The 72,089-nt window shown below is 40.7% G+C and overlaps 1 protein-coding gene across 1 annotated transcript; it reads left to right on the forward strand.

Annotated features, from left to right (window-relative positions):
* Positions 1-48,575: 48,575 nt before the first annotated feature.
* Positions 48,576-57,390, forward strand: LOC311048253 (chymotrypsinogen B-like). Its single transcript, XM_084061402.1, has 8 exons — positions 48,576-48,723; positions 50,414-50,539; positions 50,907-51,028; positions 51,700-51,782; positions 53,546-53,624; positions 55,325-55,505; positions 56,215-56,348; positions 57,066-57,390. Exons 1-8 carry the CDS (start codon positions 48,681-48,683, stop codon positions 57,225-57,227), a joined length of 930 nt encoding a protein of 309 aa, XP_083917528.1. The 5' UTR covers positions 48,576-48,680; the 3' UTR covers positions 57,228-57,390.
* The last annotated feature ends 14,699 nt before the right edge of the window (positions 57,391-72,089 follow it).

A 72,089-nucleotide genomic window follows, 5' to 3' on the forward strand; every position in this document is an offset into this window, starting at 1 on the left:
CCTATTGCCTGATCTAAAAGGCACTTCCACATACGTCACGGAGTGTTACTTGGAGTCATCAGAGAGAGAGAGAGAGAGAGAGAGACCTTGATGTTGAAAGCAGCCGGGTGCACAACATTCAAAAGGTTTCTCTCCTAATTCTCAACGAATCTCTGTGATTCCTATAATCAGCAGAAGTGGGAGTGTCAATTCCTTGTGTCAATTGTGGTTGTATATGACGTTTGTCTATTCAAACACAAAGATTTGTTCTGCGCTGGCATGCCATTTGTCCGAACCACACATTATAAATTTAATTTGTTCATTGCGCAGGGAATAATGAACCGATTACAATAATATCACTTTATATATAATATAATCAGTAACATGTTGGTGATACTTATTATGTCTATCAAATATGTTTGTATTGAAAGGCAATCAAAGGTTAGAGCTCATGATTCAAGGGTCGGGTATCTAGCGTCTGACTTCGTTTTGAGCCAAATACGAACGCATGCAGGCTGGGTTATTTGCCGCAGCTCACATTGCTCAGACCAAATACAACATTTAGAAGTTTAGGTGTAAGGGTTCGGATTGGAGTAATTATAAACACAGTTTTTATTTTTATTTAGAGGGGAGAAATCGCTTTGCCAGGTTCCTAGCTGACAGAGAATGACGATCTCCAGGTGGTCTGGAAGTGTGAAGACCTACTCTGCCTGGGGGAGAAAGGGTGAGAGCGGTCAATTTAGCCGAAAATGAGCCGTAAATTAACGTCAGGGATGGATATGATGATGCCTAATTTCATATTTAGAAAACGTTTCAGATGGAAATGAAAACAGAGAGGATTTGAATTGAATGTTTAGGAAAAGTCACGCAAAGGGAACCTTCTGAGAGCTTATGAGCAAAGATAATCCACTTCAAAATCTCAAAATCGGTCAGTTTGACTACTCGCTTGTTAAGTCTGCCTGTGGGTTTGCACCCATGAAAAGTACCTATGAACAAGAGCGTGTTATTAAACAAGACATGACTCAGTCATGTATACCAGCTTGCTTTCTTTTTGCTCTGTGTGTGTGTGTGTGTGTGTGTGTGTGTGTGTGTGTGTGTGTGTGTGTGTGTGTGTGTGTGTGTGTGTGTGTGTGTGTGTGTGTGTGTGTGTGTGTGTGTGTGTGTGTGTGTGTGTGTGTGTGTGTGTGTGTGTGTGTGTGTGTGTGTGTGTGTGTGTGTGTGTGCGCGCGCGGGGCTTGTTTTCATAGACCTGGTTGCTTTTGGGTACAAAACAATTGAGTACTTTGTCTTTTTCCACCACTGCTCGTCTGTGATTACTCTGTTGGGGTGGGGGGAGCAGATAGCCGATCTACAAGCGCACAATGATTGTGAGCTTGTAGATACGCTATTTTCAGAGTATTTCAGTATGCTCACCTGTGATTACTCTGTGTCACGGTGATTTGAACCGATGGCAGGCGTGTGTAGTAGACATAGAGGCGTGTCTAGTAACCATAGTAGCCATAGCTTGGGAGGACGAGACCGCCGCTCAGAGTATCGGAAAGTATCCCCATTGGCTTAAAGGACAGCCAATGATTGAAAACATGTCGAGAATATGTCGTACACATGTTGACTAGTGGTGCAGTCTCTTCTAAGACCAGCGTTCTTTGCAAGCTGGTAACAATAACTACAATGGATGTTTTACATTTCCTGAAATGTAACAGGTTTCTACTCGATGGCAATGATATACTTTACTTAAAATGCTTAATACAGACACACGGTCGTCACATTTCTACAGTAAACAACAGCACAGAGTGTGTGTGTTTGTGTGTGTAATTGTGTGTGTGTGCGGGGGGGTTGGCGGCTGATTTAAGCAGTTGCTCCTGGCCCGAGTCCAAAGTCATTAGACTGTGAGCTCTGATCTAATCGATGCACACAGGAGAGATCAGTCATCCACACACACACACTCAGTCATGACAGCATGTCCATCTGCTCCGGCTGGGAGGACCGGGGAGGACGGGGAACATTTGCATTCTGGCTAAGTCCTGCATATCATCGGTTCTCAAAGTGGGGTCCTTGGGGGGGGCGGGGGGGGGGGGGGCACCAGGCAGTCCCAGGCAGTCCCAGGCAGTCCCCAGCAAAAGTAGTTAATATAGCGTCACAATCATTTTAACCACTAACTATTATTTTGTATTTTAGCTATTCAAAAATAGCAGATCTACAAGCGGCACCGAGTGCAGCGCTATGAACTTGTAGATCTGCTATTTTTTGAAACATTGTGAGAACGTGTGCAAATCTTTGAATTATGCATATTTTTTAAAGCGAACATTTTAACTCAAATCTTTGCTTCTGGGGATCCCTGGGACAACATTTTTTATATGGGGGGGGGGGGGGGGGTCCACGGCCAAAGACATAATTGTGGGGATCCTTGACATGAAAACATTTGAGAACCACTGCTCTATATTGTTGCTGTCGGGCAGAAACCTCTTTTCTCCACATTCTAATTTGTTTTGTTAGTTTCGTAAATGAACGGCCTACTTGATCACACTACAGCGTCACACAAAAGCATCAAAAGTAACAGATCTACAAGCTGAAGGTCCCGCTGCAGCCTTTCTTCGCCGTCCAGTGGTGTTGCTTGGGTCAGAATGAATGATTGATTGATTGACTGAATACCTTATTAAGTCAGACTCGTAAACAGCTTGTGGTACCATTAAGGATAAAAGCATAACACAAAAAAAGTATATATTCAGTTCATCAACATGGCATACACAAATTTACACAATAATACATACAAATACAAACACTATACGTACGCTGAACCTGCCTCTGTCCAGTAACGCCTTGATCGGTTGGAAGTTCTGCTACATGGTGCACAAACTGCTGAGGGATGGACACCCAAATGCCGTGAGAGACTCCCAAAGATATTGCCGCAATGTCAGAGATATGGGCATTCTCTCTGGGGAAACCTGCATGATGGATATGGACATATTGTTGCCGTGTCTGCAAAATTCCTCTGCCTTAATGGACAGTGTCAGGGCATTCTACATTTTGGTGGCAGAGTGGTAGAATGAGAACTTTCCCATGTTTCTTTTGTCAAACTCTGGGTGGTACTGTACCATGCAGATCATGGTTGCTCCTAGCCTGGTAAACCCTCCCTCCGGAAATCTCATTTCCATCTGATTTCAGGCGTGAGTCTGGCCTGAAGGCTTCTCTGGGCGTTTCTAGCCCGTACGACAAATGGACGAGCCTATCAGCGTCGTCGCTCATTGTTCTGTGATTGACAGCTTACGTTGGCCAATCAGGTGGCGAGTGCGAGTGAGCTCGAATTAAGCCGAGTGCAGCCTGAGTGCAGCCGACAAAAAAACGAACGGCAGCCATTGTTGTTGTGCGTTGTCTTCACTTCTTACTTTAGGTTTTAAAACGCTCTCTAGTTGTTTAACTTCGTATATGTGGTCAATTAATCATGACAGAGCCTATTTAAAAATACAAATTCAGAGAACCGGCAGGGGCGGGCAGTGACACGCATGTATCCGAATAAGGCAACCTATTTTGGGCATGGCCGTCTCAAAAGTCCCGTTGCGTCACATTAGTCTGGAGGTGGTAAATATGCACTGCAATTGGCTGAAGGGGAACAACGATCATTGGCTGAAGGGGTTGTCAGTCAACGGTATTACTCCCTCCCAACTCCAGCCCACAGCCAATATTGCAGAATGGGCGATCATGCCAGACTCACTCCTGAAATCAAATGGAAATGAGATTTCCGGAGGGAGGGTTTACCAGGCTAAGTTGCTCCCTCTAGATCACTGTTTCTCATACAGTGGTTCGGTACCCATTTGTGGGTCGCGGACACATTTTTCTGGGTCACAAGTAAATATCCCTTAATTTTTTGTTACCTCACATTTTGATTTAATTATTATTTCAAAATCTAAAAACACAAAAATCCCCAAAATGCAAGACAAATTCCTGAATTAAAAACAAATTAAATTATTTTTTTAAATGAATAAATATAAGATCTAAGAAATCCCATAAATTAGAAAACAAATGTTTAAGAAGTAGTGAAAATAGCAGATCTACAAGCTCAAAGCGCGCCACGATGCGACACGTGAGCTTGTAGATCTGCTATTTTCACTATAGCTTCGTATACGGTGAAGAAAGGCTGCAGCGGGCCGGACCTTGAGAGCTTGTAGATCTGTTACTTTTGGGTCGGAGCTAAAAGTTTTGGGAACCACACCACTGCTCTAGATCATGCACACTTCATCACTGCCATTAAGCCAGTTGGCAGAGGAAGCTAGCGGTGGACCAATAGCAATTAGCAATCCACACTGCTCTGGTGGGATGCATGGGCTTTGCATGAAGGGTCCGCAGGGAGTTAGCCCAGAGCACACTCCAGTGCAGCAGTTACCTGCCTCTTTACTCTTTAGCTGTAAAGGCCCTGACAACGTAAGAAAAGCAGTGGAGCCCGACACTCTACAAGCACGTCAGGGTGCTCACTAGACCCGGTACATCGGTTACAGAGAGGCCGGGCTGCTGCTATTGTCAGGTCGATAGTTTCCCTCAGTGGTGAAGAATACACAGATGTTTTACTTAAGTAAAAGTAGCAATACCACTATATAAAAATACTCAGCCCTTTTATATAAGTAAAAGTCCTGTGTTCAAAATGTTACTTGAGTGATAGTACAGACGTATAGGCATCAAAATATGCTTAAAGTGCCAAAAGTAACAGTACTAAAATGTTTGAAAATAGAAGATCTAATACAATAAGTATAATATTTGCCCCTGAGATGTAATCTTTGTTGTATTGAAAATTGGAAATACTCCAGTAAATTCCTCATGTACTGTACTTGAGTACATGTACTTAGTTACTTTCCACCACTGGTCTCCCTGAAAAGGTGTGTGTGTGTGTGTGTGTGTGTGTGTGTGTGTGTGTGTGTGTGTGTGTGTGTGTGTGTGTGTGTGTGTGTGTGTGTGTGTGTGTGTGTGTGTGTGTGTGTGTGTGTGTGTGTGTGTGTGTGTGTGTGTGTGTGTGTGTGTGTGTGTGTGTGTGTGTTTTCTCTGTGTCTTTGCACAGCTAATCTGGCAGACTAGCAGACCGATGGATTCATTTGTTCCTTGCTCCTTCAAAAGAACATTTGAAAACAAGGCCTTGTTGAAACTTTGCAATCACTCTGCCACTCGGTCATGCAATACAAATGCATGCTTGTTGTTCACATGCACCATTTATCATGTTAAGCCAGGGGCTTTAATAACAAACATGGCAAGTACCAGCTCTTATTGGAAAATATATCATTAGCATGGTTATTTCCAACACACCTAGGATTTATTAACATGTTGCTTTCATGTTAATATGTATTTTCAGACATTTAACCACTTAATTCATTAAGAACGGGAAAGCATCTGTGTCATTTTAGATTCAGAATCAGAATCAGAATCAGTTTTATTGTCACATCACAGGTTTACAAGGTAAAAAAGTGGGTGAAATTCTTTTTTCTTTTACATCATTCCCATCGCAACGTTAATTTCCATAGAAAGAAGAGGGGGGAGGGAGAAGAAGAAGGGGGGTAAGATTTATTTGGCTATTCAAAAATAGCAGATCTATAAGTTCATAGCTCTTTGTAACTAAAATCTTTGCTTCTGGGGGATTCTACAAATATCTTCTAAATCTTGAAAAAACCTATGTCGCTATAATATCAGTGGTCCTCAAACCTTTTCATGTCAAGGACCGCCAAAATGATATGTATTTGTCCGCGGACCTCCATCTCAAAATATGTTGTTCCAGGGACCCCCAGAAGCAAAGATTTTAGTAAAACGAAATTGCTTAAAACAAAAATATGTATCTACTGTACAAGCTCATAGCGCGGCACTCGGTGCCGCGCTATGAGCTTGTATATCTGCTATTTTTGAATAGCCAAAGAAATCTAAAATGACACAGATGCGTTCCCGGTCTTATTGGATTAAACCCTCAATACAATGTGCTGCGATGCGTTGTGAGCTTGTATATCTTTTATTTTTGAATAAGAATAGGCATGCCAGGGTTCAAGTAGTTGATGTAAAAAAATATATAATAATAAGGAAAGAGTTACCTATAGTAACTCTGAGGATCCCCCCAGCCACCAGCCATCTTTTCATAACCAATGCACTGTAGCCATAAGCTTGACCCTGCATGGTGATAGATCGTACATTATACTTACATTTACATGTATTGATCGGGTATATAGATTATGTAAACTCGGTCAGGTCAAGTGCACATGGCCAGGGTTCAGACTTGTAGATTAGCTATTGTTGGCAATGTGAATCTTCGCACCATGGAGTGTCATTTAGGCTTTGTTCTCCATTCTCTAGACATTCCAGGTCGGTTGATCAGTTGATCAGCTTTAATGTGCAACATTGTTTTCTCTCTCAACAGTAAACAAACCAAAACATACAGGGTTTGTATGTGTATACAGGGTATCTGCACATTTATAAAGTGACAATTTAACCTCTAAAATGAAAAAAAAAAAAAGAATATAAAAATATATATAATTGCGTCAAAAGAAATCAACAAACTATACTGTTAAATGAAACATTGGCCAATATTGTGAAATATCTAAGAAAGAGAAAATAGCCAATCTACATGCTTGTGAGCTTGTAGATCGGCTATTTTCACGATATTTATCTGTGGAACTGAGTTGAACCAAATTCCTCAACACTCTTACATTTCCAAGCGCTTGTTGCTTGTCAGGGTGTCTAGACCGTTGGTTCTCAAAGTGGGGTCCGGGGACCCCCAGGGGTACTTGAGGGGGTTCCAGGGGGTACCCAGCTAAATGATGGACAGGAACCAAATGGACTCTGAGAGTGTACACACTCTGAGAGTGTACAAATGGAACCAAATGGACCCGTTAGGGTCCATTTGGTTCCATTTATACACTCTCAGAGTTAGATTAACATTGATTTTACAATATAAATTGGGGTCCCAGAGATAGGAATGCCATTAAATGGGGGTCCGTAGCCTAATGCATGTCAAACTGGGGGTCCTTCAAATTAAAATGGTTGAGAATCACTGCTATAGAGCCGTAAAAATCTTCTCTTATGGGGGTCCCTGGCATATCTTTTCAAATGGGGGTCCGCGGGATAATAAGTGTCAATTTGGGGGTCCTTGACATGAAAAAGTTTGAGAACCACTGGTCTAGACAGTTCAAACGTCATGGTTAAAGGTGGTTCTTTATTGTTACATCTTGTGCACAGGTACATACAGTACTGTAAGAGTAAAACTTATTGTTGCCATTTTGGCAAAATAACAATGATAGATAAAACAAAAATTGGAAAGAGAGAAAAACAAGACACAACATTTATTCCATACTTAAATAATAAATAATAAAAATAGATAGCTTATGTACGTATATGCGTGGCATATTATCAGCATTTATCAGCAGTTGCCACAGTACCTTAAATACAACACCACAGCACCTTCTACAACAGTTTATGTAGGAGGTAGGAACAGTCAAGCAATTCATTAAGGTGCAAGAAAAAGGCGACTAAGTACACCGTGACCTATTTTGTGAACAAACAGTGCAGACTAGTCTGGAGTATTTTGACACATTTGTGACATGTTTGAGCTGAAGAGGTGAAGTGTAGATGTCATAATATGAAGTTTGAGTGGCAGTGGTCCCAGTCCAATCTGACGTAAACTCTTTGCAACAACAGCCTATTGGGTGGGTGGTGAGGACAATAATAAAGTGAATATATGATGCTTGAGTAAAATTGCCGGGGTGGTTTGTTTATTTTTGGAACACGGTTCTTTTATGACGCAATATAAGATTTTCCCTATGGGATTTCCAATACAGAAATCACTCTGTGACCCAGAGGTAGTGGGAGTGACGTCAGGTACTCTATACAGTAGGTACGCCTTGAGAGTGAGACTAAACACATGGATGTAGCTTTAACCCATTAAGACCGGGGAAGAATCTGTGTCATTTTTAGATTTCTTTGGCTATTCCAAAATAGCAGATCTACAAGCTCATAGTGCGGCATCGAGTGCCGCGCTATGAGCTTGTAGATCTGCTTTAAAAAAAAAATCTATGACCATTAAGTGCAAATATTTGAATATGTATTTTTTAAAGGGAACATTTGTAACTCAAATCTTTCTGGGGGGTGGGGGCGGGGGAGGGGTCCCTGGAACAAAAATATTTTGAGACGAGGGTCCGCGGCCAAATACATAATCATCTTGGGTGGTCCTTGACATAAAAAAGTTTGAGCACCACTGATACAGAGCAACAAACGTTTTTCAGAAAACTGTTAGGATTTAGAAGACATTTGCAGAATCCCTAGAAGCAGAAGATTTGATTGGATATTTTTTCTAATATCCAATGAAATCTAAAAATGGCACAGATTCTTTCCCGGTCTAAATGGGTTAAGGCAGATGTGTACAGGATGTGTAAAGCCAATAATTGTTGCATTGTGTATGAAGGATGGTGTAATTGTTGCGTTGTGTATGAAGGATGGTGTAATTGTTGCATTGTGTATGAAGGATGGTGTAATTGTTGCATTGTGTATGAAGGATGGTGTAATTGTTACATTGTGTATGAAGGATGGTGTAATTGTTACATTGTGTATGAAGGATGGTGTAATTGTTGCATTGTGAATGAAGGATGGTGTAATTGTTGCATTGTGAATGAAGGATGGTGTAATTGTTGCATTGTGAATGAAGGATGGTGTAATTGTTACATTGTGAATGAAGGATGGTGTAATTGTTGCATTGTGAATGAAGGATGGTGTAATTGTTACATTGTGAATGAAGGATGGTGTAATTGTTGCATTGTGAATGAAGGATGGTGTAATTGTTGCATTGTGAATGAAGGATGGTGTAATTGTTACATTGTGAATGAAGGATGGTGTAATTGTTGCATTGTGAATGAAGGATGGTGTAATTGTTGCATTGTGAATGAAGGATGGTGTAATTGTTACATTGTGAATGAAGGATGGTGTAATTGTTGCATTGTGTATGAAGGATGGTGTAATTGTTGCATTGTGAATGAAGGATGGTGTAATTGTTACATTGTGAATGAAGGATGGTGTAATTGTTACATTGTGAATGAAGGATGGTGTAATTGTTGCATTGTGTATGAAGGATGGTGTAATTGTTACATTGTTTATGAAGGATGGTGTAATTGTTGCATTGTGAATGAAGGATGGTGTAATTGTTACATTGTGAATGAAGGATGGTGTAATTGTTACATTGTGAATGAAGGATGGTGTAATTGTTACATTGTGAATGAAGGATGGTGTAATTGTTACATTGTGAATGAAGGATGGTGTAATTGTTGCATTGTGAATGAAGGATGGTGTAATTGTTGCATTGTGAATGAAGGATGGTGTAATTGTTGCATTGTGAATGAAGGATGGTGTAATTGTTACATTGTGAATGAAGGATGGTGTAATTGTTGCATTGTGAATGAAGGATGGTGTAATTGTTACATTGTGTATGAAGGATGGTGTAATTGTTGCATTGTGAATGAAGGATGGTGTAATTGTTGCATTGTGAATGAAGGATGGTGTAATTGTTGCATTGTGAATGAAGGATGGTGTAATTGTTACATTGTGAATGAAGGATGGTGTAATTGTTGCATTGTGAATGAAGGATGGTGTAATTGTTACATTGTGAATGAAGGATGGTGTAATTGTTGCATTGTGAATGAAGGATGGTGTAATTGTTGCATTGTGAATGAAGGATGGTGTAATTGTTACATTGTGAATGAAGGATGGTGTAATTGTTGCATTGTGAATGAAGGATGGTGTAATTGTTGCATTGTGAATGAAGGATGGTGTAGTTGTTGCATTGTGAATGAAGGATGGTGTAATTGTTGCATTGTGAATGAAGGATGGTGTAATTGTTACATTGTGAATGAAGGATGGTGTAATTGTTGCATTGTGTATGAAGGATGGTGTAATTGTTGCATTGTGAATGAAGGATGGTGTAATTGTTACATTGTGAATGAAGGATGGTGTAATTGTTACATTGTGAATGAAGGATGGTGTAATTGTTGCATTGTGAATGAAGGATGGTGTAATTGTTGCATTGTGAATGAAGGATGGTGTAATTGTTGCATTGTGAATGAAGGATGGTGTAATTGTTACATTGTGAATGAAGGATGGTGTAATTGTTGCATTGTGAATGAAGGATGGTGTAATTGTTACATTGTGTATGAAGGATGGTGTAATTGTTGCATTGTGAATGAAGGATGGTGTAATTGTTGCATTGTGAATGAAGGATGGTGTAATTGTTGCATTGTGAATGAAGGATGGTGTAATTGTTACATTGTGTATGAAGGATGGTGTAATTGTTACATTGTGTATGAAGGATGGTGTAATTGTTACATTGTGTATGAAGGATGGTGTAATTGTTGCATTGTGTATGAAGGATGGTGTAATTGTTACATTGTGTATGAAGGATGGTGTAATTGTTACATTGTGTATGAAGGATGGTGTAATTGTTACATTGTGTATGAAGGATGGTGTAATTGTTGCATTGTGAATGAAGGATGGTGTAATTGTTACATTGTGTATGAAGGATGGTGTAATTGTTACATTGTGTATGAAGGATGGTGTAATTGTTACATTGTGTATGAAGGATGGTGTAATTGTTGCATTGTGAATGAAGGATGGTGTAATTGTTACATTGTGTATGAAGGATGGTGTAATTGTTACATTGTGTATGAAGGATGGTGTAATTGTTACATTGTGTATGAAGGATGGTGTAATTGTTACATTGTGTATGAAGGATGGTGTAATTGTTGCATTGTGAATGAAGGATGGTGTAATTGTTACATTGTGTATGAAGGATGGTGTAATTGTTACATTGTGTATGAAGGATGGTGTAATTGTTGCATTGTGAATGAAGGATGGTGTAATTGTTACATTGTGTATGAAGGATGGTGTAATTGTTACATTGTGTATGAAGGATGGTGTAATTGTTACATTGTGTATGAAGGATGGTGTAATTGTTGCATTGTGAATGAAGAATGGTGTAATTGTTGCATTGTGAATGAAGGATGGTGTAATTGTTGCATTGTGAATGAAGGATGGTGTAATTGTTACATTGTGTATGAAGGATGGTGTAATTGTTGCATTGTGTATGAAGGATGGTGTAATTGTTGCATTGTGTATGAAGGATGGTGTAATTGTTGCATTGTGAATGAAGGATGGTGTAAGTGTTGCATTGTGAATGAAGGATGGTGTAATTGTTACATTGTGTATGAAGGATGGTGTAATTGTTGCATTGTGAATGAAGGATGGTGTAATTGTTACATTGTGTATGAAGGATGGTGTAATTGTTGCATTGTGAATGAAGGATGGTGTAATTGTTGCATTGTGTATGAAGGATGGTGTAATTGTTGCATTGTGTATGAAGGATGGTGTAATTGTTGCATTGTGAATGAAGGATGGTGTAAGTGTTGCATTGTGAATGAAGGATGGTGTAATTGTTACATTGTGTATGAAGGATGGTGTAATTGTTGCATTGTGTATGAAGGATGGTGTAATTGTTACATTGTATATGAAGGATGGTGTTGTAATGGAACTTACGGCTCCATTGAGCAGCCAGGCGGTGTAGCCAGGCGTACACGCTGGGAGGAGACAGTCATTATGCCTGCTGGCTGTTAATGATGAATGAACTCCATCAGTGTCACACACACACACACACACACACACACACACACACACACACACACACACACACACACACACACACACACACACACACACACACACACACACACACACACACACACACACACACACACACACACACACACACACACACACACACACACACACACACACACACACACACACACACACACACACACACACACACACACACACACACACACACACACACACACACACACACACACGAATGCACACATCTCTCACAGTCACGCACGCACGCACGCACGCACACACTCGCACACGCACATACACACACAGTGGTGGAAGAAGTACTCAAGATATTTTACTTAAGTAAAAGTAGCAATACCACAATATAGAAATACTCTGTTAGGGCGCGCTCCCACCGCACTTTTATTTTACCTCTGGGGCAGAATCTGCCAATGCTTTGTCAATGTAAATGTGTGGATTCACGCAAGAGCGGATCTTTCTGCCTGTCGCGCAGACCTTGCGTTTATCTGCTCTACACGACTTGTCCATTTGAAGCAGAAAACTGCTGGAGGCAGGAGCTGATTTTCCCTCTCTGTCCAATCGGGTGAGTCGAAGGTGGACCGTCCCAAGACTCAGGAAGCACCATGGTGCTCAAGGCAGAAGGCGGTGCGGGCTACGGGGAGGGTCTTGAAAGTGAGTGACAGGTGCGTCACTCCCGTTTTTTAGAAAAACTGTGGCCGCGCACAACCTGCATTTAACGCTAGCCGACCATGTTTTGGTGGGAGCGCGCCCTTACAAGTAAATGGCCTGTGCTCAATATGTTACTTGAGTAAAAGTACTAAAGTAATGGCAAAATATACTGCATTGAACCATCCTAACCATTGGGAGCAAGGACACTTCAACACTAAACCAGGAGGAATTGCCTATCCAACTGGGAACCTTCCGGTTGCCAGACAAGAATCAGTTATATTTGTCACTATTAGGCTATACAAGTAAAAGTACAAGTGCATGTGTACAAGCATTGAAATGTTGATGGGACGCAAAAGGTTTGCTAACATAATACCGCAAGACAATAAATAAATACAAGAAAATACAATAAAGAAACTTACAAAGATAGAATACTGGACGTATTGTAAATAGACTTATAGGGATATGGTCTTCTTGTCCTAGACAGGTACAATAGCTCATCTTTTAGCAGCAGTTTAATGAAATGTGCAGGTATTATGTGCAGCCAACCGCCAACACAAATGCTGCTAAATTGCACTAAAAGTGTCTCTTTTGCTCGCAATGATAGGCTACTGGGGAACCTCTTTTGGTGCCATAACGGCACCAATCATCATTTATTTCTCTGCCTCTTTCCGCAGATAGAGACACGAAATAAAAGCGTTTGAGACCTTAAACCTTTGGCTATTACAGAAAATTGCTTTAATTTGCCCTAATGTTCATTAAAAAAAAACATGAGGAAAAAAATCAATACTCAAAGAAACTTTAATTTTAATGAGCATAAGGGCAAATGAAGGGTTAAGCTAATAAACTAAGTAACTAGTATCTAAAGTTTTCAGATGATTGTAGTGGAGTAAAAAGTACAATATTTGCCTCTGAGATGTAGTGGAGTAGAAGTTGGAAATGCGCCAGTAAAGTAAAAATACCTCAAAATTGTACTTAAGTACAGTACTTGAGTAAATGTACTTTGTTACTTTACACCACTGGTCATGAAGTGTGGGTCATGACCGAAAGAATAAGATTGTGGATACAAGTGGCCGAAATGAATTTTCGGAGTAGAACCACTGCTCCTTCACTTGGAAAGGAGCCAGCTACTGTAGGTGGTTTGGGCGTCTATAGTACGGATGCCTCCCGAGCGTCTCCCTAGGGAGGTCCTCGTTGCACATCCCACTGGGAGGAGACCCCCTGACAGAACAAGGACCAGATGGACCAGGGGATTATATCACCACACTGGTCCTGAAACGCCTTAGGATCCCCCAGGAGGAAGTGTCTAATATTACCCGGGAAGAAAGGGAAGTCTGGAGCTCTCTGCTGGAACTGTTGCCCCCGCGACCCGACACCGGATAAGCGGCTGAAGATGGATGGATGGAAAAATCAGCTCATCACAGCCGCTTTATATCCGGCTATTCTAAAATAGCAGATCTACAACTGTGACACGTGCAAGGTTTGACCACAAATCTTCTCTTCTGGAAGTCCCTGATAGAAAATATTTTCAGATGGTGCAGGCCCTGGCCAAATACATATCAATGTGTGGGTCCTTGACATGAAACGGATTGAGGGCTTAACAGCTGTCATTTTATCGTACTTGTCGATGACTGCTATTTTCTCTCCCTTCGGATCCCTTCCATTTAGTCTGGTGTGAGTGTTATGACAGTTTCGGCCCCTCCAGCAATTCATTTTTGATCATGTGTGGCTCTCCAAGCCGCATTGAGTGCTTCCACACAGAGGTGAGATTGATCTATAATTGATTACAGAACAGATCAAACATCGCGCTCTTATACTGTATCCTAATGCACTCTTAATATTGTTTTTCTTTTTTAAAGAAAAGATCAATAAATGGGGATTTTTTTCCTGAAAGCCCATGGCCCTGTTTGCGGGAAAGGGGTCTGATGAGGACATTTTAATAGCAGTAGTACTCTGACTCATCTTGTGAAGCAACAGAAATTACGTTTCGTCTCCGTTGGGTGGGGTGGATACCTTGTATCTCCAGAACTGTTACTTTTCAGCAATGGTGGAAAAAGTACCTGCATCTTTTACTTATGTAAAAGTATCAATACTGCACTGTAGAAATACTGTTAAGTCCGGTAAATCAAAATGTACTTGAGTAAAAGTAAGAAAGTATTGGCATACTTAAAGTACCAAAAGTAGAAATACTCATTGTGCAGTCCCATTTTCACAAGTTAATAATGTATACACATCTTTAAAAAATAGCAGAACTTTTTATTATTTTTTAAAGATATTTTTGAGGCTTTGTCTGCCTTTTATTGATTGGAAAGTAGACTGACAGGAAATGGGGAGTGACACACAGAAAAGGTCGTCGGGATCGGGAGTCGAACCCGCGACAGCTGGATTATCAGTGGTATGCGCCTGCTCACAATGCATCGCATCGCATCGCATTGTGAGCTTGTACATCGGCTAATTTCAAATGGCCGAAATATATATAGGGCTGAAGTGGTTAATGTATGTTTTGTGATCTAAATCTGCAAAGTAACCAAATGAGCTTGTCAATTGGCTATTTTCACTACTTCGCGCGATACTCTTCTATGAAGTAGGGCATTCATTTATGGAAAGAAAAAAAAACGTACAAAGTATAAATATCTAGATATGGTTTCTGCCCGACAACGATTTGTTGTTGTATGAAAAAAAGGTTTCAAAAATGATTCTAGCATTTGAGCAGTGATCTGGCATGGAGTCGTTTTAATGATTTCCTGCCAGATAATTATATTTCTCACCTCCTAAAATAATGTAAAATGCTAATCACATAACTGCAATAATAAAGATCATTTATAATTCATCAAGGCCTAACAGAACAGAGAGAGCACCACCCCCCCTCCTCCCCCCCCATAATTTCTATCATATGAATAATAGTGGCTGTCAGCATGGATTTAACATTTGTCTAATAAGTCGTTATTGTATAATTCTTCAGACTGGAATAATATTGAGAGTATTAATTATTTGTGTTTGTGGCTGCATGGCAGGAGTGTATTTGAGCTCTAGTCGGGGCTATTGTCCTCTCTCCTCTCTTCAACACACAGGCTCATTAACAGTAAGACAAGACGACTGCACACATTCTGCAAGAACGGCTAACCGCCCCCAAATGCTAAATGTTAAACTTAAGGTAAACAAAGTTGATCCGAAATGGGTTTTTATTTTCCCCATCTTATTATTTCAAGTAAAGTTTAAGGTTCACAAGTTCACAACGTGCAGCTGAAATAAATGATGTACACTTATGCATCACTAATTGGTTTGTTTATTTAATGCCACAGGCACTAAATAATTGTATTCCTCCCATAATGATCACTGTCGGTTATATACCGATTTTAACATCATCCCTCGTAGGGGGCTAGCTGTCTAGTAGGTGTGTGTGTGTGTGTGTGTGTGTGTGTGTGTGTGTGTGTGTGTGTGTGTGTGTGTGTGTGTGTGTGTGTGTGTGTGTGTGTGTGTGTGTGTGTGTGTGTGTGTGTGTGTGTGTGTGTGTGTGTGTGTGTGTGTGCGTGCGTGCGTGCGTGCGGATTCCTTCTTCCATTCTTGAAGTGGCCTGCACCTTGACTCTAGAGGAAGCTTTTATGACCAATGTCATTAAATACCAGCCGCTCCTCCATACCATCACAGAGCTAGCCTATAGGTGCAATCTACTTGTGTTTATCTTTGACAGCCTGTGACATGATATCTTTGACATGTACATAAGAGGCTAGCAACAACTTGGGATTTCAAAAAAGCAGCTAAACGGCTTGCGAAATTCTGTGCAATCTCTATTATAGCCGCGCGTTTATGTGTGTGCGTGTGAATATTTTTCACATCCTACTATAGATGTGAGAAATCTCTGTCCGTGTGTGTGTCTGTAGTTCACGTATCTAGAGAACCGTCCGCCCGACCGACACGCGCATCACGACAACTCGAGGGAGTGCCGTGCCCGGCACGATCGAGTCAATCGGATAGGCAGTTGTCTAGGGCCACCGATTCCACCTGTATGCCCATATGGCATGCATGCCCATCCTGAGTCTAGTTTTGTGTATTCATGATCTCAGATCCACTGTGCCGCCTTCCCTCCATATTTGGGCAAGACTGAAGTCCTCAAAATTATGTCATCAATGTGACATCAGAGATCCACAGGGAAGCCACGCCTTTATTAGAACCGTTCTAGTTTTCTTTCAAAAACTGTGTGTTTATGTGTTAAAGCTGTACTAGTGTGAACACACCATCCAACAGCTCATTACACATACTGTATGTGACTTTTCCACCGCCTTCTTGTGCTCTCAGCAAAGCACTTCTCTCCCTCTATCCATATGTCTCCTCTCTGCCAAATGGAAATGGAGACCTTTTTAAACACCTCTCCTATTAATAAAAATGGCTTCACAGCAACAACGGTAAATGGTTCATTTATATAGCACATTTTCTCCTAAGTGCTTTATACAATGAGCATTACCTTCACGCACGCACGCACGCACGCACTCACACTCACACACACACACACACACACTCACACTCACACTCACACTCACACTCACACTCACATTCACATTCACACACCGACAGTGGAGGAAAACATGCAAGGCACCAACCTGATTATCGGGAGCAGTTGGGGGGGCGGGGTCCTTGTCTAGGAGAAATGGTGGTTAGACACATTTCTAACGCAGCTATTTGTCTTCCTGTTATGGATTTGTATATTTGATGCTTTTTCTTTTCATGTTGGAGTTGTATGTCATGTATTTGATGCTTTTGTCTTTTGTGTGTTTTAACCTTGATGTCTTGTGTATACAATTTTCATGCTGTACAGCACTTTGGTCGGCCTTTGGTTGTTTTTAGATGTGCTTTATCAATACAATTTACTTGACGTGTCTGTTTGGATGTAGTCCCAAATTTTAATCATGGTGCACAAAATCATAACTTTTATTTTCTGCTCATACTGTACGTTTGTCAAAAATTGTCAAAATATTTTTCAAACAGTTGACTTATTCTTTTTTTTAATAGCGGATCCACAATCTCTCACAGTGTGAGCTTGAAGATCTGCCATTTTCACAACTTTCGTGCGACACTCTTGTAAGATTTATCTAGTGAGATAAAAGGTTTCTGCCTGACAACCACGATATACATGTTGTTGCCCCACAACAACAAGGTGGGGGTAGGTGGGGGTCCTTGAAGATTGTTAAAAAATGTGCAAGTGGTCCAAAACTCCAAAAAGCTTGAGAACCACCGGGTGTGAAAGGATTGAAGTGAATTCAGGTGAGTGACTGTGAGGGCAGGAGTTAATCCATTCAAACCGGGAACCCATATTTTACACATGGGCTATTCAAAAATAGCAGATCTACAAGCTCATAGCGCGCCACAAAGTGCAGCACTATGAGCTTGTAGATCTGCTATTTTCTTAAAGTCTTGACCATTTTTGCTAATATTTGAATATATATATATATATATATATATATATATATTTTAAAGGGGATATTTGTAACTCAAATCTTTACTTCTGGGTGTCCCTGGAACAAAATATTTTGAGATGGGGGTCCGCGGCCATACATATCATTTTGGGGGGTCCTTGACATGAAAAAGTTTGAGCACCACTGATATTATAGCAACATAAGTTTTTCTGAAAACTGTTAGGATTTAGAAGACATTTGTCGAATCTCCACAAGCAAAGATTTGATAAAAAAAATGTTTGCTTTAAAAATATATATACATATTTTCACATGTTCACTATTTTTCAACGACTTTTCCTTTCCCGGTCTAAATGGGTTAATCCAAGTAGACACAGACTGCCAGACGGACACAGATGCCACATTTGGCAGAGTGGAGTATGTTGCTGCTGAGCTTCAGCTAGGGCTGCCAACCGTCCCTTGAAACACAGAATCATCCCTTATTTGGAAACCAAAAGGCCGATAAGGGACACACTTTGCTTCTTATTTTTGGGGGAATCAATTAATCAATGACACACATCTTTTTTTCAAACAGCTCATATACATATATAATACAGGTTGTTAACCACTTAAACCCTCATAGACTTGGTAACATGGACTCTTTTCATTCTACGCGTTGTAGATCTGCTATTTTGGGATAAAGTTTCCCCTAGAATATGGATGCAATTTAGGCATTTAGCAGACCCTCTTAATACAGAGCGACTTAGGGCACGTACACACTGTACGATATTTGGTCCGATTATGCTGTCGGGGACCTTTTTTGGGGCCCGCCGACAAAAAACCCAATCTGACGCAGATCGGGCTGTGATCGGCGAGGTTTTGGTCGCTGTGTGTGAAAGGCTCTGGGAGAGGATGCGGCCACAATAATTACGCTCGGCGATGGCTTCCCGACCGTTTCAAGAAATAGACTCCTGTAGTGTGTAATGCCTAACGATCAGATGACTCCCAGACCGCTGTAAAAGTCCTACAGTGTGTACCTGCCCTTACTGTAAGCAAGGACAACACAAGATAGTACATCAAATACATAGAAATAGTTATCTAATAATAAACTAATACATACGGAAACCAAGAACCTATCATCAGCCTGTACGTTTAAACTATACACACTATCTGTGTACATAACATGCTATCTAAGTTACATTTTAGCCTTTGCATAAGCCTGCATGGTCGTCAAGGCTAGGGCAAGTGCTACGGGCTGAATTGTATTGATATTGATGTCGTAACACTTTACACATAGAGCGGGTTAAGACCATACTCCACCACACTACTTTACACATATAGCAGGTTAAGACCTATACTCTACCACACAACCTTCATTTACAGAGACTCAACAATTCCCCGTCAGCATCAAAGCACTTGGCGACGGCGGCCAAGGAAACACTCCTTTAACGGGAAGGAACCTTGAACAACAACCTGGCTCTGGGTGGGCGGCCATCTGCCCTGACCTCAAAGATGCACACTAACAACAACAATTGCTAGCGGCGGGAAAAAAAGTAACAAATTACATTTACTCAAGTTGTACTGTGCCCTAACTACATTTACTCAAGTAGTACTGTGCCCTAACTACATTTACTCAAGTAGTACTGTGCCCTAACTACATTTACCCAAGTAGTACTGTGCCCTAACTACATTTACTCAAGTAGTACTGTGCCCTAACTACATTTACTCAAGTAGTACTGTGCCCTAACTACATTTGCTCAGTACTGTGCTGAAGTGCAAAAATGTTTTATACTTCATACTCCACTACAACTTAGAGGCAAATAATTATATGTTTTACTCCACCACATTTATTTGATATAGCTTTTTGATATAGCGTTAATAGTCTTATACTTCCGATATTAGAAAATAATAGCTCACAATGACGGCTTGTGTACGTAGTTATCAGCTATTTTTGAAAGAAATCTTAGCAAATCTTTGAATACAGGACTTTTACTTGTAATAGAGTATTTCTACATTGTGGTATTGCTACTTTCACTTACGTAAAAAAGAAAAACAATCTGAGTACTTCTCCCCAACACTCCTCTCTCAAGTAACCACTGGTTGAGAAAGGGGGCTGTGGAGAGAGACACAACGAATACACAGCGATAACAATAATTACAACAACAACTTCTAATAGCAGTCTGAAGCCTATAATCCATAGGAAGCGTTGATCCACGGCCTGGGGGGAGGTCTGTAATCACAATCTATGGAAGCCTGCCACACGGTGACAAAGCACACTGTGATAAATTGCAGTGCCTGCTGTGTGGAGGGTTCCAACGTGCTGAGTTGCTCTGGCCTCCTCGCATCCTCGCCTCCTTGTGTGCAGTGTACCGGTTTCTACCTCGTCATCTTCCGGGTGTGCAGTGTCCATTTTGACAGCAAAATGTTTTGATTTAGTTTTAGTCATAGGCTTCTGAATGAAATTTCATTTTGTTTTAGTCATATTTTTGTCATCTGAAAAGTTTTAGTGTCAGTGCAGTATTAGTCGACTGAATATCATACGATTTTATTCGACTAAATCTACAGTTGATTTAGTCGACTAAAATGTATTTTGGCGGTGCCTTGATGGCGTCGTAATGGCTGATTTTACACTTGGTTGCATGCTGAACATAGCCGATCTACAAGCTCACAACGCGTCGCGCTGCGACGCGTTGTGAGCTTGTCGATCTGCCATTTTCAGAGTGCAACCAAACATAAAATGACTTGTCTTGTAGTTCTACTGGATCTCTTTTCCACTCGTCCGTCCCTAACATTTTAGTCTAGTTTTTATTTGTTGACGAAATTGTCAATACATTTAGTCTTAGTTTTAGTCATCGTAGCGTAGTTTTTTTTTCAGGTAGTCGACAAACATTTTTTGTCATAGTTTTAGTTTAGGGACACACGAGCAGTGTAGCTTTTTAGCTTTTATATTTACCTGACTGATCATTTGATAAACACAGCTCTTTTTGTTATACACCCATTAATAATAATAATAATGTATTTCATTTGTATTAAACTTTTCATTCACAGGGAATATCTGAGTGCTACATAGTTAAAACATTATAATCGATCATAGTTAAAAGCAGGGTTAAAAGAATGTCACGCACACATGGCTATTGCTGACAGTAGAAACCATTGACACCAGTGACTGTTCAGGCTCTAACTAACACTAATAGCAGTGTTTTCCTCCAGTGTTTCTTCAATTAATGGAAGCCTTGGTCGTCCTGCTGTGGCTAATTGCCTCTAATTGTTTGTATCCCTCCTCACCCTTTTATGAAGTAGCTTTATTTATTTGTTCATTCATGCATTTAATTATTATTTATTGTATACCTCTTTGAATATTATGCAACGTACCCACTATATGCTTTAAATTAATAGACTATTTATGAACTCACAACACGTTGGATGTCAAGGACCTTCCTCAGGCGTGTGAGGAGGACCTTGAACAAAGCGTTGCCTTTTTTCACAATGAAAAGGAAACGTCTTCTTAATAATAAAAATGAAAAACGTGAATATGGTGTGTGGTTCTTCCTTTTTGATCTTCTCTTTGAAAGTGTTTTTTTTTCTTCTTTTTTTAAAAATGTACCCGACATGTTGATGCCAGGGTTAATGTGTTTAACCCTTTAAGGCCGGGAAGGGAACGCATGTGTGTCATTTTAAGATTTCTTTGGCTATTCAAAAATAGCAGATACACAAGCTCATAGCGCGGCACCGAGTGCTATGAGCTTGTAGATCTGCTATTTTTAGAAAAATCGTGAAAATGTGTGCAAATCATTTTTAACTCAAATCTTTGCTTCTGGGGGTCCCTGGAACTAAATATTTTTAGATGGGAGGGGGTCCGCGGACAAATACATATTATTTTGGGGGTCCTTGACATGAAAAAAGTTTGAAAACCATTGAAAATATAGCAACATAAGTAAAAAAAAGAAGAAAAAACTCTAGGAAAAAAAAACCGTAGGATTTAGAAGACATTTGTTAAATCCCCAGAAGCAAAGATTTGAGTTAAAAACTTTCGCTTTAAAAAAGTATGTACATATTCAAACTAAAGATTTGCACACATTTTCACGATAAAAAAAAATAGCAGATCAACAAGCTCGTAGCGCGGCACTCGGTGCCGTGCTATGAGCTTGTATATCTGCTATTTCCATAGAGCCAAAGAAATCTTAAAATGACACAGATGCGTTCCCGGTCTTAAAGAGTTAACAGAGAGTGCTCTTTTTGTACTTTACACACCATCGCATCAATGATTATTCAAATTTTCTCACACTCATAGCAGTGCTTTCCTGCTAAATAATAAACTGTAGAGGTGGTCTCATTTACAAGGCTTGAGACAGTCTTTAAGGAGAGTATTATATCACCTGTGTATGTTTTGTCCTTATCTTACTACGCATCCTGTGAATTGATGCATCAGCGCTTCAATTTATCAATACAAAAATCAATGGCAAAGCCTTAAATGTATTGCATGTGTTGAATCCAATCATATCAGCATAAATCCAACAGTAAGATCATTGTCATACCACATATTATGTGCGTATGCTGCATCTCTGGAAAAGACTGAGATGGTGACATTTGAAATGCATGCATGTATGTATTTTTACTGGCATGTAACCACTTGAGATGTTTGAATTATACATCTATGGGATGATTCAATGTTTAGATATTTGATATTCATTTGATCAGACATGTCCAAAGCATGTCCGTTTGAAAACACATGCTGGGAGGACTGATATAATATATATATAATGAATGTTGAGACCTTAATTTTTCTATTAAATGTGGGTTATGACTGGAAAGAGTATAGATTGCGAATACAAGCGGCCGAAATGAGTTTTCTCAGACGCATAGCTGGCCTCTCCCTCAGAGCAGTGGTTCTCAAACCTTTTTGTGCCAAGGACCCCCAAATAGACACTTATTAGCCCGCGGACCCCCATTTGAAAAGATAAGCCAGGGACCCCCATAATAGAAGATTTTTACGGCTCTCTAGCAGTGATTTTCAACCATTTTAATTTCAAGGACCCCCAGTTTGACATGCATTGGGCTTCAGATGAATATAAAATATCTAAATATTGAATCAAGTGATTTAAAAACGGTCTGTGGGGTGCACACAGAATCCAGAGTAGACGTGAAAATTACCCCAGACGTGTTTTTTAAGTGAGATTCCCTTTAATCACATGAACCCTATAACGTCCCTATTCTTGGCGTGTCATAATAGGCGATCTACAAGCTCTTAACGCGTCGCAACACAGCGTGCTATATGAGCTTGTAGATTGGCTCATAATGCGAGCTTGTAAATCGGTTGTTGTTACCGAATAGATTTGGTGTAGAGACAAGAAAGGAGGGGACCAAGTACAGACTCGTGGGGGACCCATGTCACTGCAGTACACAGGGTCATGTAATATTAACATAAAAGTAATACATACATAATTTAATTAATGTACAGCAGTGGTGGAAGAAATACTCACATTTAGTACTTAAGTAAAAGTACAAATACCACAATGTAGAAATACTCTACAGATAAAAGTCCGGTATTCAAAATTTACTTGAGTAAAAGTACAAAAGTATTCACATTAAAATATACTTAAGTACTAAAAGTAAAAGTACTCTTTTTGCAGAATGTCCCATTCACAAGTTTCCAAATGTATAAAAATGCTTTGAAACTAGCCGATCTACAAGCTCACAACGCGTCACATTGTGAGCTTGTAGATCGGCTATTTTCAAATAGCCGAAGTATATGGAAGTGTTAAATGTTTGTTTTGTAATACTACTCAAAATATACAAAGTAACTAGTAACTAAAGTTTTCAAATAATTGTAGTGGAGTTAAAGTACAAGTACTGAAAATTGGAAATACTCCAGGAAAGTAAAAAATCACACCCTGTGTGAAGGAAGCGGTGCCTTTGGGGCGGGCCTTAACTCATTTCAATGCGTCCCTATTGGTGGTCTGAGTCCACTTACCAAATTTGTACTTGGGAGCATGCTGCAAACTGGAATGATGGCTGTTTAAAGCCCAGCCAATGGGCAGACAGAGGGGGCGGGGCTTAAGTAATGACAGTTAGTCCCTATTGCTGGCTTTAGTCCATGTACAAAATTGGTACTCCATAGCATGCTGCGAACTTGAGTTATGGCTGTTTGAAGGCCAGCCAATGGGAAGACAGAGGGGGCGGGGCTTCAGCAATTCATGCTGGTCCCTATTGGTGGTCTAAGTCCACATACCAAATGTGGACTTGGTGGCATGCTGCAAACTGGAGTTATAGCTGTTTAAAATCCCGTGCTCATCCCGTGCTCATACGGGCGCGGGGGGTCCCTGGACCCCTCTTTGATAACTTCATCAATTCATGCTCGTGCCTATTGGTGGTCTGAGTCCACATACCAAATGTGGACTTGGTGGCATGCTGCAAACTGGAGTTATAGCTGTTTAAAATCCCGTGCTCATCCCGTGCTCATACGGGCGCGGGGGGTCCCTGGACCCCTCTTTGATAACTTCATCAATTCATGCTCGTGCCTATTGGTGGTCTAAGTCCACATACCAAATGTGGATTTGGTGGCATGCTGCAAACTGGAGTTATAGCTGTTTAAAATCCCGTGCTCATCCCGTGCTCATACGGGCGCTGGGGGTCCCTGGACCCCTTTTTGATAACGTCATCAATTCATGCTCGTCCCTATTGGTGGTCTAAGTCCACATACCAAATTTGGACTTGGTGGCATGCTGCAAACTGAAGTTATAGCTGTTTGCTTCTTTGCCGTGCTCATCCCGTGCTGAAACCGCCGGACGGACGGACATACAAAAGTCAAAAGCCACGTATAGAGCGGTTGGCACCGCTAAAAATACCCCAAAAATTGTACTTAAGTAACGTACTTAAGTAAAGGTACTTTCCACCACTGTAATGTACAGTACATGTGTGAAAAAGATGTGACTAACTGATTCATTCCCATGTGGCTCTTGCTGACATCATGGTTTACTCTCCATGTTCTAATTTTATTTCCTCTCAGCTCCAAGGGCTTTTCCACTCTCTAGATTTGTTCCTTTGTCATTCTCTTATCTCATAATGAAGCATGGAGCAGGGGACACTTGAACTTGCATAATTTACTTTAACGTCATTAAAGTATGTAATGTACTTTAACGTCATTCATGCCCTTGATGTATTTAAAGCTACAATGTTTGGTGTTGAAATCCCCATAGGGAATCTTAGATCACGTCACGTCAAGAAGTGTGTTACAAAAATAAACAAATCATCCGGGCGTTTCTGTTTGTGTGTGTGTGTGTGTGTGTGTGGGGGGGGGGCCATCGTTTATGATATTCATTCATATTTTATACAGCCTGTTTATGGAGAAAATTGAATTAATTCTAGCTTTAAAGTACACTTTCCGGGTCTGAAATCACTGTCCCTACAGCAGCCGCGTTCATGGGAAATGTAGTCTTTGTGTCGTTTGACTCGTTTCGAGCGTTTATTGTGTTACTCTTTGGGTACATTTCCAGCAGCGTTTTGAGCTTGCAGATCTGCTACTGCTGATGCTTTTGTGTGACGTTGTAGTATGATCAAATAGGGCGTTAATATACGGGGAAAAAAACACACAAAGTTAGAATGTGGAGATTAGAGGTTTCCTGTCTAAGCAGGATTTGCTGTGTTGGCTGAGTGGTTGATGTTTGGTCTCTCACATGGGAGACATGATTTTATATACCTGCTGCTATTCATATCGGCTGCATGTTTCTCACCTATGCAAGGGCCATTTCTGCCTTCTATATTGCTATTCTTCCGTTGCTATTTTTATATATTTTTGTATTTTGGACATTGTATATCGCAGGGGTCTTCAACAGGGGGTCCTCAGAGTTATTACAGGGGGGCCGCCAAATCTTTGTGTGATATATGACTTTATTTTCTTTTTTACATTAACCACTTGAACCGGTCGTGGAATTCTGGATCAATCGGCAATCGATAAGGCACATAGCAGTCGAGACAATATCTTAAGTCAGTGGTTCTCAAACGTTTTCATGTCAAGGACCCCCAAATTGACACTTATTACCCCACGGACCCCCATTTGAAAAGATAAGCCAGGGACCCCCATAAGAGAAGGTTGTTACGGCTCTCTAGCAGTTATTCTCAACCATTTTAATTTCAAAGACCCTCCGGTTTGACATGCATTAGGGCTACGGACCCCCATTTAATGGCATTTATACCTCTGGGACCCCCATTCATATTGTAAAATCAATGTTAATTCAACAGTTACAGACCCATAAGGGTCCATTTGGTTCCCGTCCATTATTTAGCTGGGGACCCCCTGGAACCCCCTCAAGTACCCCTGGGGGTCCCCGGACCCCACTTTGAGAACCAATGTCTTAGGTGGTGATGATTAATGCTTTATGTACATGATATCATGGTCAGAAGAACATTAACACTCAGGTCAGTGGTACGGTCTGCCTCGAGCACAACCCTGAAGGACAAACTGAACCATAACAAGATAGGCTGTAGCTGTACCAAAACAATAGCTATTATTTAGGCCTAGTGGAGACATCTAGGCTCTAAGCTGTCAAATAACAATGTATTGTAGAAGTATTATAAGTGATGGTATAATATAAAGGTTAGATATAGCAGCCATATAATTTCTTCGTCAAACCCTATAGCATGCCTTTTCTGAGGAGAACTTTCGCCAAAAATAGCAGATCTACAAGCTCACAACGCCTCGCACTGCAAGGCGTTGTGAGCTTGTAGATTGGCTATTTTTGGCAAAGAGGTTTGGTGTAATAGGGGAAAAAGAGCAGACCAAGTTAAACATCTGAAACACAATTTTATACAATATAGAGGGGGTCCCTGCTTCATCTTTCTCTCGATCAGCTAGGGGACGTCGTTGGCCTGAATTGGATTTGACTGAATTGGATTTGACTGTGCCTTACTGTTATTTGACTTGTTCTGTGTTCCTTTCTCCTCTATTCTAAGGGCGGATTCACACTATGGTCCCGGGTGCGCACTGTGGACCACTTGGCTGATGTTGTGATAGTGTGAACGTTGCATATCGTTCCACGAAACGGATCACCGTACCGTACCCGAGACCGCCTCCGGAGGTAGTCTCGGATCCGGATCATGCGTATTCGGGAACGGAACGATGCAATGTGAATCCATCCGTACCAACAGGAGGAAGTGGACTGCTAATCATATATCATTTATATATTTTTATAATGACACATTATTTTAGCTGGGTTATACCTTCTCATAGTTCTACTTGAATGTTGACAAGAAATAATAATCCTGCTAGTGTTTGAGTACCGCGAGCCGTGAAAAAACATAAACAAAAAACACATGTGTAGCGTATATAAGGATAAAGATACTAAGGATTAGTCTGTGACGTCACTGCTAAAATACCAAGGATGCGTCCGTGACGCCAATATCATATTAACAGAGACGACGTTACATTTCGAGGTTTCAAAGACCAGTGCACACATTGCTTTGGTTGTGTATTGTTGATCTGTTGTTATTATAACTCAAGACAACGTCAGGAACACAGTCAAACTTTATTATTTACAAGTGACTTTTCTTCTGTGAATGACATTCTGTATCTCCCCAACATATTTACCATTACTGTTCAATGAAATGGTCTCGAGTGCGGAAGCGTCTTGGCCAGCTGAGAGAGGCCAATCGTACTCGGGAACGATTTGAATCAATCGGACCCAGTCTGAATCCGCCCTAAGAGTCCTCCTTGTGCGCTCGGTTGGTACAGTGGTAAAGTCACTGCCCACCTCCACGGAGGTTGTGAGTTCGAATCCATCGTGGTGCATCCGGCTTTGTCGGTGCGTCTATGCGAACACAATTGGCCCGTGTTGGGGAGAGGGAAGCCGGGCGGGGAGGATGATATTGGTCATTTTACGGATACTCCTAGGGGCTGGGGGGGACGGCACCTGTCAAGCAGGCAGTGTTGGGCTGGAGGAGTAGGACGAAGGCTTTACGTCCTCCCGGTGGGGGCTCCTCAATGGTAGGCAGTGTTGCATTGCTGAATTGGAACGTGGTTGCACTCTATTTTAATGACGTGACGTGCACGTCGCTTAACACCTACACTACAGGTCACACAATGGACAATTGATATGCATCTAGGCTCATTCCTATGTTAATTCACCTGGTGTGAGTCGGGAGCCTTTGTAAACTTTGTTGAGGTGTGAATTTAAAGTTGTTTTAAATCTATGCGTGTGCCTGCGCGTGCGTGCTCCTGGTCAAATAGGTTCCTGCACGGCGTGCAAGGCCGTCCCATGAGCAATGTAACCCTGCTGGTAGGTGAGTCAGTAGGATACAAACAGCAGTGACCACACAGAAATGTGTGGGGGACGAATTCATTGGCATAACGACTAAATTGGGGACAAAAAGGTGGTAAAAAATAATTGGCTATTCTAAATTTAAGAGGGAAAGAAATGTGTACTCCATGTAACTGCAAAGTTCGCACCAACGAAATATTTTCACACATGTCTTTTACACCATGTAATCATGTGATGTGACAAAGTTGATTCAGATTCTGCAGCTTTACAACGAAAACACGGCTACAATTCTTAACTGAAGCACAATATCAATCAATAAGCAAATGAAATGGAAAATGAAAAAATGCCTTTAGAATGGTGATTAATTGTGCTTTCGAAGGTATCGTCTCTGTCGGGTGGAAACATCATATGTCCCAAACTGGTCCCTGGCAAAATTGATATACGAGCTCAAAACGCGTTTCGAGCCACGTTTCGAGCTTGCAGATTTGCTACTTTTAATGCTTTTGTGTGACGCTGTAATATAATCAATTAGGCGTTAGGGCACAAAAACACAAACAGTTTGAATATGGAGACAACAGGTTTCTACCCGACAACAGCGATATGTTGTACGTGTTGTTTAAAGATTTCATCCATGCCCGCCTCCAATTTCTTCACACTTAACCCTTGATTTATACTTGGTTGTGCTCCGTGTCGCGCTCCCAAAATAGCCGTTCTACGAGCTCTACAACGCGTCACGCCGTGACGTGTTGTAGAGCTTTTATAGTTTGGCTATTTGCGGTGCAAGACACCAACGCGCAACTAAGAATAAATCACCCTTAAGCCGTTCCATAATTTGGGCTCAAACTCTAATAGAAGAAAGCTATCCAGCGTGCTTTAGGGGTCTAGTTACAGGACTGTATGTGTACTATATCTGCCAAGGCCTTGTGTGGAGGATCTAAGGGGCCCGCAAAGGAAGATAAAACAACGGGGAGTCTTTCAAAGTAGGCCGGTGCTAACCCGTTGAGAGCTTCATAAACAAGTAGAAAGGACTTTAAAATCCATTCCGAAAGACACAGGGAGTCAGAGAGTAGTCAAGCTGGAGTGATGGCTTCTCTCTCTCTCTCTCTCTCTTTTGGGGTTTTTTACTTAGCAGTCTAGCGGCGGATTCCTTCAATGGCATTTTATTTAGGAAGGCAGACGTGTCAAAAGTGCAGCAAGGCACTCTAAGCTACTCCAGATAAAAGCATGAAATTGTTTTCTTTTCTTGCATCTCGCTGAGATAGGAATGGGGCTTCTTTGGCAATATTTCTGAGAGCAAAAGAATGTTGGTTGAGAGTTGAGACACACTTTCTTTATATGGGACTTAAAAACTCAAATCAGGGTTGAATGTGTCACCGGTTATCTCTACCGGGAGATCATGTTCATCATTGTCCCTGTGTGTGTGCGCGTGTGCGCGCGCATGTGTGTGTGTGTCCGTCTATCTGCAGCTAATCTCGTACAATACGAGGCGGATCGGTGTCATATTTTCTGCTCGCTGACAGCGGGCCAAGGACCTCAATTCCCGAAAATCTTTCAAATCGGTCAATGATAACGTGTCATTTTTTTTATTATCTCTGCCAGGCAGGTGGAGATATGTGATCGCACGTGTGTGTGTGTGTGTGTGTGTGTGTGTGTGTGTGTGTGTGTGTGTGTGTGTGTGTGTGTGTGTGTGTGTGTGTGTGTGTGTGTGTGTGTGTGTGTGTGTGTGTGTGTGTGTGTGTGTGTGTGTGTGTGTGTGTGTGTGTGTACGCAAGTACATGTGCATGTGTAGGTGTGTGTGTGTGTCCATCTGTCTGTCTGTAGCTAATCTCACATACTACTGGCATCACTATCAGTATCATATTTCTTGTACAGGCTGACAGCAGTTTAAGAAGAGAGAGACACACACACACACACACACACACACACACACACACACACACACACACACACACACACACACACACACGTGTGCTATCACTATTATTATAAGGCTGCTTTTATGTGCATCTGGTCATCCCACATACTGTGTTCAATGTAGTCTAGAGTAGACCATATATGACACCAGATCACTATACAGTATGTTAACTAGTGTAGAGTAGACCATATGACACCACTTCACTATACAGTATGTTAACTAGTGTAGAGTAGACCATATGACACCACATCACTATACAGTATGTTAACTAGTGTAGAGTAGACCATATGACACCACATCACTATACAGTATGTTAACTAGTGTAGAGTAGACCATATGACACCACATCACTATACAGTATGTTAACTAGTGTAGAGTAGACCATATGACACCACATCACTATACAGTATGTTAACTAGTGTAGAGTAGACCATATATACCTCATCATACAGTATGTTAACTAGTGTAGAGTAGACCATATATACCACATCATACAGTATGTTCTAGTGTAGAGTAGATCATATATGACACCACTACACTTCACTATGTTAGACTGATTTACAATGAGAGAGAGGGGGTAGGGAGAGATGACTTAATGCGGCTGTTAAAGTAGGTTTTTTCCCTATCAACCAAATATATAAATATCGATACAGGGCGAAACATCACATCGATATTCATATAAGTATTAGAACATTTTCATAAAAGGCGATAAAGAAAAACCAGACTCAGGACACAGGCAGCCATGGATGTAATTAAATATCTTGTATTCAGACAGAGAGAGTGGGAAGGTTACAGTATCACAGTGGTAGGCATCATCGGTCGTCGTCTCTCTGCCATTAAACAGAGAAAGCACTGGTCTTTAACAGCGTCCGTTAACATAAACATATGACATCATTGAAGATACATCGAGCGTCCAGCCGTCGGAGGTGTTGTCCTGCCATTGGTGGATAGGGATGAGTACGTCATCGTCAGATGAGGATGATGATGGTAGATGATGATGATGGTGTGACAGTTTATCTTTGAACAAACAGCGTCCACATGTCTCGAACAACACGTTAGCCTCGGCTCTGACCTGTCTGGTCAGAGGTAACTTCGTGACACTGTGAGAAGGGTTAGGCATTGGAGGAGAACACCGAGATATGGTGTTCTCATAACAATAGATAACCACAGAAGGGCCTGTAACTAATTTGACCTTGCATAGACAGGGACAGGAGAAAATAGGGAGAATAGAGTACATGACAGAATTTAGGCCAAAATGACAGCATTATATTAATTTGACATTTAAAGCAGGTTTAAGACATTAGACAAATTATGATTAATCAAAACATATCTATCAAGCCTACCTCTTTATCATGATTTGGATAGGGTCAAAGGGCAAGCTGATTGTACCTTGTGACATTATTCAAACCAAACCAGACACAGACAGGCTTACAGTGACTAAGTAAGGACACAGAGATTTCAAATGACCTAAAGGGCAAATGGATTGGAAGTACAAATATATTTTAAGGACTGTATAATTTAAATCGAATTGTAGATTAATAAACCTTACATTGTGACAGAGTGGCTTAATGCCTTTTTAAAAAATAAATGGTTAGTTATGTATTTAGATATATATTATTAAAAAAATGTAAGGGGTTGTATAAGTTATTAACAGATATTACTTTGAAAGGACTGTATATAATGGTTATTCATTCAATTAGGAAGTAAAACAGGGTTATATTTAAATGAGATTTCGAGACACATACGACAAAGTTTTTCCCGGGTATTACCTTTTGTTTAGTGGAGTCGTGTCTAGCTCTCCACCTGCAGCGTTCAGCAACAGCTGATTAACAATTCACATCTCCACTAACAAATAATTTTATTATAATTCAAAAATCTCAGCTAATGTACCGTTCCAAAACAAATCTTCTTAATACGTTTGGATTTAATCAATTTTTTTTTAGCACCTGTTATTGACCCATAGCCCGTTTTGGTTGATAGAGTGAGGGAAAATTGACCAGTCTGACAAGTTTTTGAAATTGGACTTTGACAAGACACCTACGTAACTGATCAAAGACGATTCTGGACAATTCAGATAAGAGAATTACCCCTCCTCGTGTTGAGCTGGTCCAGATACTTTAACAAGTTTTTAAGTATTTAAAATGAAACGGTACACTTCTGACCTGTACTTTTACTTTTTGGTAGTAGGGCTGTGTCTAGCCTTCCACCTGCGGCCTTTAGCAACAGTTGATTAACCATTCACATCCCCACTAACAAATAACTTTACTTTATTTAGGGAAAAACTCAGTGGAATGGCCCCAAAACCCAGGAAATACTTCCCGAATGTAATACTTCCCTATTGCATGTATATGGGGTTTATTTTGGTAGGAGGAATCATGTTAATGGATTAAGTAAGTACAACCTGAGTAAATACAAACTGTTTGTGTAATTTTCAAATGTTTTCAATCTAAGTATATTCAGCAAATCAAATCAATTATTCATCTACAAATCTCTCCCCTTGTCACATTCAATGGGTAATGGATGTGACATGGAAAAGAAACAAATCAGATTTAAACACAATGGGAACATGAAAATGTAAAAGAAAATATGGAAATATTTATTTGAGGTTCTATTCTGAAGGGTACATTCATTTCCACCGAGCTTAGGACAACTGTGAAAATGAATGACTCTTCACTGATTTATTCTTTTATCCTTCATCTAAACTAAAAACAAACAAATGCATTCCAGGATTCGTATCAATATGTAAATCAGTTGTGGGGTTGTACCCCACTTACCTCAGAGGTCAAACTATTTACAGCGTAATACGAATGGGCCTGGAACGTGAGGCATACTGTGTTTTGTTCTGAAAATAGACAAACAAAAAAAATGACAGTACAAAAGAAAAACAAATAAAGAAATACATATATTCATATATCTATATACATATATATAATAATTTTAAACCTTCCAATACCTTCAGATACCTATAACCATACATGGCAGGACATCGTATGGATACAGTATATATGAAAGAATTATGATAAAAATGTTTAAAATTAAAATATAACAATGACAAAATTGAAATAAACATATTCGTTGCGAAGAGTTAGAGTTAGATAAAGTACATCAAAATAAATTGAAAAGAAAACACAGACTTTGGAAAAAAAATAAAATAAAATAGCAGATCTACAAGTTTAGTCAAAAATGATCAAATATCTTTAAAACTTTAAAATAATTCTTCTTATTCATCATTAAAATGTTTCCAAAGAATAGTATAAAGAATATTATAATATTGTAATGTATTTAATCTAATATTCACTGATAAGTATTGAATTCAATGGAATGTGTAGGAGTGACCCTGATAAGTATTGAATGTAATGGAATCTGTAGAAGTGACGTGGTAAAGTGACGTGACAGGGAAGCTGATACTTCCTGTTGAATGAATTCTGGGTATTTGAGTCAAATGGAGTGTAAGAGAGACCATTAAAGAAAATCCAAAAAAAATTAGAACTTATTATTTAAGGAATATGTCTATATAGACATATCCATACATGTGGCGAGGGATGGAACTAGAATGGTCAAAATATGGTTACAGAGGTCTGAGTTTAAGATATAAGTACTGCTTCTTGCAGCAATGAAACCACAGAAAATAATCAGCATTCCTGGGTTGAGTTTATTAGTCGACTTAGTCTGTCTAGCAGACGAATGAGCTCTTGTGATTGCTTAAATCAACCATTGTTATCGATTAATGGTCTACCACACGTACAATAATTTATGAAAAACATATCCCCGAAAATCAATAATTTGTGAATGCAAGTCGACCAATATTCATAATCCTACAGAGTAAAATAGATATATTAGTTCTCGTGACAAACATTAACACAAAATTAATTTACGCGAATGACGAGGGGTCCGCACACTTATCTACACTTGATCCACCCTCCCCTGGTGTGAGACCAGCATAATGATTTATACATGTACCTAAAACGTTCTCGTCGAACACCCAAAGTTTGGATCGTGGGTTATTCTAGATGATATGATCAGAGGTACACCATAAATCCATATACATATATACATACTCATACAGGGCGGAACCTAGCACAAGTATCTATATATAAATAAAGAACTGGAAATATTCAGAAATGAGAATATCCAGCTGCTTAGTCAAACACCAGTGTAAAAAATATGGAGGATGTCCAGTACAGATCGCGTGCGGTTAATGTTAATATAACCTTCTTACGTCATTATCCTACACTTTTTCATAGCACAAGAGGGCTGCCCTCACAAAAAATTCAACAACTTGTCAACACATTAACAGCACAAAAGCAACTACGAGCAGCCTAAATGTTTACCGCGGAGAGGAAGGAAGAGAAAAAGAGAGAGAGAGAGAGATGGAGAGATGGAGAGAGAGAGAGATAGATATATAGTGAAATATTGTATTTTTAAGAACGTTTAGTCTAGAATCTATTTATGGCAGTGGATACGGGCGCTCTAACAGACTATAGTTAAAGTTTGACACGCTCAAAGCCCTGAAAAGATTCCCCGTTCAAAAAGTTTTGAAGAACGAAAATAAATGATGAGTTATATAAGTGACCGTCTAGACCATATTATACAAAATATATATATTCAAGAATGTTTTTCATGAATTTAAAGGGGGTTATAAAACATTTTAGTTTAAATCAAAATTAATAAAATTAAATTAAATCAAAATTAAGGAGTAGTCTGTTCATAAAGTCTTGTTTGTGTAACATAAATGAAACAATATTACAATTAAAAGAAAAAGATTTAACTCTTGAAACGTAATGTCTAATGATTATCACAATCCCTCTTTTGACCCGACATAAAAGTCAGGAAAATGAGCGATTTGACCATAAATGGTATCTTGCAGTTATACCTATATATACACACATACATACATATGCCTGTCGATATACATATACCCACAGATACAAAGAACTACTGGTATTTATATCCATACGTACGCATCCTGTAGGCATCAAGGTAGCCCCATGCCGGGTACACATACTGTACGTATGTATATATATACAAAAAAAACACAGATCTACGATCTATAAAAAAATATCTGTATTTAGAAAAAGGTTCACCAAAAGATTCCTTGTAAGCATTAATCTGATATAAAGGTTAGCGTTGTATTTTTAGCATGAATTAGTTTCTGACGAGCGAGTTCTACAAAAATGTTTCGCATGCCAGATGACCCCGGAACCAAAAGCTACCGGGGTTTCCCATAAATCGCCCCGGAAGTATAAGCCCGCAATGATTTATGGGAAATGAAGTCATCTAAAAGTTACATAGAAAAATCAGCGACAAAGCATTGAAAAGTATTTACAATTATCTGAATTTATGGGGCATAAACGAGAAAGTTGAATAGTTGACAAAGAGAAAACTTATTCTCTAAGGCGAAATATGTACTGGTTCAATGAATTTAGAACAGAAGGGGGAAAGGAATATAAAATGTATTATTAAGGCTTATTTTTAAAGCTCTATATTAAATGGATTAGATGATTTTAATCTACAGTGGTCAAAATAAAACCGGTCAAAGGTAAAAAATCTATATACGCTCACTCCTGCACCGGAGGTGGTGAGAGAAAGAGACAGATAAGATATAGTAATCAATACGAAATCCACCGAAACAGAACGTAGTAACAACAAGCAGTAACCAGTATATAACAAAAGGACTGACTTGTGAATTATACATCTAGGTAAGAAATCGCTGAAAGGACCTTAATAAATGACCACTAGATAAGAGAATTTATGAGACATTAGGAATGTCTTCCCAGGAATATAGGTGATAAAACATTTTTACTTGACTGACTCCCTGGCGGAGCTGTGTTAAACAGTAATTTAAAAACAGGCTTGTAATTTATGAGACAAATCGTTCGGTAAAGACAATAAAATAAAATAAATAAAAAGGTATACTCATCAGATCAAGGTTTACATGGAGAAGTTACGTGGAGATCCCAATCACTGGACCATGGTAAAAATAAAAATAAGAAGATATACTCATCAAATCGATGGTTCAGGGATCCTGACCCCGATGGCTGGACCACGTGGAATTTGAGACATGTCGAGAGTCAAGGGGGAAGTCCAAAGGTCCAGCGATCGCGTCCAGGTCCAAAACAAAATAAAATAAAATAAAAAATGTGATACTGTTCAAAGATAACCTTCATCTGAATAGAAGTGATAAATCGTTACACCCAGGGCTGGTTCGTTTGATACGTATTAAAACATGGTCTGCCAGGGGAAGAGAGTCTGACCGTACAGTTCCGGTCAATAGCTCAGTTCCCCCCCGTCCACCCTGTTTTAAACATATCCGGCTTCGATCGGACCAATTGTTAAAGTAGGTTTTTTCCTTATCAACCAGATATATAGATATCGATACATGGCAGTACATCACATCGATATTTATATAAGTATTAGAACATTTTCATAAAAGGCGATAAAGAAAAACCAGACTCAGGACACAGGCAGCCATGGATGTAACGAAATTATATTATTCAGACAGAGAGAGTGGGAAGGTTACAGTATCACAGTGGTAGGCATCATCGGTCGTCGTCTCTCTGCCATTAAACAGAGAAAGCACTGGTCTTTAACAGCGTCCGTTAACATAAACATATGACATCATTGAAGATACATCGAGCGTCCAGCCGTCGGAGGTGTTGTCCTGCCATTGGTGGATAGGGATGAGTACGTCATCGTCAGATGAGGATGATGATGGTAGATGATGATGATGGTGTGACAGTTTATCTTTGAACAAACAGCGTCCACATGTCTCGAACAACACGTTAGCCTCGGCTCTGACCTGTCTGGTCAGAGGTAACTTCGTGACACTGTGAGAAGGGTTAGGCATTGGAGGAGAACACCGAGATATGGTGTTCTCATAACAATAGATAACCACAGAAGGGCCTGTAACTAATTTGACCTTGCATAGACAGGGACAGGAGAAAATAGGGAGAATAGAGTACATGACAGAATTTAGGCCAAAATGACAGCATTATATTAATTTGACATTTAAAGCAGGTTTAAGACATTAGACAAATTATGATTAATCAAAACATATCTATCAGCGGCACTATGTAACTTTTTTCCAGACCCAAGGGGTCGGGCTTACATGAGGCTTTGTATCTGTTTTGTCCATACATGGTATGTCACTTTGTCCCCCGGCCCCAGCCAAAAAAGTCTGTCCCACTTTCGTCATAGAAGGGACATACGTCATGCGAAGCCCGGCCATTCAGATTTCAACCACTAGGGGTCTGGCAGTACCAGGTCTCCTGGTTCTAGTTTTGGAAACGTTTTCTGTATGGTAGAGTAACTTATACATTTGGGGTGGCTGTATTTTGTCTCCCTGCTCTTCTATTGAGACATTTAGATTGTGTCAAAGGTCATGTCACCTAGACACAGGATCTGACACATATTTTTACCTGATGGTCAAGATTCAATTTATCCCCTGAGCAAGCAGGCAGGCTCTATTAGCTCCATGGTAAAATATTCAGCTCTTAAGCAGGAAACGGAGGAAAGTTACATAGTGCAGCTATAAATGGAAAATATATATATTTGTTTTACTTTTCAAAGAAACAAAACTAACCTATTCTAAACCAAAATATAGCTGCAAGCAGCGATAATACGGGGCCAGTGAATAGAGAGAGAGAGAGACATGGAAACGGAATAGATTGAAGAGAGAGAGAGAGTGACATGGAAACAATAGATTGATGAGAGAGAGAGATGGAAACATAATGGTTTGATTGGACATCTCAACCTACTGCCATTAACAGGATTCGAACTCTCAACCTTCAGACTAATAGGCTGCAACACTACCTATAGTGCTATAGCTTTGTCCAGGCTGATATTGTCTGTTGAAGATCATAAACTCTTGCATTCTTTCATGAACCAAGCCCCTGTTTCACTAACACCAAGATCACTCGTTCACAAACCATTTACCAATGAAGAAATTGTACATCTCCTCAGAACCAAAACTAGTGAAAGTAGCCGATCTACAAGCTCACAAACCATGAAAAGTTGTGAGATTGTAGATCAGCTATTTTCAGAATGAAGTATGTCATACGTTGAAAAAACGTACTATCAAATAAGCATTTCAGGTTATCTTTACCATTTGCACATGTATTCATTGATACAGTCATGTTGTTTGCAATTCAACTTAAATTAAGTCTGCATCAAGTGAGGCTTGAACTGGCGACCTTGAGATTGTGAGGCATTCATTTAAGGGAGACGCCATTGGCCCAACAGACATGTAACTGTGAAAAAGGAGATCACACAGATGATACAGTTTCACGCAAATAGCTGAAAATCCTGGGTTTAAGTGTTTTTCAAACTGCTCAAAATTGCGGAAAATCTAAGGGCGGAGCTTAATGGTCAAACTGATACGTGTGTTCCTCATGAGTCAAGGCACATGTGTAAGCAAGTTTCACGACTTTCGGCCAAACGAGGCATGACTTATGCCTGTTTAAAGTCTGCCTTTTCAAAAAATTGCTATAGCGCCCCCTTTTGGCCAATTGGAGTAAGATTGGTTTCAGTGATATTTGGAATGACCCTGTACATTTCTGCAAAGTTTCAAAGAAATGTGAGTCTGCATGTATGTTTTAGGCACAGATGAATAATTTTCATAAAACTGTAATAGTTCAAATCTATCTCCTCCTGGGATTTTTGAGCAATCTGCACGAAACGTTTAACACTTGAACTTTGGACCTCTGCCTACAAAAATTTCCAACGGATTTTCCATAAGTGAAAAAATGCAGAAGTTAGGAGCCAATGACTGTTTTTCATATAATTCAAAATGGTGGGCGATCTAAAGGTCAGAGGTCAAAAGTCAGACCACGAAAGTTGTCGGGCATGAAGAGACGCATGTGTGTATCGAAGTTTCATGGTTGTAGGTCAAACAGGGCATGAGTTGTACCTGTTCAAAGTTGGCACTTTCAATTGAGTGCTATAGCGCCACCCTTTGACGAATGAGTGTGAGAATTATTTCTTGGTAGTTTTTCATGAGCATCTACCATATGGCCGAGTTTCGTAAAAAGCGACAGCACGGTTCAGCCAGAACTGCGAAAAGTGGCAGAAGTGACAGAATACTGCCAATAACAATACGGTTCCAGAGCAGAGCTCTGGCCCCGTAAATATACTTTGTTGACTCGGGCACCAGAAGTCTGTACTTGGTCCCTACACCTTTTCCCTCTACACCAAATCTCTCTAAAGCAGGGGTCTTCAACAGGGGGTCCGGGCCAAATCCTTGTGTGATATTTAACTTCGGCGAAGTGGTTTGGTGTAGCCTACAGGGAAAAAAGAGCAGACCAAGTACAGAGTCAAAGGTCTAGTTTACAAAGTATTGAGGATTTAAGTGGTCTGGGTTAATGTCTGAAAACACATGAATCCAATATTTAGCGGGGTTCCCTGCGTCTTCTCTCTTTCAGCTAAAGGGTCCTTGGGCTGAAAAACGTTGAAGACTCCTTTGAACGTTGACACGTTGTGAGCTTGTAGCTCTTGCTGTTTTTGTTGAATGTTTGCCTATTTGTGTCAAATGTTCGCCTGTTATGACGCCAAGGTTCATGTCGTTAAAGGGGTATTTCGCAGTTATGTCAGGTTTTAAGTTGCTCGATTTAATGTTTACATATTTAGATATTTATCCAATCAGACACGACCCAATAAGCCTATTCAACTTCAAACTCCATGTTTAGACTCATTGAAGAACACATCCCTATACTTCTAGTGACTGGCATTGCCTTTGTCCTTCTAATGAATGGGGATACCTTATTTTTTCTTTTAGCTGCATGGATTTAATCAGTGGTGGAAAAAGTACTCACATGATTTACTTAAGTAAAAGTATCAATACCGCAATATAGAAGTACTCCGTTACAAGTAAAAGTCTGGAATTCCAAATTTACTTGAGTAAAAGTACAAAAGTATTGGTAACAAAATGTACTTAAAGTACCAAAAGTAAAAGTACTAAAATATTTGAAAATAGCCGTTCTACAAGCTCACAACGTGAGCTTGTAGATCGGCTAATTTCAAATAGCCTAGGTATAAAATATGGCTAAAGTGGTTAATGAATGTTTTACAATGTAATAATTTATATCTGCAAAGTAACTATTAACTAAAGTTTTCAAATAATTGTAGTGGAGTAAAAGTACAATATTTGCCTCTGAGATGTAGTGGAGTAGAAGTAAAAGTATTGGAAATTGGAAAGACTCAAGTAAAGTACAAATACCTCAAAATTATACTTAAGTACAGTACTTAAGTAAATGTACTTAGTTACTTTACACCACTGGATTTCATGCACTGCATTCATAGGACTCCTTGCACAACATTACATCACATAAAATATTAACATAACAAGATAACTAATTGAAAAAGTGAAGGTCTCTCACGTTCATTAGAAGGACAATTATCAGTCCCCAGAAGCAGGAGCGTGTGTCTTCATCTTCAATGAGTCTAACATGCAGTTTGAAGTTGAGTGGGCTTACATAGGATCAAATGAATATTCAAATACTGACTCTAAAAAAGCCTGAGAAGACACGGAAATGACCCCCAGAAAGTGCTATGAAGTTAAACTCCGTTTTAAGTGATTAATTTCACATTCAGCTCAGTCATAACTGTTGTAATAAGTCACAGCGATAGATAGACATTATTAGGGCATGCTGCCTCCTGCCTGCTGGAGATCTGCTCTCCATCTGAGACAGTGGAGGAAGAAGAAGTCTGATTTTAGATTTACTTTAAGTAAAAGTATCAATACCACAGAAAATACTTTGTTACAAGAGAGGTCTTGCATTCCAAAATCTTACTTAAGTCAAAGTACAAAAGTATTAACAATAAACAAACTACTTATAAGATACTTATAAACCTTAATCTTTGTATATAAATGTTTATACAAGGATTGTAAATACTATTAACACATTCACTGCCAGGTGTTTTCTAAAGAACCACAGAATATTTTGTGCTATGACTATGTAAACACCAAATCAAAACAAATATTAGAATCTCTAGTTTTTTTGCTATTGGTAGTTGAATACAGCTTGTTTTCACAAAAACGTGTGTGTGTGTGTGTGTGTGTGTGTGTGTGTGTGTGTGTGTGTGTGTGTGTGTGTGTGTGTGTGTGTGTGTGTGTGTGTGTGTGTGTGTGTGTGTGATTCGATTCGTGTTGGTGCTTGAGTGTGTTTGCTTGCGTGACGTGTTTGTTTTCTGTGAGAGAGAGAGAGAGCGAGAGACAGACAGACAGACAGACCGTGTGTGTGTGTGTGTGTGTGTGTGTGTGTGTGTGTGTGTGTGTGTGTGTGTGTGTGTGTGTGTGTGTGTGTGTGTGTGTGTGTGTGTGTGTGTGTGCGCGTGTGTGAAATCCAGTACGTGAGAAACAGTGTCCTGGGCATGACATTAAACTGAAACCACAGGCTGTAGAGAGGTAGTACCTTACCCCAGCGAGGGTCCTCTGGCAAAGGAAAATGTCCCTACTGTTAGTCCTGGGCCTCCTACAGGCCTGTATGGTACTTCCTGTGGTGCCTATAGTCTAGCCAACACATTGGGAAAGGAGACTGCGGACTGCGCAATCTGCTCTAAAGCCAGATTGATGTGGACTTAGAAATAGACTGTTGTGAGAGGAAAGGTTTTAGCTGGTTATTTACTAAGGATTCCAGAATCTTTGAGAAACAGGGCAGTTTTGAAATTGACCGATAGTTAATGGGATCGTTACAGTCACCACCTTTGTGGAGTGGGACTACATAGGCTGTTTTCCAACAACATTAGTGGGGAGGGTGCAGTACGTTAGTCCGACAGTCGGATTATCGCATGCCTCCCAGTGGGGATAGGCTGAATAGAAAACTGGGACCTAAATTATACTTAAGTACAGTACTTAAGTAAATGTACTTAGTTACTTTACACCACTGGATTTCATGCACTGCATTCATAGGACTCCTTGCACAACATTACATCACATAAAATATTAACATAACAAGATAACTAATTGAAAAAGTGAAGGTCTCTCACGTTCATTAGAAGGACAATTATCAGTCCCCAGAAGCAGGAGCGTGTGTCTTCATCTTCAATGAGTCTAACATGCAGTTTGAAGTTGAGTGGGCTTACATAGGATCAAATGAATATTCAAATACTGACTCTAAAAAAGCCTGAGAAGACACGGAAATGACCCCCAGAAAGTGCTATGAAGTTAAACTCCGTTTTAAGTGATTAATTTCACATTCAGCTCAGTCATAGCTGTTGTAATAAGTCACAGCGATAGATAGACATTATTAGGGCATGCTGCCTCCTGCCTGCTGGAGATCTGCTCTCCATCTGAGACAGTGGAGGAAGAAGAAGTCTGATTTTAGATTTACTTTAAGTAAAAGTATCAATACCACAGAAAATACTTTGTTACAAGAGAGGTCTTGCATTCCAAAATCTTACTTAAGTCAAAGTACAAAAGTATTAACAATAAACAAACTACTTATAAGATACTTATAAACCTTAATCTTTGTATATAAATGTTTATACAAGGATTGTAAATACTATTAACACATTCACTGCCAGGTGTTTTCTAAAGAACCACAGAATATTTTGTGCTATGACTATGTAAACACCAAATCAAAACAAATATTAGAATCTCTAGTTTTTTTGCTATTGGTAGTTGAATACAGCTTGTTTTCACAAAAACGTGTGTGTGTGTGTGTGTGTGTGTGTGTGTGTGTGTGTGTGTGTGTGTGTGTGTGTGTGTGTGTGTGTGTGTGTGTGTGTGTGTGTGTGTGTGTGTGTGTGTGTGTGTGTGTGTGTGTGTGTGTGTGTGATTCGATTCGTGTTGGTGCTTGAGTGTGTTTGCTTGCGTGACGTGTTTGTTTTCTGTGAGAGAGAGAGAGAGCGAGAGACAGACAGACAGACAGACCGTGTGTGTGTGTGTGTGTGTGTGTGTGTGTGTGTGTGTGTGTGTGTGTGTGTGTGTGTGTGTGTGTGTGTGTGTGTGTGTGTGTGTGTGTGTGTGTGTGTGTGTGCGTGCGCGTGTGTGAGATCCAGTACGTGAGAAACAGTGTCCTGGGCATGACATTAAACTGAAACCACAGGCTGTAGAGAGGTAGTACCTTACCCCAGCGAGGGTCCTCTGGCAAAGGAAAATGTCCCTACTGTTAGTCCTGGGCCTCCTACAGGCCTGTATGGTACTTCCTGTGGTGCCTATAGTCTAGCCAACACATTGGGAAAGGAGACTGCGGACTGCGCAATCTGCTCTAAAGCCAGATTGATGTGGACTTAGAAATAGACTGTTGTGAGAGGAAAGGTTTTAGCTGGTTATTTACTAAGGATTCCAGAATCTTTGAGAAACAGGGCAGTTTTGAAATTGACCGATAGTTAATGGGATCGTTACAGTCACCACCTTTGTGGAGTGGGACTACATAGGCTGTTTTCCAACAACATTAGTGGGGAGGGTGCAGTACGTTAGTCCGACAGTCGGATTATCGCATGCCTCCCAGTGGGGATAGGCTGAATAGAAAACTGGGACCTAGGGTTAACTGCATTTCATTTGCTCCTGAAACCATAGAACCATACATTTTCACACTTGGGGGGAGAGGGGTGGTGAATTTATTTTATTTCCAACAGCCTTCCAGAATTTGGTTGGATCTGAGTTGGAGTTAATAACTGTAATTAATTCCAGGTAGTAAGTAGATTTGGCCGCTCTTACTGCAGCTGTACATGTATTTCTTTGGCGTCTAAATGATGTCCAATGTGTCTGGTCCCCAGTATGCCTGGCCAATAACCAGGCTTTATTCCTCTCTTTGAAAAGAGCTGACAGGTCTGGGGAGAACCAAGGGCTTAGTGAATTTTTTATTCTGACATTTTTTTTAAGGGTGCATGTTTCTGGAAATGTTCCAGAGCTAATTCAGCATCAGGAATAGCTGAGGTGTTAGTCACTATTAAATAAATCATTAAAAAAAAATGCTTGTTCATTAAAAGATTAAGAACTTCTCTTGGGGATTATTCGTGGTTGTGTTCTTTTTTTGTTTAGTGCTTCTGACACATGCTATTGGGCAATGATCGCTGATGCCTGTCGTGGAAATCTGTGGCACAACCTCGGGGAACAAAGACTCAGAGCAAGGATACACGAAACATTGTCTTAACCCTTTAAGACCGGGAACGCATCGGTGTCATTTTAAGATTTCTTTGACTATTATATATATAAAAATAGCAGATCTACAAGTTCATAGCACGGCACGAGCGAGTGCCGAGCTATGAACTTGTAGATCTGCTATTTTTGAAAATGTGTGCAAATCTTCGAAAATATATATTTTTAAAGCGAACATTTTTAACTCTGTTACAACTTCTGGGGGTCCCTGGAACAAAATATTTTGAGATGGGGGTCCACGGCCAAATATATATATTTTTAAACTGTGATTTAGAAGACATTTCGATGGCCAAAACGCAAAACCTCCTATCTGAAAAATGTTAATTGTTGGGAAAATGAAAAAGAAAACTACAAAATGTTGTATTTTTTTTGCACAATGCTATTTTTTTATGAAACCCATCACATAATACACCGTTTCTGGATGTCTGGACTATATTACATTATTATATGCTAATTACACTGATTTCATATTGCAAATGCAGATAGGAGGTTTTTCCCCACTTTTCCTGGATAATTCTGCAGATAGGAGCTTTTGCATTCAATGTAAAGTGATTGCTTAACTACATAATGACAAATAGTACTAGCTGCAAATACATACATTTACAGCTGAAAACAGTTGCATCATTGGTGTGGTCTAGTTTTTTTTTTGTTGAGGTATACGATAATCATTCCCTGCACGAAATGCGCGTGGTTGTGGGTATACGCTAGTGCGTTTTCAATGGATGGAATGGGTAGTAGACTGTATACGCCTTCTTCCAAAAAAATCTGCACTGTATACAGTGTAACACGGTAGAACACACCACTGAGTTGCATTGAATGCTTTTTTATTTTATTCAAAAACAAAACAAAGTTTGCAGGGCAATGCTCACAACAAGAATCTAAAATGAAAGTGCTTACAAATAAAATGTACAAAAAGGACAACAGGAATACAATTAGGTGGACTAGAAAACAACTGGCCCAGGCACCTCTCGACATAATCCCCCCTATACCCTCTACCCCCAACTCCACCACCTGAAATACCCCCCCCAATCCCACAACCCCCATTCCCCCCAACCAGCACACTACACCCCCCAAACCCTCATGCCGTCCAACTCCCCTAACTCATACAACTGGATCACCAACCTTGTGTCCAGTGTGGATAGTGGAATAGTATGTAAGATCATTGAATGTTTTAAAGAGCCTATAAGCAAGGAGGAAAGACGGATGCCTTGACCCTAGAATCACCAAAGCCAGGGAGGAGATGAGAGCAGCACACAGGGGCTTTGTCGCTGACCAAAAAGGAGAGGGTCTGAGGGAGGAATATAAGCGGAGGAAGGAGGAGCTATACCAAGTGTATGCAACTCGAAAAACAGGAGCTGACCCAAAAGATCAGGGACATTAAAAAGGTGCATGCAAAACAGAAGCATGGCAAGAGCTGGAAGCTCATCAATGAAATTTCTGGCAGAAGCTCTTCTCAGACTTCCAAGATCTGGGGAGAAAGCGCAGAGGAACGAGTTGAAATATGGTACCAGCAGAAGAAGAGGATGATCCGATGCTCTTGTCTTCCATGACCTTCCCATACCAGATCATGGATCATTTACCATGGATGAGTACCAGAGGGCCAAGGCTACTATCAAGTGAGGCAAGAGGAGGATGGAGTGACAGCAGAGGTTCTGATGTATGTGCCCATAGACGAGGTGGTGTTGGATTTCATCAAGCACACACGTCTAGTGAGCTGCCGAAGCTGTGGAGCAAAATGATCATCGATCCAGTACCAAAGTCAGGCGACCTCACCAAGACGGACACCTCCAAGGCATTAACCTGAGCTCACAAGTCGCCCAGGCGGCTAACAGGATGATCCTCAACCGTCTTAGACCCATCTTAGACCCTGTACTGAGAAACTCGCAGAACGGCTTCCGCCCAGAGCGAACAGTAGACGGGCAGATACTGGTGCTGAGGAGGATACTGGAACGAGTAGGAGATGAATCTTTCAGTGGTGATCACCTTCATGACTTCCAAAAGGCTTTTGGCACCATCCACCGGGGGAAACTGATGAACATTCTCCGGGCCTACGGAGTTCCTGAGAAGATGGTTCAGATGATGGAGACACGCTACTTGAGGCAGTCCAGGCAGTGCCTCAATCCAGGACTTGAGGCAGTCCTTCAAATAACCTGGGCCTGGACTGCTTCAATGGATCAGGACCTGAAGGTCCGGGGGGCACTTGACTGGAATGCCTTGCATGGGATGAGGAGAGTGTGGAAATCAGACATGGGAGAAGACCTCAAGAGGCGGCTGTTCATATAGTTACAGTTGAGTCAGTACTGCTGTATGGGGCTGAGACATGGACCATCACAGCACAACAGGAAAAGGCCTTGGATGGAGTCTACACAAGAATGCTATGAATGGCACTAGGAGTCACATGGACGGACCAAATCAGAAATGTGGTCCTCTACGGGAACCTACCATGTGTCACAGACAAAGTCAGAGAGAGAAGTATGAGGCAGGGCACTGTGTCAGGCACCCATACTGTAACTAATGGCAAGCAAACTGACACTATGGGAGCCAACCCAGGGCAAAGCCAGGAAAGACAGGAAGTGCACCACCTACGTAGATGCACTTCGGCGTAACAGCTTAGCCAACAACACTGTAGAGCTCAAAACCCTGATGCTAGATAGGAGAGTGTGGAGGGCAGCTTTTCAGGAGTCCCAAGTTGGTGTTGGCTAGACCACACTTGCATCGCAAAGACCCTATTCTATATGATCCGGCCTAACTGACTCATGCCCCCCTCAACATAATCCCCCTCTGTACCCTCTACCCCCAACTCCGCCACTTGCAGTACTCCCCCACTCCCACAACCCCCCCCCCCCCCCCCCCCCCCCAACTGCCAGCCCACACCTCTCCACCTCCATAACTCAAAACCCCATTCCACTTCAGGAGTCCCGAGTTGGTGTTGGCTAGACCACACTCTCGCATCGCAAAGACCCTATCCTATATGATCTGGCCTAACTTGCCTATGCCCCCCTCAACAAAATCCCCCCATACCTTCTACCCCCCAACTCCACCACCTGCAATACTCCCCCACTCCCACAAACCCCATACCCCCCAACTGCCATCCCACACCTCTCAACCCCCATAACTCAAAACCCCATCCCACCCCATACCCTCGTACCCCCAAATCCCATCCAATCCATTACCCCCACTCCCAGAACCCCCGGTCCCCATGCCCCCAACCAACACACCACAACCCCCAAACTCCACCCACCCAAGCCCTCATGCACCCCCCACCCCATAACCCCCCAACCGCCACCCCACACCCCATAACTCCAAACCCCATCCCACCCCCATACCCTCATACCCCCCAACCGACACAACACAATATTCTCACAGGGTTGTTGGCTGCCACGGTGTTCACGTGTGATTTTGATCTGCATTTAATACAAAATCACAACATGGATGTTCACATCTAAGCAGCAATGACAACCTCTAACCACAAGTTCAAAATGTTCAACGCCAAAACCTCCTATCTATACCTAAAAATGACCTCCTATCTACATAGATGCACATAGGAGGTTTTTACCTAGAAACAGTTAGGCTTATAAATGAATAAATAATGTTTTTTTTTATGCTCATTTTGAGATCAAGACATTCTACAGTACTGTAACAAGTATTACCAATCACATTTTTGATCAACTCACACTCTTGGTGTGATAAAAGTTTCACCACCTGACACTAATCATTAGCAATCAACAAGGCAATGCAATTAACTTGACAGTTACTAACAAATACTTAAGTAGTAAGGGTGGAAGACACTTTTGTATTTTGAAAATAATTAATTTGTACAAACTGAAAGACATTTAGATGGTCTACATAACACAGCATTCTAAAGTTTCAGCTCTGTCTGCTGCTCAACTAGTTCTGGTGCAGATAAGAGGTTTTGCGCTTCAACATTTTAACACTAATTGGCACTGAACAAGATAGGAGGTTTTAGTCAAATGACTTTTCTGACAAAATGAGGGGCAGGACTATCTTGCAGACAGACTGAGCATGTGCAGCATAGCCTATAGTCCTCATCCACAGTGAAATCTGAAAATCATGAAATTTGCACTTAGGAGGTTTTGCGTTTTGGCCATCGATTTGCAGAATCCCCAGAACCAAAGATTTGAGTTACAAACGTTACAAAATATATATATATAAAGATTTGCACATATTTTCACAATTCTTTTCAAAAATAGCAGATATACAAGCTCATAGCGCGGCAGCCAAATAAATCTAAAAATGACACACAGATGCGTTCCCGGTCTTAATGGGTTAAAACATGAATGATTTATATTGTTGCAACAAGAGAAAGACTTACATGTACAAATACAATGCAATGCAATGGAACATCCTGTTTGTCCTAGCGCGTGTCAGTTCTGGCCACATCTTATATACTGAGCCCACCAAAGGCTTCTCACATGGCCACAAAACCATATGTTTCAACACCTTCTGTCTCTAGGACACCGCCACGCCCTCGGTGAGTAAGGGAATTCCACACAAACGCCTGATACACTACACAACTGATATTATACACACCCCGTTCAGGTAGAGATCTGTAGCTGATGCAATGTTTGGGTGCAAGGATTTTTTTGTGCAATGATGATTTTGTTCCCCTGGGGCGTGTCACACTGACATGTCAAAACTACAGAGATATAAGACACTAAGTGTTGGTCTAGTTCAGACTAACTGGATCTGAGCATTGTATCACTGTAGCCGTATTGACAGCTATACGGACAGACATGAATCAATTAACCGTTGCGTTCCTTCTGCTCTGGACCTCAGGTAAAGTACTACTCTGTTTTAACCAGTGTTGATTGCGTCGATTAAAACTATGACGGAAAATGTTCATCGACTACCTTTTTCCACTGACGAAAACGAAATAAAAACTAAGCTATGATGACTAAAACTATAAGACTAAATATATTGTCAATTTCATCAACACATAAAAACTAAAATGTTAGTGAGGGACGAGTGGAGAGTCATTTTATGTTTGGTTGCGCTCGGGTGTGGCGCTCTGAAAATAGCCGATCTACAAGCTCACAACGCATCGCAGCGCAATGCATTGTGAGCTTGTAGATCGGCTATTTTCAGCATGCGACCAAGTGTAAAATCAGCCATTACGACGCCATCAAGGCACCGCCAAAATACATTTTAGTCGGCTAAATCAACTATAGATTTATTCGACTATAATCTTATGATATTTAGTCGACTAAAACTAGACAAAAACTAAAACATATCAGATGACTAAAATTAAATGGAATTTTACTCAAAAGACTATGACTAAAACTAAATCAAAATGTGTTGTCAAAATCAACACTGGTTTTAACGATCATTGTTGGACGCTGTGAAAGATATTACAATTTAGGCCTCATGTGGTTACCTTGCTTATCGTAAGTTACAATGAGCAAGGCAAAGAGCAGTGGTTGAAAGTAATTGAGAATGTAGTGAAGTACTGTACTTAATACGTGCACATTTTGTTCTGATAAGTACAGTGTGGAGGAACTTGTATACTTCCAACTCTGACATATTTCTAAGACAAATATGATGACAAGGACATATTCAAATAAGTAGTCAATTGTGGCCTCAACTTTTATTTTTTTATTCAATATCCACCCCAGGGCTTTGCAGTTTTACAATTTAGGCATATTTTTGTTGCATCATGAGGGTGAGATAATTAGTAATAATAATTAAAACAATAAATAATTCAAATTAGTGTGTGTTTGAAGTCCATTCGTAGTTTACAGTTTGGTTATCGTCCCGGCTGCGATGAGCGTTAATGTTACCGACTCATAGATTTGTCAACAATTCAGCCTCGGGACTGACAGAGTGTGAGCATCACAACATCAAAAGTCATCATTTGGTCAAGAATACCATGCAGTGTTGATTTTGACAGCAAATTTTAATTTTGTTTTAGTCACAGTCTTTTGAATACAATTCCATTTAGTTTTAGTCATATTTCAGTCATCTTAAATGTTTTAGGTTTTGTCCAGTTTTAGTCGACTAAATATAAGATTATAGTGGATTAAATCTAGTTGATTTAGTCGACTAATTTTGGTGGTGCCTTGATGGTGTCGTAATGGCTGATTTTACACTTGCATGTTGCATGCTGAAAATAGGAGATGTGCTGCGACGCGTTGTGAGCTTGTAGATCTGCTATTTTCAGAGCACAACACCCGAGCGCAACCAAACATAAAATGACATGTCTTAGTTCTACTGGATCTCTTCTCCACTCCTCTCTCACTAACATTTCAGTCCAGTTTTTATTTATTGATGAAATTGCCATTATATTTAGTCTTAGTTCAAGTCATATCATAGCTTAGTTTTTATCTAGTTTTTGTCAGTGAAAAAAGTAGGTAGCAGACGAACGATTTTCGTCACAGTTTTAGTCGACAAAATCAACACTGACACGATGAAGTCATTTTTAAGTTTTATCGCCCAGTTTGAACTGGTATACTCTTCATCTTTTCAACAGGCCCAACACTGGTATCAGCACAGGCTGCCGCTGCGACCACGAAGGCTGTGACTACGAAGGCTGTGACTACTGTCAAACCTTCCACAGCTGCCCCCGTTAAGACTACTGTCCAACCCGCCCCCACAGGTAAGATGTGTGTAGGCTGGCATTGGCCCCAGACTGATGACGTGGATTCACTCTCACGTTCCTCCCCGGTATCAGTCTGGACTTCGGCCCATAGGGAGCGAGTATGAGAAAAAATCTGAACATTTCTGAAGAATTTCTGAAAAATCTCTGAAAGATTTCTGATTTTTTTTCTGGAAATTTTCTGATTTTTTTCCTGGAAAATTTCTGATTTTTTCCTGGAAAAATTCTGATTTCTTGTGTGTGTGTGTGTGTGTGTGTGTGTGTGTGTGTGTGTGTGTGTGTGTGTGTGTGTGTGTGTGTGTGTGTGTGTGTGTGTGTGTGTGTGTGTGTGTGTGTGTGTGTGTGTGTGTGTGTGTGTGTTCTTCAGTCTGTGGTGTTCCTGCCACCGCACCAACGGTCCCTACATGTCCATCGTCCCTACGATTCTTTGGCATCGTCAGCGGTGCGGAGGCTAAAGCTCAGTCCTGGCCGTGGCAGGTGTCCTTTCAGGTACATAATACAACACTTTGTTTAAGAGACCACACCTCTTGTCAGTGGTGGAAAAAGTACTCAAATGTTTTACTTGCGTAAAAGTATTAATGCTGCAATGTAGAACTCTGTTACAAGTAAAAGTCAGGAATTAAATATTTAATTGAGTAAAAGTACAAAAGTATTGGTATCCAAATGTACTTAAAGTACCAAAAGTACTAAAATCTTTGAAAATAGCAGATCTACAAGCTCACAACGCGATGCGACACGACGTGTTGTGAGCTTGTAGATCGTCTATTTTCAAATAGCCTAGGTATAGGGCTGAAGTGGTTAATGTATGTTTTATAATGTAATAATATGCAAAGTAACTAGTAACTACATTTTTTAAATAATTGTAGTGGAGTAAAAGTAGGCCTACAATATCTCTCTCTGAGATGTAGTGGAGTAGAAGTAAAAATAAAGACAATTGGAAATACTCCAGTAGAGTAAAAGCACCTCAAAATTTTACTTAAGTACAGTACTTGAGTAAATGTATTAGTTACTTAACACCACTGCCTCTACTTAAGTTTAACAAAGTATTTGAAACGCAATGAGATGAATGTGGAACGGGATGAGGAACCCAATAGACACAGAAGGAAGAAGATGTCAATGACAGACTGGACAGTGCATTCATTCCATGTATGTGAATTCAGACTACCGCCGGCTTGCATTTCTGTGGTGGATCACTGATCAACGCCAACTGGGTTGTGACTGCTGCCCACTGCAATATCAACAGGTACAGTACAGACAATGTCTCCCTCTGAACTAATTATATATACTAGACCATACCCGGTGAAGGGCGCCCTTCACCATACCCGGTGAAGGGCGCGCGTCCCCTCGTATATATATAAAAATTTGCTATATAAAAGAGCAAAATAGGCTTGCTATTTTCTGTTGCCCTGCAGCAGGCTTGAGTATATTTTTGATGGCATTTTACACCACTAACAACATTAATCAGAGAATCACACGTCTTTGTCACAACTCGTGTTTTGTCTTTTTTAACCAACACAGTACAAAGTACTGGACACACAGATGACACACAGGTCAAAGATGACTCAGGTCATAAACCTGGAAATACAGGAAAATAAACATTGTATTACCATATATTCATAGCATATGATTCACAATTAAACAGCAGGTAATGTAGCACAGTCTATCACAGTAGAACCGAAATAGCAGAAAATGACTACAATACCCATGAGGCATTCTGAACCATGAGCCAACAACGCGTTGCCCCAGCTACCATTAAGTTACAGTGTCTTTACAATACACAAAATACACCAAAATAATACTTTTCAATGGACTACTTGGGATAGCACTGAATCTACCATTAGTTTTGGGATACGATGTATACAAAAGGGTAAACAGCGGTAGCCTGGTAAACCCTCCCTCCGGAAATCTCATTTCCATTTGATTTCAGAAAGGAGTCTGGTCTGAAACGCCTTTCTCCAATAATCGCTCTGCTCGCCGAGCCGACGAGCCTATCAGCGTCGTCGCTCATTGTTCTGTGATTGACAGCGACAGTTGGCCAATCAGGTGGCGAGTTCGAGTGAGCCCGAATGAACCCGAGTGCAGCCTGAGAGCCGCCGACAAAAGACGAACGGCAGCCATTGTTGTTTGTGCGAGTGCCTTCACTTCTTACTTTCAGTTTTATAACGCTTTCAAACTTCTTTTTTGAGGCACGGAATTTACTTATAAGATATCGTTTGGATATAATTTAGTTGTTTAACTTCATATATGTGGTCAATTAATCATGACAGAGCCTATTTAAAAATATAAATTTAGAGAACCGGCAGGGGCGGGGAGTGACACGCATGTATCCCAATAAGGCAACCTATTTTCGGCATGGCCGTCCCAAAAGTCCCGTTGCGTCACATAGTCTGGAGCTCGTCAAAATGAACTGCTCATTGGCTGAAGGGGAAAAACGATCATTGGTTGAAGGGGTTGTCAGTCAACGGTATTACTCCCGCCCAACTCCAGCCCACAGCGATTATTGCAGAAAGGCGTTTCAGACCAGACTCCTTTCTGAAATCAAATGGAAATGAGATTTCCGGAGGGAGGGTTTACCAGGCTAAAACAGCGGAGCCTTGGCGGACGTTCGCCCGATCCTGGAAGAGAACGACATAGAACCGTTCTTTATGGAGCTAATGTGCATCGTGTGTGGGGAAACAAATCTGGAGTGTTTACTTTCCACAGCAGAGAGTGGGCGGGGTCTATGGTGTAGAGTCGGTGTTGCCATGTCCGCCGATTGTAAGCGCTGTAGGGCCAATGTTGGTGTTAGGGTTCGTTTGGTTTGGCCTCGTTTTCATAGACCTTGCTGCTTGTTTCTCTCGCGAAACCTGGCACCAACCACGCATGCGCAGTTTGATCAAGAGACCACTCTACCACCAACCACCACCACCACCGTGAGCTTACTAGAATTATAATAGGATATATATATATATATATATATATATATATATATATATATATACTCACTTTTTTTCTAAAACTTTTCAGTGCTCACCTTGTGAAACTCGGCCTGCACGACCGCAAAGTCACAACAGGTGCGACTGCCCAGAACTTGAAGATTGGAAAGGTATGTGCTGTTTCATAAGTTCTGATAGGGACACAACATTGTTTTATAAGTTCTGATAGGGACACAACATTATTTTATTGTTTTATAAGTTCTGATAGGGACACAACATTGTTTTATTGTTTTATAAGTTCTGATAGGGACACAACATTGTTTTATAAGTTCTGATAGGGACACAACATTGTTTTATTTTTTAAGATCTGATGGGGACACAACATGATTTTAATAAGATCGGATGGGGACACATTATTTTATTGTTTTGTTCATTCACATGACAATCTGGGTCAAAACTGGATCTTTTGGTCCAGAATTAACCTCTGCAAGGTCAAAGACGTCACGGTCAAAGTGGGTGACAATGGAAGGAAAGAGTACATTACCTACTGTACCTGGGTTGTATCTTATAGGAAAATCTTTCCAGTGAAAACATGGCAACCAAAGTAATGAAAAAAGTCAACCAAAGAACACTATTTCTGAGCAGGGTCTCCTTGTTGGTCAGTAGGAATTACACTGGGGACATTACCTGGAGCACATACCAAAACAAACTGGTCAGGTTGCTGCTTGGCCTCACTTGTAGAACTGTCCTAACCCCTGCTTGGTTAAATTTGTTTTACTGCTGCTGTATGTCACCAAAATGTGGAATTCCCTATAACAGTCTAGAAAAGGTGTGACTCCTTACCCTCCTTTAAAACGCCATAAAAATGCATCACCAGAAACGACCCCCCCCCCCCCCCCCCCCCCCAACTGTTTACTGTACATATTTTTTTCATTACTACTAGTATGTATATGATGTTTTGCATATTATTGTTTATTTTCAAATGTGTCGATGAATTGAATACACAGGACCTCAATGGAAATAAGCCCTTTGGGCTTATTTTAATATTCGTTTACAACTTATCATTCAAATGTTTTCAGACATTGTGTGTTTGTTTACATGGCTGCCATGTTGGATACGGCAAAAATCAAGCAACGCAAGTTGATATGAGCCAGGTGCTCTGAGTCTTTGATTAGACAGCAGTCATTATACAGAAACAATAACACACCGCTGAATTCAGTGATTGACCAATCAGAATCAAGCATTCAACCAAGCCGCGTAATAACACTTTATAAGATTTGATAGGGACATTATTTTGTTACATTTTATCAGGGTCCTCTCCATTAACCCAGACCTGAAGCCGATTCTACATGTCTCCTAAATCTCAGTATTCTGAAAAACGTATGTTTCTATATCAGTGGTGCTCAATCTTTTTCATGTCAAGGACCCCCAAAATGATATGTATTTGGCCGCGGACCCCCATCAAAATATTTTGTTCCAGGGACCCCCAGAAGCAAAGATTTGAGTTAAAAATGTTCGCTTAAAAAATATATATATTCAAAGATTTGCACACATATTCACGAATTGAGTGCCGCGCTACGAGCTTGTAGATCTGCTATTTTTGAATAGCCCAAAGTGTAAAATAATGCTTTTTAGCTCAAATCTAAAAATGACACAGTTCCAGGTCTTAATGGGTTAACCTGCTCATCATTTTTGTCATTTTCTGTTTAATTCTTGGGCATTTCTTTATGTTCCTGCCGCTCCAGATTGTAAAGTGGTTGAAGCCAGACATTCAATCAACAAGCAGCAGCACAGCAGCAACAACTAGTTTTAGTTTTTTTTTTGCACATCTCTCCTAACAGCTAAGATGAATGTATCTTTTCCCTGATAGGTGGTCAATCACCCTAGCTACAGCAGAACAACTCTTGACTATGACATTGCACTGATCAAGCTGGCAACCCCTGCCAAGATCACCGCGCAGGTGTCCCCCGTGTGCGTGCCTCAGTCCACTGACATCTTCTACGCTGGCATGCAGTGTGTGACCACCGGGTGGGGCGGGACCCAGTATCAACGTGAGTGAATGACGTACAGGAAGCCAGTGGTGTAAAGTAACTAAGTACATTTACTCAAGTACTGTACTTAAGTAACCTTTTTGGGTACTTTTACTTTACTGGAGTACTTCCAATTTTTCAATACTTTCACTTCTACTCCACTACATGTCAGAGGCAAATATTGTACTTTTACTCCACTGCAATTATTTGAAAACTTTAGTCACGAGTTACTTTGTAGATTTTGATTACAAAACATGCATTAACCACTTCAGCCCTAAGCATACTTAGGCTATTTGAAAAGAGCCGATCTACAAGCTCACAACGCGTGAGCTTGTAGCTTGTGTACGCCTTGTCCAGAATATAGCTGTAAAAGCGGCAAAGCTTCAAGACGATTTAAACCATTTAGACCAATTCTGAAAACACCTTCTAAATCCTAACCTAAAGTAAAAAAACGTCAAGTTTGTGCACAATAAACAAATAATAATAGCTTATTATATCTATAGCAAAAACGAAAATGACACAGATGCTTTGCCCGATTGAAAGTATAACAACGTATACGCTTTCCAGGTCTAAATGAGTTGACAAACAAATGTATTTTCTTCTCAAAAAGTATGACATTAAGTACTACTCTATTACTCTACTACTCTACTACTCTACTACTCTACTACTATTTAACAACAGACTCTTGTCTAAGAGCTCAAAGCTCAAACCTAACCATTATGTCTTTCAGAGGCAGAGAAACCTCTCAAGCTCCAGCAAGGTTGTCTGCCCCTCATCGGCTATACATCGTGCAGAGCAACCTGGGGCACTTTCGTCACCCCTCGGATGATCTGTGCTGGAGCTACTCGATCTCAAATCTGCCAGGTGAGTGACATAACCCTAACCCTAACCCCAAACCATTTCCTAACCATAACCCTAACACAGATGTCAATGGAAAAAAAACACAAGAGGAAAACATCAAGATGCTATAATGGAGCTCAACAGCAAGATGCTGGAAGTAAAAACTCCCATTCATTTTCTGCAGGGGATTTTATTAATAATAATAATAATAATAATAATAATGAATTGCATTTTTATGGCGCTTTTCTAAGTACTCAAACTTACTCAAAGCGCTCTTACAATGGTTCATTCATTCATTCAGGGAGGGGACATTGGGAGGTATTACTGTCGTAACAATCCAAGGCAGACTTCCAACCACGAGCGACAAATAATAATAATAATAGTAATAGTAATAGTAATAATACAACAACAACAACAACAACAACACTAATAATGTAATAAGGGTAATAATAATAATAATAATGAATTTAATTTTTTATAGCGCTTTTCTAAGTACTTACTCAAAGTGCTTTACAATGGCTAATTCATTCATACATCATTCACACACACACATTCACACACCGATGGCGGAGGAAACCATGCAAGGCACCAACCTGCTCATCGGGAGCAATCAGGCGTTCAGCGTCTTGCTCAAGGACACTTCGACACTAACTCAAAAAGTTAGTGAGCCACTGGCGCCTGAGCCACTGCCGCTCATTTAGACATGAAACACGTTAAAAACACAAGTGCTTGTTGTTTCAGGGTGACGCCGGTGGTCCCCTGGTGTGTCAGAAGAATGGAGCCTGGACCCTGGTCGGTGTGACGTCCTGGGTCCAGACAGGCTGCGTCGCCACTACACCTTCTGGGTTCACCCGCATCACAGCGCTGCGTCCCTGGATCGACACGACCATGGCATGGAACTAGGGCTGGGAATCCATTAAAAAAAATCGAATTAATTAGATGCTTTGTAATTAATTAATCAAAATTAATCGCATGTTTAATCACATACTAATATTTTCTTTAAATTAAAACAGATTTTGGTATATAAGTGAATCAATGAGTGAATACATACGTTTAAGCAACAAAATATAGTTGTTGTTGTTTTTTTTTATCAAGGTGGTACTAAACAGACCAACAGATCAGTGCAAGTTTTACCATAAAGTGCAGCAATTTTAGGAATATATTCAGAGATTCAGGTAGCCTATATACAGTCAAGGACCTTCTGTAAACTCAAGCTCAAGTAAAACACAATACTTTCAAGTACATTCCAGAACAGTGGAAACCCTGACCATTAAGTCTTGATTGACCTTATAGTCCAACTCTCCCTCAATATCCTTGGCCTAAATAATAAACAGACCAACAGTTCAACATAAAGTGGTCGAGTGTGGGTCCTAGTACTCCTACTAGGAGTCAGACTAACGTTAAACACTGAACGTTAAAGCTGCACTATATGTAACTTTCCTCTTCTACCCCAGCTTTGAACCCTGTTTCATTTACTTGAGTACTTAGCGACTTACCAGGTCAGTCAGTCAGTCAGTCAGTCAGTCAGACAGACAGACAGACAGACAGACAGACAGACAGACAGACAGACAGACAGACAGACAGGCACACAGACAGGCACACAGACAGACAGACAGACAGACAGAGTTATTAGGGCATACCTCCTGCGCTCTCCATGGAGGCTACCTGTCTACTTACTCCTGCTTTGATCAAGGGATCCACATTGCCAAGCCTGTAAAGACCCTCATTTACAAGCCCCACCGCGGGATCAATACATCATTTATCCTTGGCAGTGCCTTTTCAGGGCTTTATGAAAACACCTGCGGATTGTCTTTCTCTGAAAGCTATAGAAATATTACCACAGAGAAAACCAAAACTCTCATCTTGCGGGCAGTTCAGAGCAATCGATTCTCCACTTTTGTGAGAATGGTGTGGTTTTTTTTGTTCTGTTTTGTTTTCAGAATTTCACAAATATACTTTTACTCTTTGCATGGACATAGTGATATAACCACATTCAACTTGGCATCCATATGCCCTTGTGAACTTGTAGATCTGCTATTTTCAAAAGATTTGTATACATTTGAAAACTTGAAATGGGACATTCTGCATAACGAGTATTTTCACTTTTGGTACTTAAAGCACATGTTGATGCCAATACTTTTGTACTTTAACTCAAGTACATTTAGAATTCCGGACTTATAAGGGCGCGGTCACACCAAAACATGGTTGGACTGATGCCACTGGCTACAACCAGTTGCTTTATCGCAAGCATCAAGTCACTTCCTGAGTCTTGGGGGACGATCCGCCTTCGTCTCATCCGATTGGACAGAGGGGGGAAAGCAGCATAGAGCGCATAAACGCAAGGTGTGCGCGACAAGCGGAAAGATGCGCAAGACCACGAATCCACGCATTTGCATTGACAAAGCATTGGCAGATTCCGCCCCATAGTTCAAATAAAAATGCGGTGTGAGCGTGCCCTAACGGAGTATTTCTACATTTCAGTATTGATACTTTTACTTATTGTAGAGCAATTGGGTACTTTTTTTCCCCACCACTGATAATGACCATTATGAATATTAGAGATTGTGAGCGACAGTGTAGTTCCTATAAGCTACCTGGTGTATTTATTGGCTGAAGAAGGTCAATCACTTCCACCATGACACAGTGTTATATGGCTCCCATGACGGTGTTGCTGCTAAGTTATTCCACTCTCAGACAGGAGGGCCGTTTGAAAGCCTGGATGATAAAAGATGGTTATTGACTCCAACCATATAGCAGAGAGCCCGGGATTACAAAGTCGCTGGATAAGCATTTAGTTAAAGCAGATTTGTCAAAGATAACGAGATGAAATGAACGTGTAATTTGTGTACGCTTTGAAAAACACACACACACACACACACACACACACACACACACACACACACACACACACACACACACACACACACACACACACACACCACTGTGACACACATACGGTACAGTATGCCACTGCTGTCCCCAGTGCTTTGCAAGGGACCAGCCCTGCAAACCCCTCTAACTCACACACATCGTTGTTGTCGGGCGGAAACCTTGTATCTCAGTTCTTTCCCCGTAAATTAATGTCCTATTTATTATTTATAACAACAACATTACATGTTTAAGGCCATAGTACTGACACAATCTGTTTTGACTTTTGAGAGATTAAATATTCATAAAACCCACAGACACTGTCACCTTCACTTTCCACATTTTTCTATTGCAAAAAAAACAATACTGATCTACAAGTGATGTGACGCACTGTAAGCTTGTAAATCAGGTATTTTTGCAAAACATGCTTGCACGACAACTTATAGGGCATTCATATTTAAAAATAGGAGGAACGTAAAAGTTGAAATGTGGAGATGCAAGGTTTTTCTGCCTGATAGCAACGATATGGCACTTCCGGTCCCTAGTGCCTTACAGGGAGCAGGATTCTTCACTCAAGGTCGCAAGCACTTCCACAGTCTAACACATGTTTCTAACACACACACACACACACACACACACACACACACACACACACACACACACACACACACACACACACACACACACACATACTGTACACACCCACGCCCACGCACACACACACACGCACGCACACACACGCACAAACACAGTAGCACGCACGCACGCACGCACGCACACACGCACGCACGCACGCACGCACACACACACACAGTCTAGCGCAAGTATCTACACGCACGCACGCACGCACGCACGCACGCACGCACGCACGCACGCACGCACGCACACACACACACACACACACACACACACACACACACACACACACACACACACACACACACACACACACACACACACACACACACACACACACACACACACACACCAGTAAACATTGCCTTTTCTCCCTGGAGAGAGGCCATTCAGTCAGTGTTTGCATGGACTGTGTACCATTGGTTTTCTTCTTACCAAGGATATATCTTACACCATCAATCCTTCTCCCTTAAGTCTCTGGCTTAACGTAAGCCCTACTTTATACTTCTGCTTATGACGGTGTTGTGTGGCAAAAAAAGAGCTATTATCTATCTACACGCTCACAGAGTGTTGCAATGCGACGCGCTGGGAGCTTAAGAAGCAATTTTACGGATGACATTTTGCTTATAACGACATGCCAAAACTGGTAACCAGCACCTTAAGAAACACTGTACCTTCTGCTGCTACCCAGCCTTATGGCATCACATTATGTACACACCTGCACATGATGCTAATGTTTCTAAATAACATGTACACCAGTGTTGATTTTGTCGACTAAAACTATGACGAAAAATGTCCGTTGACTACCTTTTTTCACTGAGGAAAACTAAATACAAACTAAGCTATGATGTCTAAAACTAAGACTAAATATATTGACAATTTGGTCAACAAATACAAACTGAACTAAAATGTTAGTGAGGGACTAGTGGGAGTCTGAAAATAGCAGATCTACAATCTCACAGCGCGTTGTGAGCTTGTAGATCGGCTATTTTCAGCATGCAACCAAGTGTAAAATCTGCCATTACGACGCCATCAAGGCACCGCCAAAATATATATTGACTAAATCAAATGTAGATTTAGTCAACTATAATCTTATGATATTTACTCGACTAAAACTAGACTAAAAGCTAAACATTTCAGATGACTAAAATATGACAAAAACTAAATGGAATTTTGTACAAAAGACTAAAACTAAATCAAAATTTGCTGTCAAAATCAACACTGCTAAATATGTATGTATATCAATTGTTTCTTATGGAGGTTTAGGTGTCCCTGTACATTTCTTATGGAGGTTTAGGTGTCCCTGTACATTTCTTATGGAGGTTTAGGTGTCCCTGTACATTTCTTATGGAGGTTTAGGTGTCCCTGCATGTACATTTCTTATGGAGGTTTAGGTGTCCCTGTACATTTCTTATGGAGGTTTAGGTGTCCCTGTACATTTCTTATGGAGGTTTAGGTGCCCTGGGGCTACGAGCAGCTTTTGTTTTGTTTTATCGTCCTCACATTGGAGTGGAGAGTGTCAATGTGATGTTGTGATGATAATCAATGCATACATGCAGCATAGAAATACTCTGTCACAAGTAAAAGTCCGGAATTAAAACAAAAAAAAGTAAAAATGCCTCCAAATTTTACTTAAGTACAGTACTTGAGTAAATGTACTTAGTTACTTTTACATCACTGCAGGTACCTAGGCATGAGGCAGGCACGGGATGGGGGGTAAAAAAAAAGAAAGCACGTTACAACACAGATTGGCATGTACAGGGGTTTTGAGCCTGGTTCCCTGGGCTGCAGCCACGTGAGCCCCTGTGTTAATCCGGGCCTGACGCCATGGCTGAAAGTGGTTAGAGAGGAAGTTGAAGCATAAGTAAGGTAAGCCCTGCTGAGTCATGCACTGTAGTAGCCCATAGGGGGCATGAGCCTATCTCCTGTTTCTGTAGCGTGAAACAGCTTGATGTACAAGTATACATCCCATGGACATGACGCTAGTATGTCACAGGAACTTACCCCCCCCCCCAATCCAACCCTTGATGCTGAGTGCCAAGCAGGGAGGCATCGGGTCCCATTTTTCTTCCCCTTTAATTTTGATCCCACGATTTTGTAACCCATTTTTCACCCAGTGCCAATTGCCTATAAACTTGTAATCCTGGGCCCTACTCTCCCTCTGCCTGGGGAGAGCCCCGAACTGAGCTCATGCTTCCTTCAATACATGAGGAGTGAGCAGGCCGCTTCGTATCACCTGACAGGGGGGAGTTTCCCCCGGTAAGTGGAAGTCCAACCAGTTCCTTTCTCCTCCATCAGGCGCCACGGCTGACCAGGGGGAGGCAGTATAGAGATATTTTGTGAGGGTACTTATACCCTAGGGCACACGGGGAGAACATGCAAACTCCACACAGAAAGGCCCTTTCACCAACCCCACCTAGGGTATGGGCACTGATGACGCGGAGGAGAGAACACGCAAATGAAGCTATCATTTAACAACATGAACCCTATATAATATAGCGTCCCACTCCCTAGCGATGAAAATAGCGTTGCTGCATGTTGTGAACTTGTAGATCTGCTATTTTCTGTACGACGGTGGTGACCTAATCATTTCATAATTATGAAAGTAGAAAATCAGGGCTACAAAACGAGGTATTGCTCGTTTAAATCGACCTGCTAGTTTTGGAACTACACCTTCTTCTGACAGACTGAATTTGCATATAAAACCTGCACACGGAGCGTTTCACATTGACAGGGAACATGCTTGCAGCTCAGGCACTGCATGAGCCAAGGTGACACATCCCTTCCATTGTCTAGACTCTATTCTTTTGTCTCGGTAAGCTGCCAGCAAGCTGTGTTGTGCAGTCACACAGTGTAGGACAAGAAAAGGGACCGTTTCATTTAATACACTCAGTCATTTTGACATGACTCGGCGGTTAATATATTTTTCTATGGACTTGACATGCCAGACCACCCAAGGCAATAACATTGTAATGTTATATAACCCCAGGGGTAGGCAAACCGTACAATCAAAAGATCCATTTTTGACCAAACAATGAATCAAAAAATCTGTCTGGAGACTTATGACGCCTTATGCAGCCTATTAAGTCTAAAATGGCCTTTCAACATTAATAATAGGTCTACATGAGCATTCATTATGTTGTCATTTAGTAATTTCAATTTCCTTTCAGAAATTGCCCAGGATTCTTTTTCGTTTCCACTTATTTTTGTATTAGCCCTTTAAGATCGGGAACGCATCTGTTCTGTGTCGTTTTATAGTGTAGATTTATTTGGCTATTCAAAAATAGCAGATATACAAGCCCATTGCAACACCCATAGAGCTTGTAGATCTGCTATTTTTGAAAAATCTTGGAAATGTGTGCAAATCTTTGAATGTATAAATATATGTTTTAAAGGGAACATTTTTAACACCGATCTGTGGTTCTGGGGGGTCCCTGGAACAACACATAGTTAGATGGGGGTCCGCGGCCAAATACATATCATTTTAGGGGTCCTTGACATGGAAAAGTTGGAGCACCACTGATATAGCAACACAAGTTATTTAAAAAAAAGATTAAAAAAAAAAAGATTTGCACACATTTTCAAAAATAGCAGATCTACAAGCTCATAGCGCGGCACTCGGTGCCGCGCTATGAGCTTGTATATCTGCAATTTTTGAATAGCAAAAAAAAGGTAAAATGACACAGATGCGTTCCCGGTTTGAATGGGTTAGAGCATAGCCAATTTATATTTCTTACCCCCCTTTTCTCCCCCGGTGTAGTCGTTATGCCAATTAATTCCTCCCACTGCTGTCATAGCCTAACACACTGACTCACCTGCCAGAGAGGAGACGTATTCACTGTCCGTGAAGAAGCAGCTTTTCACAGCTGACTATCTCCTAAAGCTGCCACAAAACATAGCAGCACTATTGGAGTTTGGGGATGTGATCCAATCCTTAGCCACCTGAACCCCACCAAATGTCTTCGATCTATACAAATGCGGCACGTTTTTGAGCTTGCAGATCGGCTATTTTTTGGCAAAGGGATTTGGTGTAAACGGGAGAAAGCAGTCAAGGTACAGTTATAGCTCAAGTCCCATTCTCTACGACTTAACTTAAAGGGATAGTTCACCCCCAAAATGACTTTTTTTCTATGGATTACTCACCCCATGGAGACTTGAATTCATGGATATTTTTAGTTTTTGTCGCATTCCTATAAGCCAATAATTTGATGACCGGTCTCCTTTGTGATGAGTCTCCTTTGTGTCTCCATACCGGTCAGCTGGTCATCAAATTATTGGGTGTATCCCTTTAAACCCCCAGCATTCGTATTGTGGGGAAAGCTTTCGCTGAAAATAGCAGATCGACAAGCTCACAACGCGTTTCAACGCTTCGATTCAGGAGTCCCGAGTTGGTGCACTCTCGCATCATCACATCGCAACCATATGGGTTTTAACTGGTTAACAGTGGTGGTAAAAGTACAACCATTTTTTTTACTTAAGTAAAAGTATTAATACTGCATTATAGAAATACTCTGTTACAAGTAAAAAGTCCATGATTAAAAATGTACTTGAGTAAAAGTACAAAAGTATTGGCATCAAAATATTCATTATGCAGAATGTCCCATTTTAAGTTTTCAAATGTGTAAACATCTTTTGAAAATAGCTGATCTACAAGCTCACAATGCGTCGCATAGCGATGCATTGTGAGATGCATTTTCAAATGGCCGAAATGTATATAGGTCTGAAATAGGCTAGTTGTATGTTTTGTAATAATCAAAATCTACAAAGTAACTAGTAACTAAAGTTTTCAAATAATTGTAGTGGAGTTTAAGTACAGCATTTGCCTCTGAGATGTAGTGGAGTAGAAGTAAAAGTATGTGAAATCGGAAATACTCAAGTATAGTACAAATACATCGCATTTGTACTGAAGTACAGTACTTGAATACATGTACTTAGTTAATTTCCACCACTGGTGGTTAAGTGGTTAAAAATGCTGAGATGACTTCTCTTTCTCTCATCATCCCCAGGATTATTTTCACAAAACGCAATGTGCTGCTTGTTCTGGAAATGTCTTTCAAAATCACTTCTTTTTTTAATGTGGTTTGCTCATTTCACACCGCAGGCCCAGCATAAAGTATACCTGTAAGCCAGCCGCGTTGGTGGTGAAAGCAGAAATATCTGCCCACACACTATTAAATTCTGTTATGTTCCTCCGAGACTTGTGTTTTTTTTATTCGGTGTATAGGCCACAGATTCCTTACAGTTGGAGACACTGTAAGAATAACTTTAGGCCTTCAACACTTGATAAATGAAATTGTAGAAAAATAACAGTTTTTCATTTCTATTATTATTAGTGTTTGCCCCCTATAGCAACAGGAAGCCTGAGACGGCCTACAGAGCTGCTGCAGGTTTCCTATACTCCTGTGCTATAACCCCACCAGTATAAAAGATGGATTTTACATCATGAAAAACCATAAACAACAGAAAGGCTCACGCACAGAAAAAGGAAAATTGGGGTTCTTTGGATGCTAAAATAGTCCTTTACCTACACGAAAGTGCAAAAAGTGACACTGTGAAATGAAGTGACACAGAGACTGGACCTTTGGCACGGCATCCAAAGAGCCTCAATGTTATTTGTTCAGTGTGCAAAGCCTTTTAGTTGTTTATGGACTTTCATGCTGGCCTCTCGCACAGGTCTGTCTTCAGCCCTTGTAACACTTTAGTTCAGAATGCAAACAACACAGGATATATCAATGGAGGACCAGCACAATAATATTTATATGCATTATTTGCATATTTACGTGCCGATTTCAGCTCTGACTTTTAGGTGCATTATTGGCAATTATTGAGGATTGTGAAGGAGAAAAAAAAGTGTATGATCCAGAATAGTGGTTCTCAAAGTGGGGTCCGGGGACCCCCAGAGGTCTTTGAGTGGGTTCCAGGGGGTCCCCAGCAAAATCATTGATAGTTAACCAGTAGGACCCTTGTGGGTCTGTAACTCTGAGAGTGTACAAATGGAACCAAATGGACCCGTACGGGTCCATTTGGTTCTCAGAGTTAAAGTATAACTCTCAGAGTTAAAGTATAACATTGATCATTTTACAATATAGATTAGGGGTCCCAGGCCAGAGATTTAAAATGGCATCAAATGGGGGTCCATGATCTAATGCATATCAAAGTGGGGGGGTCATTAAAATGAAAAAGGTTGAGAATCACTGCTAGAGCCACACCATGAAAAAAACGTCTCTTATATGGGGGTCCCTGGCATGTCTGCGGGCTATTATGAATCAATTTGAGGGTCCTTGGCGTGTCAAAGTTTGAGAACCTGTGATCCAGAAAAAGGTTCAGAAGGGCCAAAAGGCAGGCATCACCGGTCATGTGAGAAAGCTCTGTCATCACAGGCAGCTCAGTGACAGTTTTAGGACAATGACTTCATCAGTGTGAAAGAGCTTTGCCTTCAACTGCAACGTTTCCCAATATTAGCCAGATTGATAGTGTTGGAAAAATCTTATTACTGAATATATCTGACTTACTGAGAAGTGCGAGGGTGTCATTTTTCAAGCTTTGGCTCTTTTTATAGTTGGTTATAAACTTTTTTTTAATACCTTCTTTAAGCTTAATTGCTCGATTTAAACTCCCATCAGGAGTATGTACATTGATTTATTTGTTGTGATTTATTTTCGGAGTATAAACTACTATGCGTTATGCTCCTGTAATTGTCTGTTTGCTGAGGGGGTTGGAACTTTCTCTGGCTGTGTGCTACAAAATGGCATTATCTATACCAGCGGTGGGCAACTTTGAGGAGGAGAGGGTCACTATATTTCCACACTCACTCCAGGGGGCCACATTGCATATAATGTCGGGCAGACACCTCCTATCTCCGTATTTTAACTTTTTTTGTAAATGAATGCCGGACTTCGCCATTCTTTGTCACACAAAAGTAGCAAAAATAGCAGATCTACAAGCTGAAAATGCGTCGCGCTGCGACGCATTTTTTAATTGGAATCCTGATTTTCTTTTTGCTATTTTTGAATTGGAATCCTGAAAATTATCATTTTTATTTATTTTCAAATGCATTTAGTTATACTTATGTTAACTTTATGAACTTAAATTCAAATACATTGTACATAAAAAAGACAATAGAATTGTAATAGTCATTAAGCTACTAATATAGACTGAATTAAAGCGGGTCATGTTTGCATGTTTGGAATTGTAACAGCTGAAATCAATAATATATCAGTATTCTGATATTAACCTGCGGGCTGCATTAAGTGAAGGTGGGGGCCGCATATGGCCCCTGGGCCGCCATTTTCCCATGTATGATCTATATATTGGTTACATGTGCTTGTGTGTGTGTGTGTGTGTGTGTGTGTCTGTGTCACTGAACCTATAGATTACTGTAGGGGCCAGTATTAACACATCCCCCAGTCAAGTGGATGGGTGGATGGATGTATAAGTAGGAATATGAATAAATAGATAGATAGATGGACGTAGAATGAACAGGGGTCTTCAACAGGGGGTCCGGGACCCCCTGTAGAGATACTACAGGGGGTGTCCGCCAAATCTTTGTATGATGTGGAACATTAGGCGAAAATAGACGATTTACAAGCTCACAACGCCTCACGCTGCGAGGCGTTGTGAGCTTGTAAATCTGCTATTTTCGGAGAGTCGGTGTAGAGCGAAAAAGAGCGGACCAAGTACAGAGCCAACGGTCAAGATGACAAAAAAGTTTTAACTATCTGAAAATACACATTAACATGAATCCATGGCTATCTATGAAATCTATGAAAAAGTTTAATCTGCAACACCATTTTGTACTATATGAAGAGGAGGGGTCCCTGCTTCATCTCTCTCTCAGCTAAGGGGTCCTTTGGGCTGAAAAACATTGAAAACCCCTGAAATAATAGATTAGTAGATAGCGTTTGCTCATATTGCGAGGCAATGAATTGATCCCTCATATAGATCAATCAGGTCAATTCGCTGACAAACTGAGAGATGCAACCAATTACAAAAGGTTGATTGATGTTATTGATTAGGTAGAAATCCTTAGATTGATTATGCTTAGACTCATAATACGGTTACATTTCTACTGGACATTATGTCACTAGTTCAGGTAACATATCGTCACCTTTCTAAACTAATGGCCTATGTAATTTTTTGAGGAAAATTATATTTTTGCCTAAGTCAGCTCCTCATGACACTGGCCACCTCTTGTAAAATCTCCTAATTGCAAAGGATCATCCTGTTCCCTCCCCTTTTAGTATAATGGCCCAACTCCCTAGTGTGGGAAGTCAGGTTTAATCCTATTTAAACCTATTTAAATCTCTTATGTTACATAACTGACAGACAGTGTTATTTTTATTAATAGTCATAATTTGTTATAAACGTTTTGGGTGAAATATCATATATGTTTTGGATCAGTTTTTCATTTTTACTGAAAAACTTAATTAAAAAAATACTTAGGCCATTCGTTTAGGAAGGTGACGATATCTGTTTTCCTTCATATTTTGAGTAAATAGTAAATCATTGAAATGTCATTCAGGGTTATTCAGGGTAATGCACTGACCTTACTTACTGAGACAAATTGCGAATCATGTGCAAAACATACCCGTCAATGTAAATAACTCATATTGAGATGCATCATAAGGACATGGAGTTGGATACAAAAATCAATCCATGGATGACAAATGTGTTGATGCAGTGTTCAGACTGACACGGTTCACCTGTTAGCCTTGAGTGTTATAAATGACACACGCACAAACGCACACACGCACCCGCGCACACGCACATGTCGCACACGCACACAAACATAGAGCATGGAGAGCCACACAATAACCCAGTGAATAAAACCTGAACACACTGATTGACGTGGCAGTGCAATATCCTCATTACTGTGTGTGTGTGTGTGTGTGTGTGTGTGTGTGTGTGTGTGTGTGTGTGTGTGTGTGTGTGTGTGTGTGTGTGTGTGTGTGTGTGTGTGTGTGTGTGTGTGTGTGTGTGTGTGTGTGTGTGTGTGTGTGTGTGTGTGTGTGTGTGTGTGTGTGTGTGTGCAGTGGTGGAAAAAGTAGGGGAGAGCCGCTTTGATTGTAACATTTTTAGTTTTCACTTTTCGGTCTTTTACTCGGCGATCGTTTTACCTACATATGTAATATTTTCAAGCAATTAACCTACACATGTCTGCTATCATAAACCACTTAAAGTTTTTCAATTGATAAAACAGATCGTGAGTTATTAAACCGAAAGTGGACGCTGTTCCGACGTTACATTTTAAGCGCTTATCAGACTAATTGTAACAGCCATAGTTACAAAAGTAACACGGCTAAAAACGGCATTAAACAAATCGTTTTCAGCTTAAATCAATTATATTCATTTCAAGCAACTGTTTTACATTGTTTTCATACCAAGGATGTGATAAGATAATGTATCAAACGACTCTCCCCTACTCAATTATTTTACTTACTGTACGTAAAAGTATCAATACTGCAATGTAGAAATAATCTGTTACAAGGAAAAGTCCGGAATTCAAAACTTACTTGAGTAAAAGTACCAAAGTATTGGCATCACTGTAAAGTACCAAAAGTACAAAGTACTCATTGTGCAGAATGTCCCACTTCACATGTTTTCAAATGTATAAAATGTATAAGATGCATTGTGAGCTTGTAGATCGGCTATTTTCAAATGGCTAAAATGTATATAGGGCTGAAGTGGGTAATGTATGTTTTGTAATAATAATCTAAATCTACAAAGTAGATTTCAAATAAATGTAATGGAGTAAAAGTACAATATTTGTCTCTGAGATGTAGTGGAGTAGAAGTAAAAGTACTGAAAATTGGAAATACTCCTGTAAAGTAAAGATTCCTCAACATTGTACCTAAGTGCAGTACTTGAGTAAATGTACTTAGTTACTTTTCACCACTTTATTATGTATATGGAGAGCCACACAATAACCCAGTGAATGAAACCTGAACACTCTGATCGACGCGCCAGCGCAAAGTCCTCATTGCTAACACTACAAATTCTGTTTAGTACATAACTTGGCAATACTGTTTTGGAGGAATTGAGCAGAGCACAGGTTTGTAATTTTTACTTTGAAGTGAAACAATGCTGTTCTTCCTGCAGACTGCTGCACACAGACTAATAGGGATCTCATTAGCTATTCTGGTCCCTTGGTTGAAGTTAACACACTGTGAAATAATGCTTCCTTCTTGATGCACTGAGGGAAAAACATTCCTCTTTGTTTTCTCAATGCTGAAATACAGAATGACTTTGTCAGCCAGACACTCTAAATCAGACACTCGCTGATTGACTTTAAGTTTGTGAATAATCTCGAGCCCCTGCAGACATTACAGTGTCTGCATTGTATGTAGTTGAATCTGCAAACTGTACCGGTGCAAGTATGAGTCTTGACTCTTATGTGTACTGTACCACTCCCTGCAAACATATGAATCTCATACATCTCATACTCTCATATAGAAATACAAAGCACTTTGTCAACCAGACACTCTAAATCAGACACTCTGATTGACTTTAATCCAAACCCTGCAGAAATCTTTATTGTATATATATATATATTCATATTTAATGTTTTTATCCCACAATTTTTGTAACCCATCTTTTTCACCCAGTGCCAATTGCCTAAGCTGTAATCCTGGGCGCTACTCTCCCTCTGCCAGCCTGGGGAGAGCCCCGAACTGAGCTCATGCTTCCTTCAATACATGAGGAGTGAGCGGGCCGCTTTTCATCACCTGACAGGGGGCAGTTTCCCCGGTAGGACGTAGCACGTTGAAGGAACACATTATTCCAACCAGTTCCTTTCGCCTCCATCAGGTGCCCCGGCTGGCCAGGGGGAGGCAGTATAGAGAACAGGATCACTGCATTTTTTTGTGAGGGTACCTATAAGAGACACGGAGCGAACATGCAAACTCCACACAGAAAGGCCTTTTCGCCAACCCCACCTAGGGTATGGGCACTGATGACACGGAGGAGAGGACACGCCTCCAGCGCCCACAGCGTCCCCAGAGCAGAATCGAACACAGGATCTTCTAGCTGTGAGGCGACAGCGTCAAAACCGCTGCAGACATGATGCACATGAATCTCAAACTGTAGTGTACCCTTGCAAACATGATGTTGAATCTCATATCTAATGTATTGTACCTCTGCAAAGTGCAAACATGATGTACTTGAATCTTTTACTGTGCTGTGTGCCTCTGCTCCGGTTCTCTTTGAAGTCAAACTCAAAGCCACGACGCTCGCAGCAGAAATGACTCACAACAGTGTCACGCTAACATGCCATCTTTTTGGCACAGAGCACACAAATCATTAGCATATACGAATTTGGGATGGTAAAAAATACTGCAAACTACTGCATACTGTAATAGGATTACACCCCGGTCGGTCACAATCACATTGATTGGACCACACAGCTGAGATCTATGAACCACTTAAAAACCCTATGTAATTCATATTGACCGGGGGTCCCCCAGGGTTGATCCTTATTGGTCCACTACTCATTTCCCTCTACACCTAAATATCTTTGCCGGAAATAGCAGATCTACAGTACAAGATCGTACGAGTTTGTAGAACGGCTACTTTCGCAAAGTGTTCGCCTATTATGACATAAGGATAAGGATAATTCCTTTTAACAGGTTGTTCATGAAAGTCCTTGTGGTCTTGTTTCCAATGAGAACCTGTGAGCAATTAGGGGTTAAGAGTCTTGCTCAGGGACAAATTTCATTTCATCGACACATATGCTGGCCTGGCCTGGAATCGAACCTGGGGCAACCAGGGCTTCTGGCTCCCTAGGCGGCCTCACTAACCACTCAGCTATGCCCGCCCCACTCAGCTATGCCCAGAATAGCGATGCTATTAATGACATGGGACACGTCCATTTTTTCCAAAGCCCACAGTGCCAATGACGTCAAAACCGTGTTTTCAGTCATCACGCTAGAGGGCGCTGTTCCCCAACTTATGAGTGATCCCATGACTTCTGGGGAAGAGTAGACCTGGAAATCGCAGCAAACCCAGCCCCGTCCCATCTAATGTTGAAGGATATAGAAAAAATACATTTTTCTCTGCTTTCTTGTTTTTTTTCTGCGTTTTTGGCGAGAGCAAGCTATTTTCAACAGCCAATAACTGAAGAACGGAGGGTCGCGGTGACACACTTTTATTTCTCCGATGGAAGCAGAGACACTCCTCCGTCTTTTGGGACACTGTGTGTCGATCGTCCGGGTGCAGTACGTTAGTCCGACAGCGCATTCCTCCGACAGCGCAGCGCTCCGACGT

Source organism: Gymnoscopelus microlampas (assembly GCF_963454915.1).
Source record: "Gymnoscopelus microlampas genome assembly, chromosome: 1".
Taxonomy (NCBI): domain Eukaryota; kingdom Metazoa; phylum Chordata; class Actinopteri; order Myctophiformes; family Myctophidae; genus Gymnoscopelus; species Gymnoscopelus microlampas.

Bases quoted from the DNA above. Each gene is read 5' to 3' on its own strand.
- LOC311048253 (XM_084061402.1), top strand. From the start codon at position 48,681: ATGAATCAATTAACCGTTGCGTTCCTTCTGCTCTGGACCTCAG. The intron at 50,540-50,906 runs GTAAGATGTGTG...TGTGTTCTTCAG, and splicing joins TGTCCAACCCGCCCCCACAG to TCTGTGGTGTTCCTGCCACC. The intron at 51,029-51,699 runs GTACATAATACA...ATGTGAATTCAG, and splicing joins CGTGGCAGGTGTCCTTTCAG to ACTACCGCCGGCTTGCATTT.